This window comes from Cottoperca gobio, chromosome 1 (genome assembly GCF_900634415.1).
Source record: "Cottoperca gobio chromosome 1, fCotGob3.1, whole genome shotgun sequence".
Classification (NCBI taxonomy): Eukaryota; Metazoa; Chordata; class Actinopteri; order Perciformes; family Bovichtidae; genus Cottoperca; species Cottoperca gobio.
In genome coordinates, this window is record NC_041355.1 from 837,727 (window position 1) to 909,815 (window position 72,089).

Here is a 72,089-nt window from a genome sequence, read left to right on the forward strand (position 1 = left end):
ACTGATGTTTGTTAAGCGTTACCCACAGCTGCTTCACAGAGACCATGTGACATGTAGACACAATGAGATTGGATCAGAACCCATCAGCTGTCTGTTCTCAATGAGATAATTAAAGAAGTTGGTCGGGTTACAAAATCACTAACTGCAGAGGAAGTACAGAAAGTGGTGGTTACAAACCTCAGCTACAGAGTATTTCCTGGGAGGTGTTGAAGATCTGATGGTCTCTAATAGATGAGGAGGATCAGAGGAGGGTTTCTCCTTTAACGTCTGATCTACCTCTTTAATCTGATTCCATGAAAACTGCTGCTCACAGCGTTGCAGATAAACCAGACTCCTCACTTTTACTGCTGCAGCCGACAGCTCCACAGGGCTGCATCCACAGTGTATGTGTGTGTGTGTGTGTGTGTGTGTGGGTGTGTGTGTGTGTGTGTGTGTGTGTTTCTGGGTTTCCTGGAAACATCCTGCTGTGCCCGATCAGGAGCTGTGGGGCAGCCAGGTCAGCAGATTGAGCTGCTCCCTCACAGTGCTCGGTGTTATTCTACACCGACGCTGGCAGAGACCGTCAGCTGCACTGGACCTGAAGCCTCATATCAACTCGCAATATCAACAAGTCTCACTTAAAGTTCCACTGATCAATGTTTTTAAATCAATAACTGATTAAATGTCTGCGTGATGTAAAAAGTCTCACAATTATCTCCAACTCTGCAGCTCTACGGAGCCTTTCCTCCTCTTTCTGTATGTGTGTCTAATACACGGCAGGTTTTATACCATTATAACGTAATTATAAAGGTAATTAAATGACTTTTCCCAGATCTAATAGTTGGTTCTTTAGCAAGTAATTGTCTTTTTTTTTTGGTCTTTTCCACATTTCCGTGCACAGATATGAAAATAACAACGGTCCTAAAAGATGGAAACTTATAACGTTTAGTGAAAAACCTTCAGAAGTATTCTTACGCATATGTACCGAACCGTAGCTTCTGTGTACCGTTACACCCCGACTCCCTTTTCCGGTGCATTTCCTGCCTTCCTAACTTAAAATGATGCCAAAGTCCAGTCTTTAAAACTGGTTAATGGTTAAAGTTAAAACAATGTAAAGGTAGGTAGTGCTATATTAATGGAAGTTAAGATTGGAGTGTCTACACTGGTGTCTGTGCTGAGCTGTGCAGAAACAGATGTGAAGTCATTTATATTAATGAGTCCTCTAGTATGAGTCTGGTGACAGGGGGGGGTTGATGATATGTGACCCCTGTGATTGATGGAAGCACCTCCACACTGTTCCTCCACAGTTAGTGCTCCAGCAAGCGTTCACAGATTTCGGGTCAGCGTGCCGGGCTGTGCCTCCATCATTGATCTCCAGAGATATCAGTGTTTGGTTAGCGACATCTCCAGCTGCCGAAGGCCTCTGATTAACCCCCGAGTCCAAACTTGCTGGCGGTGACGTTCAGGCCGTCGCAACCTCAAAGCCAGAATGCAAGCGTGTAATCTCTTAAATGAGAATTGACTGGCGCTGTCAGAGTTGATGTTATCCCCGAGAGTCTGCGGATGAAGCTGCCATTATTCTAATTAAACCCGGCCGGGGAAGGTGTGAAGACAGCGAGGGGAGGAAGTGACAGAGCATGAAACACGGAGGGAAGGCATCTTTTCTTTTTTTTTTTGAGCAGAAACAAAGAGGATTACTGTTTAAAACCTGAAACCTTTCTGTGATTAAAACCAAATGACAAAGTGATGAGTGAGGCGGGCGGCAGCGAGAGCAGATTATCTCTGGGTTTGGTTGTCAAGAAAGCAATTTTGTTTCTATTTTTGCTGCCGACAGGATGAAGTACGAAAGGAGAAACATCTGAAATTAGAGTGGGGTTTCATTGTTAACTAGTACAGCGACACTGTGGGGATGTCTACTACTGACACACGTTAATGTAGTTATTTATGAACATGGAGGATTAAGGTTGAATTACAGGAATTGAGTTTTTACTATTTCCCGTGAATTCTTGCCAAAATCTGGTCCGACGCTGCAGCCAGCAATAAATCTCTCAATGAATCAATTGATCATTTTGTCTTTACGATATCAGAACATAGTGAGAAATGACTTCCCACAGCTTTCCTGTTTTATTTCAAGATATTCAGTTCACTAAAGATCTACTAATTCATTCATTGACAAATTGTTGTATTATAGAATAAAACAGTGACCACAACAACATCCCGGTCAGACGATCTGCTCGGCACATTCATGTAAACTTACGTTTGTTTTTATATGTTGGCAAAACAATCTTAACCCCAAGGTCCATTTAGTGGCTGTTCTGGATCACGTCAAGGGCGTAAGTCAGGTGACAGGTGTCAGGTAGTGTAAAGAGGACACGGAGGACAGGGTCGGTCAAACAAACAACACGCATTTCACGCAGGAGAAACTTGTGTCCTGAGTGAAACCAAAACGCAAACATTGAGTTATTTACGTAACAAACAGCCGTGCTCCGAGTTGAGGAGCACGGGCCAAACGTTGCGTAATATTAAGTTACGTAACATACTTATTTTAACCCAAACCACACTTTCTCTAAACCTTACCCAAACCAAAGTCAGGTTGTTTCCTGTGAACATGGAAAACACATTTATTTTGAAAAGACAGTGTATGCATGTAGCGAGAGGAAACAGGCGTTAGAGGAGAATGTGGTGCGTCACAGTTTGAAGCTTCAGGCCACTGACAAGCTGCTGTATTTGACAAGTTGGGAGTTAGAACATGGTGTTGGGGGGCAACCAGCTGGTGGAAGCCTGGATACGACCGCACGTTGCTGGGATGCTTTCGGAGGGCGAGTGGAAGAGTGGAGAGTGTGGTGGGTGTTCGCCTCAAAATAGCCATCAGTTCTTAATCAGACCCCCAGCAACAGCCTGGTGTTTACATGCAAACAACTCACACAACGCCTGGTGATGACCTTTACTTTACCTTTACACACACACACACACACACACACACACACACACACACACACACACACACACACACACACACACACACACACACCTGCATTAAAAGCACGATCAAACCTGTCAGCCCACACATGGAAACATAAACACTCCTTCCACACACTTATGTACACAAACACACACACACATACACATTCAGATGAATTCTGCTGGGCTTGAAACATGACCTGGTGACACACACACACACACACACACACACACAGATACATTCAGTGCAATCCTTCGTCTCAACAGCAGAAGTGTGACAATCACCTTGCAGGCGCATTAACAGCTGCCTGAGTGTTGAGCCATAAATATACATGGTGACAAAATTAGTACACACACACACACACACACACACACGCACACGCACACGCACACACACACACACACACACACACACGCACACGCACACGCACACACACACACACACACACACACACACACACACAATCACACATTCAAACGGCAGCCCTGAGGCCTTCTGTGAAGTTTGACATGAAGATCAGGTGAGGTTTCATGTAATAACACTTCATTTCTTTCTGGTTCAGGTAAACTGTGTGATAAGAATAGAGAGAGGAGGTGATAGCACAGCGGTCAGAGGTCAGAGGTCAGAGGTCAGCGTCTCATCCACTTCAGCAGTGAGGAGGGTTTGAAGGTAATGTTAATAACTGAACCAATTAATTCTTCTTCCTCTCTCTATATTATTATGTTTTCTTCCTACTGTTCGTCCAGCAACTTCCACACAAGTTATTGTGATTATATGAATGTAATGTTATGTTGCTGTTAGTTTGCTGCTACTGAAATCTAATTAAAATTGTATTTATCATTTACGGTGATTTTACAACAGTTGCCGTTTTTCGGCACAACACGGAGCGTCACTTTCTGTCCTCCATCCATCCTGTCACTTGTTACTTCCTGTTCTTCCCTCCATTTTGTCCTCTTTCCTCATTCCTTCCTTCCTTCCTTGTTACCTTTTCCCTTCCTTCCTTCCTTCCTTCCTCCCTTCCCTGCATTTGTCTGTCCTCTGGGACATGGCTTGATCTGGCACTCATGTTTTTTATCTCCTCCCTCGATCTCAGACATCCAGCGCTGCCAAATCTCTGTGTTCCTGGTTGGTTAGATAAGAGACACAGTTTGCCAGCAGCCCCGTCTCCCTCTGAACAACACCCTCTTTAATCTCGTCCGCCATCTTCCCTCGTCTTTTCATCCCCCCCCCCCCGCCTCACATCCCTCGGTCCTCGCCACATGCCACTGACAGGCGCTCGCTTTTAAAACTGAGCGGCCCTGCCACATGGAGTTGATGGTTATTGGAGGAGACAGTCGCGGTGTTATCTTTGACGGCAGTGAGGAGCGAGCGTCAAGGTGATGGTATTTGCATGGAAGGATTACTGCACGGGCTTTGCACAGGTGTCCATGTGGTCAGAGGGCCGTGGATACAAAACTAGCACAAAGAGACGCAACACGACAGCAAAGACACGCAACACGACTGCAAAGACACGCAACACGACTGCATAGAGAAGCAGCACGACTATAAAGACACACAACACGACTACATAGAGAAGCAACACGACTATAAAGACACACAACACGACTACATAGAGAAGCAACACGACTACATGGAGAAGCAACATGACGATAAAGAGAAGCAACATGAGGACAAAGACATGCAACACGACTACATAGAGAAGCAACACAACTACATAGAGAAGCAACACGACTATAAAGATATGCAACACAACTACATAGAGAAGCAACACGACTATAAAGACACGCAACACGACTATAAAGACATGCAACACGACTACATAGAGAAGCAACACGACTACATAGAGAAGCAACACGACTATAAACACACGCAACGCGACTACATAGGGAAGCAACAAGACTATGAAGACACGCAACACGACTACATAGAGACGCAAAACGACAACAAAGACTTAAAAATATGAGAGAGGCCCAAAGTTACTACAAAGACACGACTACAAAGAGACGCAACACTACGACAAATACTCAACAATACCAGAGACACAAATATACAACAATGAGACACAATAAAAACACAAAGAGACACGCAACGCAACACGACTACATAGAAATGCAACACGACTACATAGAGATGCAACACGACTATAAAGACATGCAACACGACTACATAGAGAAGCAACACGACAATAAAAACACGCAACGCAACACGACTACATAGAAACGCAACACGACTACATAGAGACGCAACATGGCTATAAAGACACGCAACACGACTACATAGAGACGCAACATGACTACATAGAGAAGCAACACAACTATAAAGACACGCAACACGAATACATAGAAACGCAACACGACTACTTAGAGAAGAAACACGACAATAAAAACACGCAAGGCAACACGACAATAAAGACACGCAACACGACTACATAGAGACGCAACATGACTACATAGAGATGCAACATGATGATAAAGACACGCAACACGACTATAAAGACACGCAACACGACTAAAAAGAGACGCAACATGCCTACATAGAGAAGCAACACGACTATAAAGACACGCAACACGACTACATAGAGAAGCAACACGACTATAAAGACACGCAACGCAACACGACTACATAGACACGCAACACGACTACATAGAGACGCAACATGGCGATAAAGACACGCAACACGACTACATAGAGAAGCAACACGACAACAAAGACTCAACAATACCACAGACACAAATATACAACAACGAGACACAATACAAACACAAAGAGACACACAACCAGCACAAACGTTGCTTCTCAGTCTATTTATATAAAGCGGGGGTTTTACATCCTTGGGTCGTCTCATAATCTGTGGACTTGCTGCGTATTTGAAAAGACGGGATTTGTTGCTGTTCGACAGTAAAGTCGGTTTGGACCCGACGCTTCTCCGATCCGGTGAAGTGTGAAGATGACAGATTCTCTCCTTTGCTTCACCTCATGCAGCGGTGAAATGAAGCGTCAGTTTGTTTGAGTCTCTTCATTTTCTCTCTCTCTCTTTTTCTTCCCTCTCTGTCTCTCGTCCAAACTTTGTGGCCTACTTTTTCGGCACTTTGAAAAATTGTCTTTGGCTAGGGTTGGATGAAAGTTGTCGGGGGGGGCGCTGGGCAGAGGAAGCGAGTGAAGGCTTGCCCCTTTATCTTCCTGCCCAGACCTCCATCATGTCTGACTCTCCCTCCCTGTTTCTATCTTCTCCTCTCCACTTGTATGTTGTGAGATTACTCATCGACTCAAATTCTTGCATCCAGAATGAAAAAAAAACCAAACTCTTTTTTATGTGACAGAAAATCTGAAAATGTGATGAAACACAAACAGTCTCTTTGATGCCGTCACAGATCGTGTGGTGAATTTTCCGACACAAAAAGGAGATTTCAAATAGTAAAGAAGCTATTTAAGAGTGTGTCCTGTTACTAGTGTGTAATGTGAGAACATTCAGCTAACTATGTGTTACTTACGAGGAGTGTTTCATATATAAACAACGTTTTCGGGGGTTAAAAAGCTGCGTTCAGGATCGCACATGAACTGTAGTGTTTGAGTGGAAGCAGGTCATGGATGCTACTATATCAGAATTTAGGCTAACGCTAGGGGCTTGTCCTGCTATTTAATTAATACTGCAGCCAAACTCCTAATGAGAAAGTGTTACATTAGCCAAACTCATTAGTCCTGAAAGCATTTTGTCAAAGGGAAACATAAAATAAAAGCAACAAAGCATAAAATAACCCCCGTGTTGCTTGTCTACATGTTTTTCTTTAATAAGCATCCAAACAGATTTATGTTAAAACTATATAACATTCTGATCGGACGTGTTTCCTTATCATAGCTGCAGTGATGTCTTCTTCGTGGATCATCAGGAGTCCATACGCTTTGTGATACACGTTACTATATTTACACTATTTCTGTTCCACCAGCGTATGATATTAATTCATGAATTGTTAAATTAGAAATCTGCTCTGCATGTGCGCATCTGCTGAAACGCCTCGGACGCCCCTGGTGCGTGCAATGTGCCCTGTGTCCTTTGTCACATGTGCACGCCAACGTACTGTTGTAACTATATCACTCTGTTGGTATTTGTGATGTCAGTCACAGCTAAACATAAAGCTGTTCAAAAACTGGGTGACATTAAAAGTTAAAAGTTAAAAGACAGATGTGTGAGAGATTCAGAAACATGTGTACTTGGCTACTTTTCACTTAAGGAAGCATGAAGCCGTGACCTTTGGTAATTCAAGTGTCGGCCCATTATGGTGCCGGGGAACAGGAAACCTCTTCGACGAGTTCCCACAACAGCTTCCGTCGTTTAAAACAAATACGGAGCAGGGGAACTTCTCCAAGTTCCCATCATGTTGTACACAAAGCTGAAGAACACAGGAGAGACCCTCCATCTTTACTGCGAGCCTCTGTTGGCGTGATCATTGTGATGGAGTCTTTTAATTAGCTAGATAGAGCTGATAACATCTTCTCGTGACAGCTGTCGCTTAAAATCCTGTGAAATCGATGGTCACTGAAATAAGAAGCTGCTTTGGGTCTGAAACTTAACGATATTATAAACTGGGGAACACTTTATAAACTAATATATATAAAATACAGCCTGTGATTTACAATGTTAACTATATATAAATATTATAATATAAATATTGTAACCAACATTCCTGATCATAACTAACAAATAGTCATTTTGGGGATTTTTAACCCTTGTTTACATAATGTCATAATGTTCCTTATGGGCAAAAGAAAACACCATAAAGATCTAATTATTTTCTGAACACTACATGATACGGGGGATGTTTTTGTGTGTGTGCAGGAAACCAGGACAACAGCATGTACAGTATTTGGCCCACAGGGCAAACAGGAGAGAACGGCTCAATCTGGTGTAAATAGTACAAAGCTTTAGATTGAAAGCAGATATAATAGAATATGTGACGCTGTGGGGTTTAATGGGCTTCTAAAGGGACATGTATTGCCCTTAAAGACTTAATAGAAGCTGAGGTTGTGTTGCATTGGTACCATTTTAATGCTTCTCTATCCTATTCTTGTTTTTATTGTTTAATGTCGAGGAGCCAAAACCAGAGAATTTAATAAATATATAATAATAAATAATAATAATATAATAATAAATTCATATAGGGACATTAGACTGTAAATCACATGGTGTTATAAAGAGCTACAATAAAATGCATATGTGCTGAGTGGAAAGCCTTTTCAGTACAGTGGACATGATGTAAATATGTAGTCATTATACATGTGTGTGTGTGTGTGTGTGTGTGTGTCTGTGTGTGTGTGTGTGTGTGTGTGTGTGTGTGTGTGTGTGTGTGTGTGTGTGTGTGTGTGTGTGTGAGAGGTTACAAAGGTCAGTTAGAGCCCATTAGGCTGCCTCAGCAGAGAGGAGGCAGACGTGTAAATCTTTGCCTCATTAGCTTCATGTTGTCAGACTACGAGGAGAGCACGCTCCCGGTTCATGTTTCACAACAACACAGCAGCATCCAAACATGCTGACACGGCCGCACACAATCAATTAATCAATCCATCAATAAGTCACACAGCAAAGCAACGAGCCGTGCAACCTGCCGACGGGAAGTCATCATCGAGTCCACGTCCGAGAGCCCCGACTGTAGATCATTGAGCGGAAATATCTTAGATGAGTAAATGTGTAAAAAAGTGGATTATTGAAGAAAAGTACGTTTCTAAAAAGCGTCACTTGAAACTGACGACCTGACAATCCAAGAGTTGATGCTTTTACTCTGAGAAATTGTAATTTATTAGTAATAATGTTGAGGTTTGGACAAAGCACACACTGTGGGTGATTCATAATGAGCTCCACCTCCAACAGTAACATCCTGCTTTTACATTCATGCACGAGGAATAATAATCTAATGACATAATATATAACATTATAACATACTTTTACAGTATTAGTACTTTACTTCACGTTTTCAACAGAAGCCATGTTGACATGTCACAGTAGGAGCCGCAGCACATGTCACACGGTGTTGTGTTTATCGATGTGCTTCGTCACGCTGCAGCTCGCTCTGCTCTCTCTTCCTGTTTTGGTCGCTGTAACTCGGCTGAGCAGGCGACCGTTTTACTACAGGAAGTGAGACACGAGTTTGTGTCGGTTTCTTTTTTTCTTTCTCAAACCGCAGAGTGACAGAAAGCTGAGTTCACCGCGGCCGAGGAGGAAGCGTCCGTTGGGTTCTTTGTCGGCACCTAAAACCCATATTTTTGGAAGTTGTATTACAGCTTGTGATGCTTCTGTAACTTCCTGTTTACACTGTCTTTACTAACTGTGACTTTTAATAGTTTTAATAGTGCAACCCAAGAGATGGATGCATGAAATACTGGAGCAACACTGCAGCAGTTTTATAAAACTGCATGGTGACACACTTCCAGTTGGTCAAAGGTGCACATTTGGTCAGAGTTCACCAACATTGAACTCATGCACATTTACTTCCTCCACAAACAAATCTTCTAATTGTGGCGATTTGGTTCAAATGAATTGATTTAGTTTCCTCACACGTGTAACAACACACACTAGCGACGCTGCATGTGTGAGAAGTTTTTGTTTTGTTTGTGAATCCTTTGCTGGGTCCAGTCACACGGTCCTGAGGTCTGCGATCTGACAGACGTGCAGCTGCTGCTGGATTATCTTCAACCAGCGTCTTTGCTCAGTGTTGTCCTCATAAACCGGTCAGGATTACCCTGCTGGAGAGGTCGCGGTGAGGTCAGAGTGCAGCCGGAGCAGAACCCTCCGAGCACTAATGGGTGAAGATGTAAATGTAAAACACAAGTTAGAGGGTCACAAAGAGGGTTCGATCTCTGTCTGTCGCTCTCTCTCTGTCTGTCTGTCTCTCTCTGTCTCTCTCTCTGTCTCTCTGTCTGTCTGATCTGTCTCTTCTCTCTCTCTCTGTCTCTCTCTGTCTCTCTCTGTCTCTTCTCTTCTCTCTCTCTCTCTCTCTCTCTCTCTCTCTCTCTTTCCTTTCTCTCCTCTCTCTCCCTCTCTCTCTCTCTTTCTCTCTCTCCTCTCTCTCTTCTCATCTCTCTCTCTCTCTCTCTCTCTTCTCTCTCTCTCTCTCTCTCTCTCTCTCTCTCTCTCTCTCTCTCTCTCTCTCTCTCTCTCGGTGCATGCTGGGAGTTTGGTTGTGTGAGTGAGACGCTGAGCAGGTGCTAATTCGATACTTTCTTTTCTTTCTTTACTTAATAATGGGTTTTGATTTAACTTAGTTCATTGGTGACAGCTTGATTTAGTTTACTTTTTGGTGCGTTTGGGTGGATAGTCGGGGTGCTTTTGGGTGTTTTTCTCCTGCCGGTGTCCTGCCGGCCGGCGTCTGACGTCATGGCAAATGGAGACTACACCAAGCTAACGAGGAAGCACGGGATCAAAATATCAGCCGGCTTCCCGTGTAGCGTTGAGGAGATCGGGTTAGCTGTGGGAGACAAGGTCGGACATGGCAGTGTGAAGTCTCTGGCGCGGATGAACGGGGCTGTTGTCATCTTCCTGGACCAGGTGGAGCAGGGTGCACCGCGTCATCGAGACAGGTATTACGGTGAGCGGAGTGTTTGTGCAGGTGATGCCACTCACTCTGCCCGCAACCAAAGTGGTAATATCAAATGTCCCTCCGTTCATAACCTGATGAGTTTCTCAGCAGAGAACTATCCAGACACGGGAAAGTTGTTTCCCCGGTAAAAAAGATTCTGTCTGGATGTAAATCTCAGTTGCTGAAGCACGTAGTGTCTCACCGAAGACAGCTCTATATGATACTTAATAACCGAGTGTTATTTGCAACTTCATCGGTCATGAAATGTTTTGGTTGCGGGGAGGAGGGACACACCGCGAGAGCCTGTCCGAAGCGCGGGGGTCCAGCTCCGCCGGATCCTGGAGGAGCTGGCTGCCGCTCCCCCGGCGGGGGGCTCTTCGCCGGGAGAAGCCGCGGCTTCGGAGGAGGGCTCTCCGCTGGGGCGGCCGGTGGCCGCTCCACGCACCGCGCCAGGACGCGCAGCTGCTGTGTCCAGCTTTGTACACGGGATAGGTGGTGTTAATTCACTTGGTGTGGTGGAAAAAAATGGGGAAAAAAAACTAAAAAAACAGGGAGAGGAAGTGCAGGGGGTGTCAGGTGGTATGGGAGGAGAAGAGGTAGAGGAGATAGGTGCTGTAGAAGAGATGGGTGGTGGGGAAGAGGTAGGTGGTACAGAGGAGGTTGGTGAGATGAGAGTAGAAGATTTAAAGGCGGTAAGTGATGTAGCAAAAGAGGGGGGGGATGCAGAGGAGGTGAGTGTAGTAGGAGTAGGAGAGGTAAAGGAGGCAAGTGAGGCAGAGGAGGTGAGTGAGGTAAGGACAGAAGAGGAAAAGGAAGCGGGCGATGTAGTTGAGGAAATGGGTGGTGTAGAAGGAGAGAGGACAGGAAAAATACAGGTTCCGTGGAGTGAGCAGGTAGAAGAGGCAGAGATGGAGGAAGAGGTTAAAAAAACAAAACCTGCCACAAAACGGAAAAAGAAAAGTCAGAGTGCATCCAGTGATGCCAAGAATAGTAAAGTCGGGGAGGAAGGACAGACAGGCAGGAAGCAGGGACAGGCAGAAGACAGTGCTAGTGAAGAGGAGTGTGTGTCAGACAGCAGCGACATCCCTGGTTTTACTCTGACCAACAGCCAGAAAACAAAAATGTACTCAGTTGAAATGTTGAAAGTTTTCCTCCAACACACAAAAAACCAACACAGAGTAAAAGTGGAGGATTATTTTCCGGATTTACTCGTTTTTATTAGCTCAAGCAGATTCCATATGAGCCAAAAGAGAGTCTGGCCTCATTGAGCAGGAGGTTTATAGATTAAAAAAACTGGTGCTTAAAGTAAAAAAACAAATAAACAGTGATGATGGGGGTCTTAATTAATTTATTTGTTTTTATTTTTTCTTATTTTAACATGTCAGCCATGGATACTTTTAAAGTGGGTGTTTTAAATGTGAACGGAGCCAGAGTTTTTAAAAAAAGGACACAAATTTATGAAACTGCAAAATTAAAACACATTGATGTCCTTTTTTTACAGGAGACGCACAGCGACGGCTCTAACGAGATAGACTGGAGGAGGGAGTGGGAAGGGGAAGTCATTTTAAGCCACAACACATCTCTTAGTGGAGGAGTGGGCTTCCTCTTCTCCAAATCTTTTACTCCAGTCTCACTGGAGGTCGAGCATTTTATCGAGGGGAGGTTGCTTTTAGTAAAAGCCCGGTTTGACCTTTTTAATGCTGTTTTATAAATATAATGTTTATAAATGTGTATGCCCCAACAATCGGTGCAGAGAGGAAGATGTTTTAAAAATAAGCTGTGCCTCGGAGGATTTTTTATTCTTGGGGGGGGATTTTAACTGTACAGAAAATGCTTTTTTAGATCGGAACCACGCAGAGCCGCATCCAGCGTCCCAGCATGTTCTGAGGCAGCTGGTCCGCTCTCATGGTCTGGTGGATGTATGGAGGAGGATGAACGCAGAGGCTAAACAATACACATGGTCCCACTGCAGAGGGAATAGGATTTCCTCTGCCAGGTTAGTAACATCATTTTAACATTTTTAAAATGTGTAATATTATACCTGTTGGTTTTACCGATCACTCTTTGCTTTTATGTAATGTTTTTATAAGAAATGTGTTGCCAAGAAGCGCATACTGGCACTTTAACTCAGTTTTAACATTTGATAAAAATTTTAGAGAAGCTTTTATTTATTTCTGGAGTGTTTTTAGGCAAAGGAAGAGTGATTTTAACAGTCTTAGGCAGTGGTGGGACCATGGTAAGACTGAAATTAAAATGCTTTGTCAGCAGCACACCCTCAATGTCACACATGACATCACCAGATCTATGAAAGACCTGGAGGGTGATATAGTGGAACTAGAACAAATAAGTGAGTCCACAGGAGATCGAGGATATATTGAAATCCTCAAAGTAAAAAAAATGGCATTAGCCGACCTGCTAGACGTTAAAGTCCAGGGCGCACTGGTCCGGTCCCGGTTCCAAAACGCCACCGAAATGGATGCTCCATCCAGTTTCTTCTTCGGCCTGGAGAAGAAGAACGGACAGAAGAGGGTAATCCACTCACTGCTCTCAGTCACAGGGCAAGAGATAACGGAACCAAGCCAGATCAGAACACGGGCTGTGAGTTTTTATTCCTCCCTATACTCGAGTGAGTACGAGGGGGAGGAAACGTTTTTAGAGGGGTTTTTAGGGGGACTACCTCAGGTAGCAGAGCAAACCAACTCACAGCTGGAGGGGCCGTTGACCACACGGGAGCTACAGGCTGCTCTGCAAAAAATGCAAGGACGGCGGGCTCCCGGCATCGACGGCCTCACTGTTGAGTTTTTTAAAGCATATTGGGACATTTTAGCAACAGATCTTTTAGATGTTTTTAACGAGAGTCTGGCCTCTGGTTCCATGCCGATGTCCTGCCGCAGGGCCGTGATAACGCTCCTGCCCAAGAAAGGAAACCTGCAGGACATCGGAAACTGGCGCCCTGTGTCTTTGCTGTGTGTGGATTACAAGCTTCTGTCCAAAGCTCTGGCCACCAGGCTGGGGGGGGCTATGGAGCAGGTCATCCACCGGGACCAGACCTACTGTGTGCCCGGCAGGTCCATGGTAGACAATGTCTACCTAATTCGAGATGTTTTGGAGGTCTCCAGCTCATTGGGCTTTGATACTGGTCTGATTTCTCTAGACCAGGAAAAGGCTTTTGACCGCGTTGAACACAATTTCCTCTGGAAAGTAATGGAGAAGTTTGGGTTCAGCGCTGGTTTCATAGGCAAGATCAAGGTGTTGTACAGTGAAGTTGAGAGTGTGCTGAAGTTTAATGGTACTCTGTGTGCTCCTTTTAGAGTGTGTAGAGGGGTCCGGCAGGGCTGTGCTCTGTCGGGGATGCTCTATGCGCTCTCCCTGGAACCTCTCCCCTGCAAAATACGCTCCAGCCTACAAGGTCTGGTTTTTACCTGGTTTTAATAGCAGATTTGTTTTATCCGCATACGCAGATGATATTATTGTTTTTATTAAAAGCCAGAGAGATGCGGACATTTTAACAGATATAGTAGATAGTTTTAGTGTAACATCGGCAGCGAAGGTAAATTGGAAGAAAAGTGAGGCCCTCGCTGTCGGGGAGTGGCGTGGCGGTCTCCCAGTTCTTCCCCAGAGCCTCACCTGGAGAACTGATGGCCTGAAATATCTCGGAGTATTTGTAGGAAAATAAATTATTGTCCAGAAGAACTGGGAGAACGTCACAGAAAAGATTCAGGGAAAGCTTTCCAAGTGGAAGTGGCTGCTCCCTCAGATGTCTTTTAAAGGTAGGGTTTTGGTTTTAAACAACCTTGTAGCATCCCAATTGTGGCACCGTCTGACCTGTGTAGACCCTCCCTCTGGCCTTTTAGCAAAACTGCAGAAAGAACTGGTAGATTTTTTTTGGGATGGTCTACACTGGGTGCCACAGGGGGTGCTGTTTTTATCCAGAGAGGAGGGGGGACAGGGCCTTGTCCACCTGGCCAGCCGAACAGCCACTTTTAGACTTCAGTTTTTACAAAAATATCTTACCGGCCCGGCTGATTTGGTGTGGAGAGATGTGACCAGCTGCATTCTCAGACGTGTAAATAACCTGGGGCTGGATGCTGCTCTGTTTTTAACTGATTCTAATTTTTTAAAGTTAAATGGGCTGCCTCCATTTTATCAGGGTGTTTTTTAAGTCTTGGGCCCTTTTTAATCATAAAAGGTGTCCAATGTCGGACTCTCTGCACTGGTTGTTGAAGGAGCCTTTAATTTACAGAGCCAGGCTGGACGTCAGCAGCAGCAGCACACCCAGCCTGATGGTGGCGCTCTGCAGGTCCAGAACCCTGTGCCTGCAGCAACTGGTGGATGCAGTGGGGCCGGCGCTGAGTGATGCCCGAGCCCTGGGCTTGCTGCTGGGTCTGACCTCCGTTCGGGTGGCTGAGAGGATTCTGGAGCTGTGGAGCCAGAGGCTATCGGGGAAGGAGAAGAGAATAATAAAAGACTACAGTGACGGGAAGGCTTCTCCAGACCCAGCAGACCCTTTTCCAGAGATCAACCTGAGCCCAGGGCTGGGAGAACTGACCGGTCCCCTGCTCAAGGTCATTAACCCGGCAGGACTGACGCTGCACAGAGCCGACAAAAAGACTCTATATATGAACTGTGTCAAAAGCATCCACAAGAAAGGCCTGTGCAGCAGACCCTCCACTGTGTGGAGCAACAGACTGGGTTCAGGAAGTGGACCAAGCCCACAGTGGGGGTCTTTTTACAAACCTCCCCTCAAAAAGCGGACAGCCGACCTCCAGTGGAGGATTTTACATGGTGCCGTCGCTTGTAACGCTTTTATCGCCGTTATTAATCCCGCTGTTTTTAACAAATGCCCTTTCTGCAACCTACGTGAGACTGTATTCCATGTTTTTACTGAGTGTAAGAGACTCACAGAGTTCTTCTCTCTTTTAACATTGGTTTTTAGTCTTTTTAACGTAGTTTTTACCGAGAGTGTTTTTATCATGGGAGCTGCCTACAAAAAAGACAACAAAGAAAAGTGGCAGCTCCTAAATTTCCTCTCGGGAGAGGCAAAAATGGCCATATACATTAGCAGGAAAAACAGAGTTGAGAACAGAGAGGGGCAGGAGGCCAAGACAGTGTGGCTGTGCAATATCAGGGCAAGACTCTGGCTCGATTTTAGGTTTCACAAACATACCGGGGATCTCGACACTTTTAAAGAACGTTGGTGTTTTAAAAATATTATCTGCACTGTGAACAATGAATGTTTACACTTTGCACAGGTTTTTATTGGATAATTTTTATATATTTATAGAGTTGTTATTTATAAATGTATATTTTTTGATATGATAATATGATTTTTCGTTACACTTTATGAGTAAACTGTTTGTTTTAAGAATATGTAAATAAAGTGTTTTTGAAAAATCAAAAAAATCTCTCTCTCTCTCTCTCTCTCTCTCTCTCTCTCTCTCTCTCTCTCTCTCTCTCTCTCTCTCTCTCTCTCTCTCTCTCTCTCTCTCTCTGTCTCTCTCTCTCTCTCTCTCTCTCTGGATAAACTTCACACCTTTGTGATGACATGGCCATGAGGGCCTCCAGTCTCTGACTCATCACACAGAGGAAGTGAGAGTCGTAGTAAAGAAGTGAGAGTGTTCCTGAGGTGAGCCAATGACTTCAGTTCAGGTTTGACGGTTGGAGAGATTTTCCCGCCTCTGCGACCGGGCGCTCGGGGTCTGTGTGTGTGTGAGGCATCCGTGTGTTCTGCAGATGACAGTGCGGTTGAGATGTGTTACACACTCTCTGCGTCCTGAACAGTCAAACCACAGAGAACACAGTGGACTTACACAACAACTGCAGCTCAGCGTGCAGCCGCGCAGCTCTAATCTCCTTCGACAACATAAAAGAGGAAGTTTAACATTAATAATAATAAAGAGTCAGCGTGTCGAAGGTTCAGGCTGTTTTCTGGTGACCCCTGGGTTTTTGTTTGTTTTAGAGATTTTTAAAGGACAGCTGCCTTATTCAAATAATTAAAATTTTGAAAACGACCCCAACCAACACTTCCAACCACCCGCTTGTCTTCTTACACGCATTAATGTAATGTTCTGCCACTAGGGGTCTCTCAAACTAAATAGTTTGGTGGCGTCCATTGTTCAGGAGGGTTTTACAAAACAAGACTGTGAGACATGAGCTCTGTGAATGTCACTACTTACATATGTTTATAGTACATTCATCTGTTTATTACACATATTTATATAATATTACGGTCTACACCAGAGGTCTTCAACAGGGGGTCCGCAGAGGTACTGCAGGGGGTCATGAAATTGTTTGTAGATATAGCAAAAATGTTTTTACAAATGTTCCCTCGCACAGGACTCTGACAGCACCCCCCCCCCCCCCCCCCCCCCCTCGTTTGAAGCAGGGGTCCCTGCTCCATGCTACACCAGTAGGGTCTACACTATTTAATTCCACTGTACAGTATTCAACATTCTACATTCTGTTTTATTTGCATATATTTTTCTTATTCCTACATTTTACTTGCAAAAAATAAATATAATAGTGCAAGAGACACGATGTCTGTTTGTGCATAGGACAATAAAGCCTTTGGCTCTTGAATCAAACGGACACTGTAATGTAATCTGGTAAAATACTAAAGTAGTTTCACAATAGAAATCTGTGCAACGCTTCTCTGATAACTTCAGATCCATACGATCCTAAAACGCTTCATCCGCTTCAAGATCTAATAATAAAAATGTGGTTTTTATGATTAAGTCCAAATAAGGCAAATATTGGACATTTTAGAAACTCCTAAAGATACTAAAGTTGGCCCAAAATGTGCCGAGTTGTGACCTGATGGTGGCGCTGCAGGAAAGGTCGGGAGGTCAACTGAAAGATTAGGATGTATCCTCAACTTTCAGGTTTGTTTACTTCCTCTCTGATGTCTGATTTGACCAAACTAAGTATAAAGTTTTCTATATCAGTCTATATCGGATTCTACGTTCCTTGAATTGTTGTATTTACCGTGGGATGAAAACATGTGGAGATAAAGACAGAAAACATTTTCACAGTTCGACATTGTGCAGAACATTTAAACGTTAACGTTCACAGTAATGACATGTCAGATCTGAGTTACTTCACCTCAGTATTTCTCCTCCGTGACCTTCACTGAGATGGTGATGATGATGTCTGTGGTCGGATCGGCTCCAGAGTCGAGAGGAGGAACAACCTGATCTCTCTCCTGCGGCTTTCAGAGCCTCGCTGACGGCCAGCGAGGGGCTGATGTGGAGTGAAGTGTGGGGTTGTGGGTAATCCTATAGCCAAACAATGAGCTCTGGATCACCATCCCGGCATTTCTACTGAATGATGGCGGCTGTTCGGCTCTCTTAAGAGAAGTGCACTATGGGAAGGTGTACAAGTGTTCAGCAGCAGTGGACGGATTATTCATTAAGTAAAGTCTGCATTGAAAACGTTACTTAAGTAAAAGTATGTAAATATTACCAGGAAAATGTACTTAATGTATATGTACTGACTGTTATACTTTTTTATTATATATCATTAGATTATTATTCCTCGTGCATTAATGCAAAAGCAGGATGTTACAAATTACAAATATTAATTAATAATTATTTTCATTATTGATTAATCTGCTGATTGTTTGGTTTGTAGAAATAGTAAAAATAGTGACTCCTTCACAATGTGCGTTTTGTGCAAACCTCAACATTATTACTAAAACATTACAATTATTAAAAGAAAAAGCAGCAAATATTTAAAGCTGTAACCATGAAATAATTTTACATGAAAAATTATTTAAAGCATCAAAATAGTCGCAATAATGTCAATCGACTAATTGATTAATTGATTAATTGACGAATTGTTCCAGCTGCACTTCATATGTTTTGTGTGCAACAATCTTAACGTGTAAAGTTACAGACTGTGTGAAGGATAAAGTCTTCTGTACAACATACATTTGAGTACATTCAGCAGTTTTCCCTCTCAGACAGCTGCTGACGTGTTCTAATGTCTGATCTTTGTTAACATCTGAACCGTCTTAACCTCCGTGCACAGTCACCGTCATCCCAAAACCAAGCCGGAGGCCGCGGCTCTGACTCACTGAATCTGCAATCCCTCCGCCAGAACTTCCCACGTCCTGATGACAGCGGCACTGCGGCGAGCCGTCACCTCAGGCTAATAGCTGCTCCCTGATAACTTCATTTACTCTGCAGATAAAGTCAATTTCCTTCTTCAACCTCACTTATCCCTGTTAGGACATGTCTCTGCTTTCTCGTGAGCCCTGTTCGGACGGGATTAGTGCTACAGCGAGGAGGCGGAGAAGTGTAATCGTCACTGGAGCGTGTCTGTAATTTTGGTTTTGTTTAAATCTGCCATGTTAATAGATTTTACAGACTGCGCTGGCTATAAATCTCCAGCCTGGTTTACCTTCTGGGAAACAAAAAGCTGCAGCTGCAGCGCTTCAGTAAAGTCATTGAGAGCATGCTGATGTTTAGCAGGTATATTAGTTACTATGTTCACCATCTTTGTTTAGCTTGTTAGCATGCTAACGCTTGCTAATTAGCAGTAAACGCAAAGTACAGCTGATCTGACTGGAATGTCATTAGTTCAGCAGGTTTTTAGTCTTAAAGCAAAGTATCGGACACATTTAAATGTTGATGAACATTTAAATTACTCCTGAGGGGAACATGAAATCATCACACTCCATCCAATAGTTTCAATCAAAACTACAAATGTCAACCTCATGGTGGCGCTTTAGCAAAAATCTGGGAAACATGAATATCTGAACAAAACGTTGTCGCAAACTAACGTTAACGAGCTGAAATGACTACGTTAGCTTTTTGCATTCTTGCTCTGTTGTGCTAACGTTAGTACAAGTTATGTGTGTATATGTTCTTATTACTCTTTATATTTCCACTTCTTCTGGAGATGCTGGTTACACCAACATCTCTCCGCACCAACTGGCTTATTTACATGAGATTTACTGCAGATATTAATGCTCTCCAGTGATTTTATTGACCATCAGACTTCAGAGCTAAATTTTGCACACATGATCATAATGTTTTACTGGACCACTTTAGTCTCTTCAAACCACAAGAGCACATTCAATATAATCTAATAACCTTTATGATGTTAAAAATACACACAGTCGCTGTGCTGGCCTTCTTAAAATGATATTTATGTTCTCATAATGTGCCTCCCTGTGAGTGTGAGTGGTTGTTGGTCTGACTCGGAGTTACTTACACGGAGTTACTTAGTGTGTTTTGGATGGATCGGAAATCTACCCGATCTTAAAAAATAAAGGTTAAAATTAGGGCTGTTGCACGATTAAAAAAAAATGAATCTAATTAATTACAAGCTTGGTGATTAATTAATCTAAATTAATTGCATATATCAATATTTACTGTGAGAAGCATTTCAAAATATTCAAATATAGACAAAAGTCTTAAAGGTCAACATGTCTTTTATTTCAATAACTTGTTTGCAACAATTATCTTAGACAACACAGACCAACAGTTTGACATGAAGTGTAATTTAAAATATGGCATAACATCTTTCATTGCACAATAAACAATATGTTTAAAAGTTGTGTCATGTGACGCCATGTGTCAGCCTCCGTTAGCCCCCTTGCAATACATGATAGAGTTATTAATGTGTCTCAGGTAGACCGATGTCAATGTGTCTCAGGTAGACCGATGTCAATGTGTCTCAGGTAGACAGATGTCAACGTGTCTCAGGTAGACCGATGTCAACGTGTCTCAGGTAGACAGATGTCAACGTGTCTCAGGTAGACCGATGTCAACGTGTCTCAGGTAGACCAACGTTAATGTGTCTCAGGAAGACGATGTTAATGTGTCTCAGGTAGACGATGTTAACGTGTCTCAGGTAGACCGATGTTAATGTGTCTCAGGAAGATGATGTTAATGTGTCTCAGGTAGACCGATGTTAATGTGTCTCAGGAAGACGATGTTAACGTGTCTCAGGTAGACCGATGTTAATGTGTCTCAGGTAGACCGTTGTTAACGTGTCTCAGGTAGACCGATGTTAACGTGTCTCAGGTAGACCGATGTTAATGTGTCTCAGGTAGACCGATGTTAATGTGTCTCAGGTAGACCGATGTTAACGTGTCTCAGGAAGACGATGTTAATGTGTCTCAGGTAGACCGATGTTAATGTGTCTCAGGTAGACCGATGTTAATGTGTCTCAGGAAGACGATGTTAATGTGTCTCAGGTAGACCGATGTTAATGTGTCTCAGGAAGACAATGTTAATGTGTCTCAGGTAGACCGATGTTAACGTGTCTCAGGTAGACCGTTGTTAAGGTGTCTCAGGAAGACGATGTTAACGTGTCTCAGGTAGACCGATGTTAACGTGTCTCAGGTAGACCGATGTTAATGTGTCTCAGGAAGACGATGTTAACGTGTCTCAGGTAGACCGATGTTAATGTGTCTCAGGTAGACCGATGTTAATGTGTCTCAGGTAGACGATGTTAATGTGTCTCAGGTAGACCGATGTTAATGTGTCTCAGGTAGACGATGTTAATGTGTCTCAGGTAGACCGATGTTAATGTGTCTCAGGTAGACCGATGTTAATGTGTCTCAGGTAGACCGATGTTAATGTGTCTCAGGTAGACGATGTTAACGTGTCTCAGGTAGACCGATGTTAATGTGTTTCTGGAAGACGATGTTAATGTGTCTCAGGTAGACCGATGTTAATGTGTCTCAGGTAGACCGATGTTAATGTGTCTCAGGTAGACCGATGTTAATGTGTCTCAGGAAGACAATGTTAATGTGTCTCAGGTAGACAGATGTCAACGTGTCTCAGGTAGACAGATGTCAACGTGTCTCAGGTAGACCGATGTTAATGTGTCTCAGGTAGACCGATGTTAATGTGTCTCAGGTAGACCGATGTTAACGTGTCTCAGGTAGACCGATGTTAATGTGTCTCAGGTAGACCGATGTTAACGTGTCTCAGGTAGACCGATGTTAATGTGTTTCAGGAAGACGATGTTAATGTGTCTCAGGTAGACCGATGTTAATGTGTCTCAGATAGACCGATGTTAATGTGTCTCAGGTAGACCAATGTTAATGTGTCTCAGGTAGACCGATGTTAATGTGTCTCAGGTAGACCGATGTTAATGTGTCTCAGGTAGACCGATGTTAACGTGTCTCAGGTAGACCGTTGTTAACGTGTCTCAGGTAGACCGATGTTAACGTGTCTCAGGTAGACCGATGTTAATGTGTCTCAGGTAGACCGTTGTTAACGTGTCTCAGGTAGACCGATGTTAAAGTGTCTCAGGTAGACCGATGTTAATGTGTCTCAGGTAGACGATGTTAACGTGTCTCAGGTAGACCGATGTTAATGTGTCTCAGGTAGACCGATGTTAATGTGTCTCAGGTAGACGATGTTAACGTGTCTCAGGTAGACCGATGTTAATGTGTCTCAGGTAGACCGATGTTAATGTGTCTCAGGTAGACCGATGTTAATGTGTCTCAGGTAGACGATGTTAACGTGTCTCAGGTAGACCGATGTTAATGTGTCTCAGGTAGACCGATGTTAATGTGTCTCAGGTAGACCTGACTCATTCTGCGTCTGAATGCCTGATCGAGAGATGACGAGACGGGTCGCTCACATTAGCTTCAGCGGCGGTGCTAGCTAGCTCCGAGCTGCTACGTGCTTTGCGTTGAGGTGATATTTCAGCTTGAAGTTCTCCGATGGTTTGAACATTCTTTGCTGCAGGAATCTCACAGAACTGGAGCATCAACAGTTACATCCGGGACTTTATTAATTCATTTATCATTTATTTATTTATTTATGTATTTATTTATTCACTGGACCAAGTAACGTTTTCTCATTCGCCTCATCACGTCGACGAGGCTGCTGTGGCCGCGCCACATAAAGGGTCAAGGGGCATCTAAGAGCGCGATTAATCTGCGTTAATTCTTTTGTGGTTTCATCTAAATTAACTCGCTAATTTGACAGTCCAAATTAAAATGCATCCAATAAGCATTTAAGATCAATTGAAATTATTCCTCAAAACACCTCTACAGATTGTATTCAGTTTAAATCCCATTTATCTTTCAATTCTTCACTTTCTTACTTTTGTTCAGCTTTAAAATGATTAATGAAGTTCTGTTATTTATACAATTTGTCCTGACAGAAATATCACAGCTTTAATGAAATAACCATTTGGTTTATTTAAATAACAAAATTCAATTAATATACTTTTCAGTATTCATATATACAGTCAGTTTTCCAGTGTGTGTGTGTGTGTGTGTGTGTGTGTGTGTGTGTGACACTCAGTACAGAGATTACATCACCGCTCTGGGTTAATAAAGCTGAGCTCATAACGTGAGTTGATGGATTTCAGTGCTCAGACGCTCTCACCTTAAATAAATCAGCTGCACTCAACTTCCTGTTTGGATTTGAGGGTGAAAATGAACTCGCAGACGGACACTGAGCGATGACGTCCAGCGTGTGAACATCTGGGAGCAAACTACTTCACCTCCACCGAGGAGGTTTCGTTTTTTTGTATTTTAAAATATCGCAAAAGTACTTTTTACATTTGAGTGAAATTCAGTGGAAAGGTTGAAAATAGACCCAAAAAAAGAAGTGCTTTGTTTTTAGTGTGTACGGTGGCCCTGAGAGCTCAACACTCTGAGAACGTCATCAATTATCAACACATCGCTGCAAATAGAGAAAACACAACATTCGAACAGTAACTTGAGAAGAGAGCTGATTGGTCCTCGCAGCATGTGATCACGACTTCGCCCTGAGGGCACGGTGCTGTCGGCTTTCACAGGTTTCAGTCTGTGTCTATATTTTTTCTTCCGATTGAGGAGTGAATTGGAAACACCTGATGAAACTCTGATGCAAATGTTCTGCTCGCTGCTGCTAGCGGCTCTTCTGGCAGCACTACAGAGGCCTCCATGTCTCATCTGACATGTTTCACCAAAATAAAACCCCGTTTGATGCCGACATGCTTCACAGGACAAATCCAGTGTGACTCGGGTGTTTTCACATTTGATATATTTCCCACTCCTTTAATGTTTGTTTTGACTAAAGATCATTTTAATCAGTTTAGTCAAACCTCTCAGGCTCGTTCACTGCAAGTCAGCTCACAAAAAAACTGGAGACTAATTCAGTCTGGAGTCCATCTATGGCTGAAAAAGTGAATCCACTCTGCAGGACACTTTTCTACAAATCTGGATTTCATCTGATGGCTTTGAAGAAAAGCATCTTGTCCATCAAACTGTGCACACGTGGGTCAAGTGCAGGTCAACTTGTCACCGTTTTTGCTATGATGCACCCAACGTGGATAATTGCGATGCACCACAAAGTCACAAGCTAGCAGACACAGGTAGAGCCTCAGGAGGTGGAGAACAAAAACAGAGAGAATAGTGGAGCGTAGCGTGAGCTGCATGTCAGCAGAGCAGCAGAAGCTCCAGTCCTGTGTTTACACAGGATATGTTCAGGTACAGTATTGATTGTAGGTCAATCCACAATCCCTGTAGTCACATGCGCAAAACGGAAGATAATACACACACTTCGAGACACATTTAAATAGGTATATTGTGAGTAAAACGCAAGCTTGTACACGGTCTGTGTAGACAGCTGCAGGGATTCAAATAGAAACGTCAACGACAGGTGAACGTAGAGACGCTTCCTGCGAAGACACAACCATATAAGGAGTCAATAACTTGCCAATTCCCTGCATTGAATGCATTGTAAATGAGAACGTTACATGAAAAGAGTGAAAAACACACAAAACAAAACACAAAGCAGGTGTGTGTGTGTGTGTGTGTGTGTGTGTGTGTGTGTGTGTGTGTGTGTGTGTGTGTGTGTGTGTGACAAAGGAGTGAACTCATCTGATACAGGTTCACAGCTGCTTCACTGCAGGAATACGCTTCGGAGACTTTTTGTCCCTGTAAGAGTCCTTCACAGGAAGACGTGACCGTCCTCTACACTTCTCTCATTTGCTTTTTCCTCCAGCGAAGCAACAAGACATTTACTCCCCCTGCAACAGACTAGACTGCGGGGGAGACACACCCTCACCTCTCATCTGTTACAGCTGCAGTTTGAATCAGTTCAGTTTATTACTTTCCTCCCTCCCTCTCTTCCTTCCTCTCTTTATCCTTCCTTTCCTCATCTTCATTCTGTCTGTTCTCCACCCGAATCACCTTCATGCATCTTTGTCTTAATCCCGTGAACCTCATTTGCATTCTCTCTTTCTTCCCTTCTTTTGTCCTCCGCTTCTTCCAGCTTCCCTGCTTCCTTGTCTTCATCCCCGCTTCATCCTGTCCTTCGGCCATCTTTTTATTCCTTCTTCCCTCTAGTTTCCCTTTGTTCTGCGTTCCTTTCATACCGCCCCCCGTCCTCCCTACCTATTCATGTTTGGAAAGTGAGTACACTTTGGCCAGTACTTCTTCAAAGGGCTGTGTGTGTGTGTGTGTGTGAGAGTGTGTGTGTGTGTGTGTGTGTGCGTGTATGTGTGTGTGTGTGTGTGTGTGTGTGTGTGTGTGTGTGTGTGCATGAGTGTGCGTGTTGCGTGTGTGTGTGTGTGTGTGTGTGTAATGGAGCAGTGTGTTTGTTCAGATGCAGGGTGACAGCGGACATGAAAGGCTGGCTGGACGCCTCAATGAACCCGCTAAACCGACCAGCGAGCATCACCTTCTGACACCCAGCAGTGTGTGCGTGTGTGTGTGTGTGTGTGTGTGTGTGTGTGTGTGTGTGTGTTTGTGTGTCTGTGTGTGTGTCTGTGTGTGTGCGAACAGCAGGTGATATGTGGGTCACATTCCCAACGAAAAAAACGTCTCCATTCACATTTTCGTGTGAAGTTGGTGGTTTGTGTTTTTTGAAAACCTGACGTGGTGCGTTCAGGGTCACGCTGCAGGACGCATCAGTCTGGGATCAAACCTGAGAGTTGGAAAGATAGGAGGTGTCTGATAACTGTCTGCACAGGTGTGTGTTTGATTTAAATGATATAGATAATAAAAATAAAATATACATATAAGCATGTTGCTGTAACTGTGTTTCAAAGGTAACGTTGAGTTTTGAAAGACAGACTGTAATCATGAAGTCATTATTGTTATCGTTGATGCTGTGGGGCAGTAAACATGAAAGATACTGCACACAGAGGACGATAGAACAGCAGGTCAGTGCAGGTTGTTAATGAACGAGCGGTCAGTGAAGGTGAACAGCTGCAGAATTGTTTTGAAAGTCGTTTAAAGCAAAATCTTATACAAAACATCGATTTCACATATTATTGTATATATTTCATAAAGAGACAAATCATAACTCTTTACAGGTTGCGATGTGTAGTCCCTCCTGGTATGGGTCAAGCTCCAAAGCTCCTGCACTTCCCATGATGCAACTTGATTGCATGATTAGAGCCTTCATGTGTGAAACAGCCACATCTGAGTGTAAACACGTCGTCTATAAAATGTAAATGTCTTATTTTATATGCGACCACAAAGTAAAAGTTTTTTGACGATTTGAAACAACAAAAAGCTGCAAACACTGAAGAAGCGTTCAAACCTCAACTCTGGAAACACTGTTGATTCATTTGGTTTAATTTTGCATAACTAACATTTATTTAGTTTAATTTCTTTTTAGTGTTCAAGTGTTTGGTTTTGGTTTTCTCTTTAGTGTCACTGAAGTCACAAAGTACGGCTCCGTCGGCTTTAAAGCAGAAGCAGAAGTTAAACTGTTGAAGTCTATAAACAGAACTTTATTGGACGTCGTGTTCTGGCTCTTAAATGATGGTAAACGGTTTGGAAAACGCGGTCGTAGTGTTCAGTCATTAAGGCTGAAAGCTGATCTTTGTCTGGTGGAGCAGAGCGGGGCGGCGGGTGGAGGTGGGGAGGGAGGGCTTTGTGGCGTCCTCTGGCCGTCCTGCTGTTCATCAAAATGAAACGAGCTCATAAATCTGAACGACACGCCGCCGCTGCAGGAAGTGGCTCCACGGTGTTCGGGGCCCAAACAACTCCAGTTTAAATGGCGGAGGATTTAAGTGAGGAGCGTGATCGGTGGGCGCTGTGGGAGCGTTTCGGCGGCTGGCAGGTTTATGACCCCCGCCTGCTGCAGCCTTCTGTTGGAGGTCTGGACCGGCTGAGAGGGGGCCGATCGTCAGCGTGATTGATGCTTCAGGAGTGGAAACTGGCGGAGCTGCAGTTCACCTTCAGGAGCGTTTCAAAGAGACCCGCACACGGAGGCGGAGTGTCACTTCCTGTGTCGCTCTGAGGTCAGAGGAACATGTCTGGACACGTGTCGTCAGATGGTGTGTTTCAAAAGCCATTTAACATTCGCTCGCTCACTTCCTCTCCCCGTTGGCGGTTTCTCATCTTGCCGTTCACCTGATTTCTGGGATTGTGTGCATTTGGTTTATGGATCATCTGCGTTAGAGCAGCATGGAGGGCTTGTTTTCACGTCGCTTCGTTTCTTTGTTTGTCGGAAAAACTGCCGGCCCGATATTCATGAAACGTGGTGGAAGGGTGAAGCATGTAAATGTTAATTATTGTTGTTGTAATTTAAAGGTTTTTGATCCTATTAATGTTCTTACACACATTTGTGTGCATGAGCGTGCTGCAACACCAAACACACTCGTGCTGTCGCCGCTCGTAGAAACAACAATGAAGCAGGAAAGACGGGCAAGAAGGAAAACATGGATGTGAACAAAGCAGGTTTTGAAATATCTTTTAAAAAGATATTTTACATTTTGCGAGGAAGGAAATGCATTCAGCACGTTCCTCTGTTTCAGCACTCTGAGAACAGCAAAGGCTCATGGGAGATCATCCGCCAAACCGAGCCAAGTAAACGTTTGGACGTGATCCACGCTGCTCGCTGGGGGTGGGTTTAGAAACACAACACAGCTGCCATGTTGTTTGTGTTTTGTAGAGAAAGTGAAGAGCGTCCAGCCTACAGGCCGGGTCAGAGGTCAGCGGTCAAGATAACAGCGCTTTCCTTTCTCTTTCACAAACACGAGACAGATGGAGATTAATTTTTCATCTTCTCAGGAGCCGGGATATTTTCCAACTGCGCTCCATCGGCGTGACTGCAAATATAGCTGTTATTGCAGTTATTATTCTGTTATTACTGGACGCTCTGCGCGCAGAGAAAAATGTTCTTCTTTTATCCTGCAGGACTGTAAATCATTTCTCAGCAGAGCTAACGAGAGAGCGCTGGGAACTGAAGTCACAGCAGCAAACAGCACACGCGGATATTAGAAGAATCCATCACAGGCTGTGAGTCATGTGTCCACCACGCGGCGATTGTTCTTCGCCACTTTAACGTCTCTAATCTGCAAGAAAAACAGAAAGATGGAAACCTGATTGATGTTTCACATTTTGCAACTAATCATTCTCAGGTACCAACGTTCACAGGAAGTTCTGTCAGAATCCTTAGAAGGAAAAACAACGTAGCAAAACAAAAGGAGCCCGCGGAGAGAGGAGGAGACCGAATGTTTATCTGACATCTGGCCCGAAGACTTTATAAGGAGTCAGTTAGGAAAAACTTTTCAATTATTTTCCAAGAGGAGGAGAGAGAGAGAGAGAGGATACGAGCAGGACGACGGGGAGGTCACGCAGAGTTCTTTGCTCGCATAATTGCAACGGGATACAAAGTAACACAAACACAAACCTTGTTTCACACTTTGAGGCTCTGTGCTGCAGGGAAGCCCCCACAGAGGTAGAGAAATGCTGATTCAACTTATCATTTGGTAGTTTGTGTTGAACAGAGAGCTGTTTGTGTTGTTCAGTCTAACCTCATTCATATAAAAGTTTTTATTTAACCTCGGAACATTTTGAGTTGTGTTGACGTTAACGACGGCTCTGTTCAGACGCTGAGACACTCGAACACTGAAGCAGCTAAAAGGTTTTATTTCTTCACGCCTGTGACATGTCAAGTTGTCTGCAGGGAAAGAGACGCAGACCAGCTGGTTTAAATATAGCTCAGCGATGACGATGGTTCCCAACCGGTGTGTAATCATTGAGATGACATTATCTTTGTTTGACAGGAAGTCCCCCAAATAAATCCCCATAAAGTCTCTGGATAATAACTAAGTCACTGAGTCAACGAATAAGAATACTGCAAAACAAATGTCTTTTCATTCCCCGGCTTTTATGCTTATTTTCAATTTGTGCATAAAGTGGAAACAGCAGAAATGGGGGGGTCTCTTGTCTGAGGTGTTAGGTGATAGAAACAGATGAATGAATGATACACAATCTATCCAATGCTTCTCTGATAACATCGAGACGTCCGATGACAAAAGTCCTTCATCCTGTTCAAATATAGAGTTAGAACACTCGACGACACCCGTTTAACAGCAGCGTTGTCATGGGGACGACATTGATCGGACGCTCCTTCATTTGACAAGATGCTCGTTTGTTCAGCGGCTGGAACACGAAGCAGACGTCGATACTGATTTTCTGTTTAGAGCCTCGACACTTCCAGCTGATCGCACTGAAGATGTTTGAGTCACATCATGTTGTAGAATATTATTATTATATTATGTTGTGTCTACTTAACTCACTTTAAGTTGGACATCTGGAATATATAACAACAGTGTTTGACAGCAAACTAATCTGTAACTAATATTTAGATGTTCCTCCGTATTGTCTCATCAGAATTCATCTCAGATATTTCAGTCTGGACCAAAGCGGCGGACCAACACACCAACACCGTCCATAGAGCCACAAACAGAACTGATGTGAACAAACCTTAAATTAAAGAATGAATAACTTCATGTCGGCCTGGAGCAACCACAGTTACACCTGGACGACAGGTAGACAACGAGAGCTCGTCGCGTTTGGATGAATCACTCGGACTAAAACCTGCTGCGGGCTGGTAAAGGTCAAAGGTCAGCGTGTCAGCAGGCGGTGTCCGTCTCGTCTCCTGACCGCCGAACGACCCCCATCGACTGCAGAGAGACACCGACTGAGACGCCGCTGATTCGTCCTTGTTACTGCCCCGAGCCTCTCAGACAGCGTCTCCTTCTTCGTCGCCGCATCCGTCTCTGGGTGTGATCCCTGGCTGGTAACCATGGAGACAGTTGCCGGGGCCAGCCAGCAGCAGCGGCAGAGGAACTCAAACGTGAGGACTGTTGAAGGACAGCGGCTGCACAGAGGAGGGTGTGATGCATTGAGCGGGGGGGGGGGGGGTAATAATAAGTGTGTGGGTGGTGGAAGGAGGATGAGAGGGTGAGGATGAGGGGGGGGGGGTTCAGTAGGTGAAGACAGCCAGCTGTGTCCTCGGAGGCCAAAGGTGTGTGTGAAGTAAATGAGATAATCCACAGGGAGGTGTCACAGCGCTGCTGCTGAGCCTCTTTGTCTCTTTGTCTCTTTGTCTCTTTGTCTACAAACAAATGTCAAGTTTACATCATATGAGAAGATTCTTGAAGTGCAGCGTGAGAACAAACATTTGGCGAAGCTGCTTTTCAGCCTTTACGCTCCGAGCTGCAGGAATAACCTTCCAGAGAACATGAAGCTGAAGATATGGATTTATGTTTTGTTCTCAAATCCTTTTATTGATTTCACAGAAGTATAAACATTAAACAGTTCCATATACAAACAAGGCACAACATAAATACCAAGAACACAAAACATTATTGTTCAATAATTATGTATATATTTTGTTTTTTATCTATTTAGTTTGCTAGTTTTATTATTTGTACTTCTATTATTCTATTATCTTTATTATTATCTTTACTCTATTCTGTTGTATCATAATTGTAATACTTTTAACATCCTAAGTTTTGTCGATTGTTTGTAAAGCACTTTGAAGTTCATTTGATTTGTTCGAAAGTTTATAAATAAAGTTTTTATTTATTGATTGATAGATGATCAATAATTACAGTTGAGCGGCTTCAGGGTCGCTCCAACGATGCTACTACAATATAAAAACATTTTTAAAGTGTAATCTAACACATACAACATAAAATAGAGCAGAAGTTAAATATAGGAATAAAATATAATATAATGTAAAACATAATATTATGTAAAATATTATATTTTTTTTTACTGTGGTGGACTGGTAAAATTAATTAACAGTGATATAGAACTCCACTATAACTATAAAATCCCATGAATACACACACACACACACACACACACACACACACACACACACACGCACACACACACACACACACACACACACACACACACACACACACACACACACACACACACACGCACACACACACACACACACACACACACACACACACACACACACACACACACTTAAATTCATGTGAATGTACCAACATTCAGTTGATTTTTATTTGATCATTTTTAGAATTTGTTTCTCAGAAATGCCATCAGTTGTTTTCAGGGTACTACACGTGTCCTGGGACAGCTTTGATAAATATGTATGTATATAAAAAGGCTTAAAAGACAGATTTTGAAATGTCCCCTTGTCAGTGTCAGCGTCAGTATGTCACCACAGATGCAGTGACGAGCAGGAAGAGTCCACTAAGATAAATGTCTCTCTGACTCTGTAAGCAGCCGACGTAGAAGCGAGGTCTTAACATGATAAAGAATCTGTCTCTACGCTGATAGATGGCGGCGTCCTGAACGCTGGTGGAAGCTCGGGTTCAATGATGATCCGCTGTGTTTGAAGTCCTCAGGGAGCAGTGGCATGCTAATTTCTCTTCACTCTGCTCCAACAGCTCCAGTTCGACGCTCCGTGACGTTATCAGCGCAGACATCATCTGTCAATGTCAAAACTCTCAGTCATCTGTCCTGCATCCCAAAACTCACAGCCTTGACGGCATCCTGGTGGGCTCATGTTTAAGATGCGTGTTGTCTGCCTTTTGTCGGCTGCTCCTTCCAGACTTTCTCCACTTTCTTCTGTCGCCGTCTACATTTAGAGACAATAAGAGATGGAGAATGTTTTAATGACCAATGTGGCCCAAAGCTTTCAATCAGGGATGGAAGATGTTTGTGCTGCTCTGATGTCAGTGCCGTGGGTCTGTAGGGGCTTAGCTTGGAAATCCCCAAAGTCCCCAAACGCACCAAAGTACGGAGTGTGGACTGGTGCCAGTTCGCACTACAGGGGTGCCCTTGAGGCCCCAACACTGTATAGAAGTGTCTCACTGCATGAAACTAAGAAGGCTGAAATGCACTTTGTGTGCTGTGCATGTGTGTACACGGTGACAATACGTTGATTCAATTCAAATAAAAAAAACAACACACACTGTAGCGGCAAAACAAATGCGTTACAAAAGATACATAATATAAATACATACTAATATTAATTAATTGTAAATATACACATGTTGGTACACAGGTAGATGTTAAACACAGGAGAAGAGGAGGACGTTTTTCTTTTTATCTTCAGCCCACATGACGTTATGTTTACACCAAACCTAAATAGATTAAATAAAACGAGCTACAGTCATAAAACAAGTTATTTAAACATAAACCTCCTGTTGGCTGGTGTCGGGAGCAGCTCTGGGATCAGTTCTGAGCTGCAGCATGTGAGGAGCTTTTTTATTTCCTCAGTGACTGAATTTCTCGTCTGTGGGTTTTTGTTTTGTTTATCAGCACACACACACACACACACACACACACACACACACACACACACACACACACACACACACACACACACAGACACACACACACACACACACACACACACACACACACTCCTACATGTACTATTCAAACTGAACACTGCGTTCCCAATGCGACTGTAAGCTCCATGTGCTTGTGTGGGAGTCCATTTGTAAACGTCTATAAATAGACACGCGGTGGTTTCTGCTCCATTTCCAGTTTGGTGTTTTGCATAAAACCAGAACATTTATAGATATTTAATTATAAACAGTCATCTGACTTCATTCAGAGTCACAGCTACTGACACTCCAAAGCTTGTCTGGCATGTTCAGTTAGCAATAACTTACAATGTACATTTATTATAATACTTTTATGGTAATATAAAATGATGTGCATGACTTTTCGTGTAAACCGAAAAGCCTAAAACTCTTTATTGAAGTCAGTCACCGCTGAAAACTATGCTATGTGCTATAACAAAGCAACTTAACATGCTAATGTTAGCGTATTTAATGTCACACTGCACAGACAATGTTAATAAACAGAACAGTTTCCAACCAGAACTCAAAACATTCACATATATATTCATATATTTAAGATAAAGACATTTCCTGGCATATTTTAAGAATGAGTTATTAAGTGCTGCAGATGGTCTTTGCATGTCAAATAAAGTCTTATTGTTATTTTGCATTTGTATAATTTTCAGGATGTGTTTGAGATCCCAACATGGCCTCTCCCTGCAGCCATGCTCCAGACAACTTTCTCTTTATTAATAAACACGAGAGCGTCATGGTGGCTGTACACTTATATAATAATAACATATACGTCCTGTGGTAACTGTTCATTAATCTTTTGTACCTAAATGATGGAACTGGACGTTAGCTCAGACGTGTTCGCCAGCGTTTTATCCCGCAGAGATCTGCCAAATTACACATTATGATTTTAAGTAAGAGTTGGTTGTTTGCATCACATCACAGATTAAACATTCACAGTGGAAAACAGAGACAGCTCAGCTCCTGACTTATTAATGCAACATCTCTGTCTGCAGCAGACTGTTGTGTCAGAGGAGACGCTGAGGGGTTGAAGCAGCAGGGGCTGAGGTGTGACTCGTCACGGCTAAAGACACCTCAGGGATCAGGTGACCTACAGTGTTCGCTTCCTCTCCTGTCTCATCTCTCCCGGGTGGATTACAGTGTGTTACGGAGTGTATGAAAAAGGGGGCGTGGCTACCGAAGGGCGTGGCACACATGTGTTGTGACCTATAGTGTCATGTACACAAGGAGTTCCTCTGGACAGAAACCCCTCAAGGATGACGAGTAAACAATGTGATCCGATCTGATCCCGATAGGCGTTAGCATGTATTACTATACAGGTATTGTCTTGGAGGCCCCACCAGTTTAAAGAAAGAGACACCTTCCACAGTTAATTTAAGCTTCCCAAAGCTATCGGCTTTCCATGTTAAAGACAGCAACACTCCGAACTCAAGAGACGGAGATCCAAAAGTTACTTCCAGTGGTGGAAGAAGTACTCAGATCCTTTACTGAAGTACAAGTTAAATTAACTCAACTACAAGTAAAAGTCCTGCATTCAAAACATTACTAAAATAAAAATATGTAATAAGAATAACCAGCTGCATGTAGTTAAAGTACGTGCAGTGAGATGTTCCCTGTGAGGTTCAGTACATGTGATGCTTCTGGATTAATATTCCTGCTGCATTAATGTGTGTGTTGTGTGTTACTGCTGTACATGTTTAAGGTTGTTCTAATGTTCCCTCCTTTACATCCTGTTGGTAGTGTAATCTCCATCAATGCATCATATTCTATAAGATCATCATATGTTTGTAGCGTCTCTGTCCTGTGAGAACCACGTGTCTCTAAAAAGTCTACTTTTCATGAGCTCCTCACAAAAACAGCCTGTTTTCAGCTTTGTGACGATGCATTTTACAGCTGATCCAAGAGGCTTTTTAAACACTTTATTTATCTGGAGGAGGAGGAGAATCTTCTCAACACATAAAGGAACACTTCATCACACAGTGTATCACAAACACTCCACACATCTGGAGATACAGGCTTCACACTGGACAGGGAGGGGAACTGTGAAAAGTAACTAAAGCTGTCTAATGTAGTAAGACAAGTGGAATACATAGTAAAATATGTATCATTGAGATGTAGTGGAGTCAAAGTACAAAGTTGCATATAATGGAAATACTCAAGTAAAGTACAAGCACCTCTATTCTTTAGTAAAAGTCCTTCGTTCCATCATCGGGTATTTCCAGCTGCTGCAGGCAGGCACATGATTTTGTCGGGGAAGTCAAGGACAAACGTCTCTTTCATCGCAACTTAACTCAACTTAAAACTCATCTGAAAATGTCAAGATGAATCTATGTTTCCACGCCTGATGTGTTGCGACAGACAGGGGGGAGAAAAAAAGATGAAAGAGAGTTAAAAGCTCTTTAGTTCTGTAAATGAATCTTCCCATGAAGTAAAGAGAAGAACAGACAGCCAAAGAGACGCAGCTGGAGCAGCTTTCATATACTCGCATTCTTCTTCTTCATGGAAATCAGTGTAAAAAAAAAGCTGTTCTGTCCTGCTGAGTACTAAACTGATAATAATAAGATTCTCAGTTAGAGGCTTCAGTGCTTTCCTTTGTTGGGTATTTCTGCTGCTTGGGTAGTAAAATTATTCCTTTCTGACCTTTTGGATTGATCCACTACATTAATCTCTATGTATGATATTTGTCTTGAACATCACTTCGCCATAAACCAGTGTTCTTAAATGTTTGAGCCCGTTTACTATAACTATCTTGAGACTACGTAACTCTGAGCCATTGTAGTAGGCGTGGCCCACTGTTTTCAGGCATTAAATGTCAGTTTCCATTAATTTTAGGAGGCAAGTTTCACCATCTTTCTCTGACCTCTGACGCGTCCGGCTTGTGGCCTTCATCAGGGTCATCTTACAATAAAGTTGTTTTATATTAAGTATTGCTGGATTCTTTTTGACATTGTTTTGACATGCACCTTGGAATCGGGGGAAGTTGTGCTCGAATTCCCCGCTCTGCTCTTAACCTACAACAAGAATAAAGGGCCAGTCCACCAAATGACACACCAACTTATATCTGCAAACAGCATTGAGAAACAACATACTTTGTTCATTTAATTTGGAGGATTTGTGTGTGATGGTGACGTCGTCAGTCACTCCAGAATCTGAACAATTATCTCATAGATTCTCATAAAATGTGTCCAGACATTCATGGGGCCCGCAGGAGGAATCTTAGTGATCCTGAACAATCTGTTTACATGGTATCAGACATTAGATTTGATCGGCTGTAGCACGTGATTGTTTTTTCTCACCTTTATCGTGGATTACCTAATCATAACAACATGTGTGACGAGTGTGTGGCCTATACTGCGTCTTACTGTTTGCTGATCTTGAAGAAGGCCTGAGGGCTGAAACTTTTATAAACTTTTATAAATTATTCTCTACAATAAATTGGACTGGAATTATTGGTTTGGCTTATTTGTAGCTAATAGTTAAATGTGTATTCTATTGCTTCTGTATGTTGCACTTTTGTTTGGCTTATTTGAAGCTGTTCTGCACTTTAATGATTTCAGCTATTTGAAGCTCATGTACTTGTTAGATTCTTGCTGTTCAGAATTGTATCCTCATGATTGTTTGCACTTATTGTGTCGCTTTGGACAAAAGCGTCAGCTAAATGTGATGTAATGTACAGACTTCAGTATCTGTAGATTATTATGAATAACATATAAACATATAAATGAAACGCTGCTGTCGAGGTTTATCCGTATCATTTTAGAATACTTTGTGCATCTCATATAACTCAATGGGGTGACAGATGTGTAAGAGCATCAGCAATAATATACAAGCTATCCACATGGCTGGAAACAACTGAGACAAAGTGTGGAAATACAGAATGTTACTTTTATGTTTTGGGTGAAATGAACCAAATAATGAAGCTTAAAGTTGAGAAAACGTAGAAATCCCCAGATGGTAAAAAAAAAACCAAAGAAGCCACAAAGCGTTCGTTCTTCATGTTTCGTGACACGCAGACTGGCGACATCTGGGATCGTTTGTTCGCACTCATGTTTGTTTACAGTGGGTGAAAAATGGCTGTTGGTCTTTGATGCCTCGCCGCAGTGTGTTGATCAGTAGCGTACACACACATTAGCTTTGAATTATTTGATTATAGCAGCATTTATAAATCACAGCACCTCCCATGTTTAATGCACATTTGAACTACAGCGATGACTGATTCATTGCATGCATATGTTCATAAGCTGTGTAAACATCGAGCATACATCCGTATTTTGTCAGAGAAATATGACTTCAATGGAATTATTCTCATATCAACTTAAAAGAAATATCATTTTGTATCATATTTCGTTTCATAATCAAGTCTCTGTGCTGCCATATTGCATTTAGAGTTGTTTTATTACTTCATCCATATAAACCACAGCGATCTGTGTATTCTTCCTGCTTTGAAACACAACTTTTACCTGCATGGGGGAAATACAATCTAAAGCAATCAGCTCTGTTCTAATATGTTGTCCAACACTTCAGTCTCCAGAAGCTGCTGCTGTGGTTTCAAGTGCTGTTCAGTACTCATCAATAAATCATCTGCACTTTGATTGGCTGTATGATAGTAGACAAAGTTTCCTCCGTGTGTCTGTCTCATGACTTTGCGGTCGCTCAGGGTCACCGTCTCCCCTCCGCTGTCGGCTGCGTGCGGGTTATTCGATCTTGAGGTGTGACTTGCAGACGGAGGACGACTCGCCGCTGATTCATGAACACAAACAGTTTGGCTTCTCAGTATTTGTCTGCAGGACGTATTGGCTCACTGGTACGAACATTGTTCTCTCATATACTCAAATATAGTAGACAATAGTTATACACTTTTATTTAATGTCACTACCTGGCTACATGTCTTTACTACATCACTGCACAGCCTGTCACAGTGTATTCATGCACACACACCAGTCTACCAAAGAACTATTTTATCTTTTATTTTATAATGTATGATATTTTATAGATAATATATTGTATTCCTATGTTTTAACTTCTTTCACGCTTGTGTCTTACATCCTCATTTTTTACTTGTGTGGTTTTCTTTTTACGCCTGACAGCCGAGTCCGAGGGCACAATGTTTCCCAGGTTGTATGTCCGAATGTCCTTTTAGAGAACTGTATCTCAGAAACGCTTGGAATTCTTCTTCTTCAAATTTGGCACAAACATCCAGTTGGATTCGAGGATGAACTGATGAGAATGTGGTGGACAAAGCTCAAGGTTATTTTGTCCTCACGAGACGTTTTCTGATCATAATTCAAGAATTGATTTGCTCATTTTGACAATTTCGCACAAATGTCTAATAGGATAAAATTATGAGGTGATAACGTTTTGGAAAGACATGGATGTAAACTGCAACGTGAGTGGTTGGCGGAGGTATACAACTGCCAGGAGGTCAAGCTAGTTATATATTTTGTAGTAGCGTTGTTGGAGGAAGCCTGAAAACACAGACTTTCATTACCAACGACTGCTTCACTGTCATTATTGTACATATAACAAATAAAGAACTTTAATCTACTTCTGAAGTCTGAAAAAATATGTTTTTGGTATTAAAAAAAGACTTAACTTATTGTTCCATTAGCTAACTAGCTTGCTAACAGACAGCTAGCTTGGAGAGCTAACTTATTAGCTGCTCTTCTGCGAGAAAGACGGTTAAAATAATTAACTGTTGCGTCAAATAATTACAAATGATGGCGAGTGACGTTAAGGAACAGTTAAGAGGAGAAAATGCCTTAAATAATAGTGGAAAATACTCATTTGAGTGGAAGAGATAAACTATTTTAATATAACGGTAGCTCTATAAGGTCGTGATCGATACACTCATGTCCTGCAGAGAAGACACAATGCTTCAGTGTGAACAGTCTGCTGGTAATGACGTACTTAATCATTACTTCAGTACGCAGTACGTATGATATGAAGTATGCACTACGTTAGTTTGCTATTTCAAACACAGCTCGCGTCACCAGTTTGCTGTAACACTTTCAGGTGAGACCGCAGCTGTGACACCACTTCATGAATGTAGAGACAAGAAAGAGACAAGAGAAAGAACTGGTGATTAAACATGTCTACCTTTGATATCCTTTATGTGTCCTTCTTCTGTGGCTTCCCTTCATGTCCAGCTCTGTTCCATCATTACTGTACAGGAAAGACAACAACATAAGAACTAAGAGATGTTCCTGCTTGTGTTTGTTGTGGAATCCGACGTTCTGTGGGAGCTGCAGTCCAGTAAGTGTGGTGACTGTGAGTGTGTTGTATGTGCGAGCTTTGGTTGTGTGTTTATGTGTGTTTAGCAGGGGAATAACATTCCTCAGTATTATCCACAATGATGATAAGTGAAGTTCAGACAGTACACATGACCTCCAGCGAGCCGCCTGCCAGCGGTCGGTAATGAGCAGGGCGGAGGCTGCGAATGTTTCTGTCCTTTCAGGATAACAACAACAGAGGAGGAGGAGGAGGAGGAGGAGGAGGAGGAGGAGGAGGAGGAGGAGGAGGAGGAAGCGCGCGGGGACATCTCGGGCCAACATTTAATGGTATTCATCCAAAGAAGAATTGATTGTTCACTACAATCCTCCACGTTTGTCCACATGCTGAAGGAATACACATGGAGCCCTCACACGATACAGCCGTTTTAAATATTATTAAAGTATTTTTTTATGATCATCACAATTAAAGGAATACTTCACCCGCAGGATGAGCATTTATATATCTATGACTCACCCCGTAATCTTGAATTCTTGAAGAAACATAAACTATATGAAAACATCTGTTTATAAACTCACACAACTCGTGCAGATTATTATTATTATCCAGTCGTGTGCTCTCTACTTCCAAACATGTGCATCTTCTCTAGAAGCTGCCCAAGTGTTTTTAATAATTAATCTATATTTAGTTTTACTTTTATTAAACGCAGCCCTTATTTACTTCAACGCTTTTCTTCATGTGACATCTGTTGAGTATTTGATATATATAAATGGTCATTTTGTTTGTGAAGTATTCCTTTAACTGTTGCATTTCTGGCATTGTGTATATTTAGTTTTACTGATAATCTTTATTGTTTACATTTAGTTTTATCTGCACTCTTTCCCTCGGCGTTAATAAAATGTATCTTATCATCAGCACATGTCACCTGTTGCCAGAAAGTAACATAAGAAACCAAATCATACCACCAGGTGGTTTCAGACTGTAAAGTGTTGATTATATTTGATATTTTATTATATGTTTATTACATATACTTCCATTACTTTTTTTTCTAACACCATTTAATTTAAATGAGTGACATCAGCTATTTGTTTGTGTCAACAGCAGTGTTGTTAGTGCTGCACAAAGTAAACACACACACACTTTCCTGTTTATCTGCCCACTTGGGGTGTGTCGTCAGAATGATTCTCTGATTGGCTCAAACCTCGAGCGGCTGTGACCTCAGCAGGTTGCCGTGCAACAGCAGCAGTGACGAGCCAATAAAAACCCCGACTGTTAGGAGCTACATCTCAAAGCATCTGTAACTCCAACTGTGAGGTGAGAGGAGTTCACCAGAACACCACATGCTCTGTACCACCATCACCAACAAACCCCCCGCAGCCAATAGTTAGTTATTAATCACTAATGCAGCACGGACATGTTTATGTAAACAACAGTCGGCCATTGAATTATGTCTCTCATGTGCTGTTTGTCTCTGACAGAGTCAACATCGGCTCAACAGTCAGACTCAGTGTTACTGGAGGTGGAGGGTGTGTGGGGGTTCAGGGTGTGTGAGAGTACAATAAGAGCTTGTTGTCAGGATGTTGATGTTGCATAATAACTACTAGATCTCTCACTCGCTACTGAGCAGCTAAATGCTTTTTCATTTGCATGACTTCGCATTAGGATCTATGCAGACGTGACAAACTGCATTCCTTATATCATTCCTAGTTAATCATTACCACAACTTTAAAAGACTCACCAGGAGCCCTGCACCGCAGCGATACCAAGTTTGGATGCTACAGTGTCACGTTTTTTATTTTATTTTTTTCAATGGCTGAAGGTTTAGGTGTCAAACATGCGGCCCGGGGACCAAAACCGACCCGCCAGAGGGTCCAATCTGGCCCGCGGGATGACTTTGCAAAGTGTAAAGTATTTGTTTTGATCATAAAGTAAAATACTGTTCCAGATACCTGTGACAACATTTGTTTGTGCCTTTGTAGACACACTGTGATCTGTAAGTTGTAACACACATGTGTAAATGATAAACTGAAGCATAACATTGTTGAAATTGCAACTTTTATTCTTTCAGGTTGTTAAAAGATAGTTCATTACATTTGAACATTTTCAGAATGTTGTTGTTATTTACAGGTTATTATGCTGTGATGTTACTGGTCCGGCCCACTTGAGATCAAATTGTGCTGCATGTGGCCCCTGAACTAACTGTAGCATTGATGGGCTACTTTAGCTAGGTGTTCATACTCAATCAGTATGTACTTTAGGTCTTTATGCAACCACAACAGCAAAAACAAAAGTTCCTGCAGAAAGGCCAGCTCAGCCAAAGAGGTCAAAGGTCGCCGAGACTCGTGCACGGAAACAACATACAAAGTGCTCAACAGGTACGTCTGTTAAGCAGCAGGTAAACAAGCTGTAAACACAGTTCATGTTTTCCGACATCACGATGTGTCCTCGTCCTCGTCCCAGCAGGCAGCAGCTCCGCGGTGATTTCTGTGTCTGGTGGCAGCAGGTGAGGAGATTCTGCTCGGTAACCCGTCGTCATGGAAAAGACACCTGCGCTGCGATTGGTGGAGAGCTGCAGCCGGAGGTGTGTGTGGTATGTATCAGACTGATAAAACCACAGCGAGGCGGTAAACTGTGTTATGTAACAGCTCCGTGTGTTCGGGCTCATTGAGAAGCTGCTTCAGTAGTGTGTTGGACGGAACAATTAACAACAGTTCAGCCGACACAGCTGAACGTCTTCAGCTCAATGTGTTGCTGTTGTTTTGAGTGTATAGTATTTATATCTACTCTATTGTTAGTGTGTCTTCGGCCTCTGAACGTGATTTTACATTTTTCTGATGGAACAAGTTTTGTTTGTCGAAAACGTTAACGATAACAATGCTACTTTCTGTATTTTTTTGATGCGACCACTAAAGGGCACCAAATGTGGACATTTTATAATAATTACATATCATATCATACATATCAGGAGTCTCTCGGTCAGCTCTGCGTCTTTGTCCTGCTGATTTTAATCGACGAGATTCAATACGTGATCCGGAGGAAATGATTGTGATTTTGGCAGCCATTTTGTTTTGTACGTCTTTTTTCTTTCTTTTCTTTCTCTTCCCTATCTTTTTAAGGGGGCAGTATATTCTTGTCTGAACCTCGTCCCCCGACACCTTACCGATATTGGATTTCTTCTTCTTCATTTTTCGTGATTATTTCTGTTACTTTTCTTGTCGCCTTTAACGAGTGCAATAATATGACTGTCATGACAATATCACGTCCCCTCCACTTCCCACATGGTTGGACATGTTGTACGAACCACTTCTTTCCAAGTATAACTCAGGTATTTTTATTTTCTCCTTGCTCCTGTTGATACCCCTCACTTACTTCCACCTCCTCTCCTTTCTCTTCCTCCTCCTCCTCCTCCTCCTCCTCCTCTCTGCAGTGTCCTCCAGCGCTGACCAGGGGAACCTTTTATACAATTACTGCCAGTGGAGAGCCATCATTTCATTCTCTCTCCCTCTGTTTGTGGGTAGATGAGAATAAAAGGGGGTGCTGCACCTGGAGAATACATAATGGATCAGAGAGCGGAGGATAAAAATAGCCGAGGACAATGACGGAGGGAGACACATGACTCTGTCCTCCTCCAGCAGAGAGGCCTGTGGTTTACATTTGAACCTCATGTTTCTGAGGAGCGGATGGCGGTGGTGTTTTTTTCCCTCCCTTTGGAAGACATGACTTTGAACCCAGTGCTGGCTTCTTCGATAAGACGCCACGGCGCGCCAGATTAAAGTCAGATGTGCGGCGCAGTTGGCAGCTCTTCCTCTGTTTTTCAATTCAACCCCGATGAATAAGAGGTTTCAGTGTTTTATAACGAGCAGAGGATGTGGACTGAAGCGTTCTTCGAAAGCTGAGATCCTAACACACACACACACACACACACACACACACACACACACACACACACACACACACACACACACACACACACACACACACACACACACACACATAACTGCACACGTTCTCAAAGTATAACCGCTGATTCACGTTTGAAACTGAACAGTGGTGGAATGTAACTACGTATATTTACTATAGTACTGAACTTAAGTACAAATTCGAGCTACTTGTACTTTACTTGAGTATTTCCATTGTATGCTACTATAAACTTCTACTTCTCTACAATTAAGAGACACATATTATACATTTTACTCCACTTAACCCTAACCCTAACTTATGTTACTTTTCTGGTCACAGTTCCCCTCCCTGTCCAGTGTGAAGCCTGTACCTCCAGATGTGTCGAGTGTTTGTGATACACTGTGTGATGAAGTGTTCCTTTATGTGTTGAGAAGATTCTCCTCCTCCTCCAGATAAATAAAGTGTTTAAAAAGCCTCTTGGATCAGCTGTAAAATGCATCGTCACAAAGCTGAAAACAGGCTGTTTTTGTGAGGAGCTCATGAAAAGTAGACTTTTTAGAGACACGTGGTTCTCACAGGACAGAGACGCTACAAACATATGATGATCTTATAGAATATGATGCATTGATGGAGATTACACTACCAACAGGATGTAAAGGAGGGAACATTAGAACAACCTTAAACATGTACAGCAGTAACACACAACACACACATTAATGCAGCAGGAATATTAATCCAGAAGCATCACATGTACTGAACCTCACAGGGAACATCTCACTGCACGTACTTTAACTACATGCAGCTGATGGCTGTTGCAGATATACAGTACATGAACGTGGTTTATAGCATATTTCACAAACTATTCCTCTAATAGAAAATGTATGAAATGTGTAATATGCATATAACAGGAGTAAATCTGTCTGTAATAATTCTTAGACAAACAGACAATACAAAAGTACATAATCAATTATTTCTGACAAGTGTCTGAATTTGTTTTTTCAGTAGGATTTACAGCTAAACCTGATGATGAGGCTGGAAACAATGTTTTTAAAGATTATTCTTCGGGCTTTTCGCCTTTATTGATGGTACAGGGAAGAGAGAGGGCATGACATTCAAACCCGGGCCGCTGTGTTAAGAACTCTTCCAGTTAAGCTACTTGGGCGCCCCAGAACATTTTAACACATCGTCCAACCCTAATGCTTTGGCTTGATTTTGCCTCAACCCCTGGAACCAAGTTCCAACATTGGCTCTCATTTCTTTCTTTGTTTTACTATGCATTGTGCCTGCATCATTGAAATGAGCTGTCATCCAAGCTGTGTGGGTGATCTAGATTTAGCATTGGAAAGACACTATTGCTTAATATGGACTGGAGTCGAACTCGACTGGACCGGGTCTTGGACGTGACTTGGACTCGATTAAGTTGGTCTTGACTTCAGCCAACTCCTGTGAAACATATCTCTTTTCAGTGGGAGTCGTATTATATTTGACTAAACATTTATATATTCACAACAGCGTTACACAGAGTGCCTGTTACATTAAGAGAGTGTCGCGTTGTGTGTTCGGCTAATGAGTTTCTTTATGTTTATTTAAAGTGAGTCTGTTATAATTCATTAGCCTTTAATACGTTTTTAGGAGGCCCAATTTAAGGAGTTTCTGATGGCTCGAGTAACATGTTTCACTGCCAAAGAGGAAATAAATCACTGAGTGAAAATGATTCCAAAGCGTCTCCTCAGGAGTTGAGCAGCCAAGACCAGCCGAAGAATATCAGAATGAACTCAGAAAGATCAAAGTGAGTCTAAAAGCTAACGGCTAAAGCTCCTTTACAGATCTCACATGTGCCGGATTTATGCTTTAAAGGGCGTGTTCCATGTTTTACTCGGATGTATGAGGACTGTTTTCTATTTGGACTAAATCCAATTTATGCTTAATGAGCTGGACGACGGCTGTGGATACAGCGTAGGTTTTGATTTACATTACAGTCGGGCCAACGCATCTTTAGACGAAGGTATCGTATGGGATAAAGCCAGATTGCGCTTGTATTGTATTCCCCACGCTACACTTTGTTAACATTCTTAACTTGCGATGTTGTGTAGGACAAGACAGACTGACCATAATCACTGCAGCTGCAGCCGTGACGTGTACTGTAGTATCATTTTTAAAGAAGTGAATGTAGCCTGCGGTGAAGCTTTGGCAGTTTATTGCGTAACCTCTTAACACACTTTCTCCAATCTGTGTCCAGAGTTGGACACGTGCACAACTTCCTTATATTTCGTCTAAGACATCTAATAATGTGAACCGTCTCACCACAGCTCATAATCACCTTCTTTCAGACCGTCCCCCGTCACAGCTGGATATTGTTCTGTCTGACATCTCATTGTACTACCTGTAGGAACGTCTCTCTTTTGACTGATGTTTCATTTCACACCTGCATGATTTAAAAAGAAAGAAGCGAAACTGAAGACTGCCGTCCTGACTAACCTGCAGTCTCGCAGCTCTGATGTGTTGTCCTCATTAGCCTGCCCTGGGATTAGCACACATTCATCGCCAAAGGACTGGAGACTGAAGAGCGTCCCAGCGATGAAGGAAAAGAATCTCACGTTCTGCCTGCCAGCAACCAGAACTATCAGTCGCTGCACAAATCAGATTTTTCCTTTTTCCCTTTTTTCTTTAATAAATCTCTGCAGACCAAACAAAGTCCAAGAATTACACTTGGCACATCCAAGATGGGCTGGAAAGGCTTCAGCCGTAAACCGTAAGCTTTCAGTCAATGTGACAGACCTCCCAACTCATCCAAGTCTCAGTGCCTCCCTCCCCCTGCTTCTCCCCACTCTTAAGGAACGGTTAACTCCTGGGTTTTGAGTTTTTGTGTGTGTTAGAGCTCAAAGCATTCATCTCTCTGGCACGAAACAAAAACAGGACTGAGCTGTGTAACCGGAGAAAAGAGAGTCGCGGTCATTGAAGCTTCTCCGCGAGGCCAAAATGAGAAACAAATGCCTTTCTGTTAGCCGTCGCTGCTGGCTCGCCTCCCGGACTCCTGATCCTCTGGAGGCTGGCGTCTGTTCACTTCGACAACAAAAATAAACCTGCATCAGCATAAAGAAAAGACGAATACTCTTCCGTTCACAAGGTATCACATTACGCGTTAACTCTGCCTTATCAGGTGGGACCCATCTCATCGCCTTCAGGTGCTGCCAAGACGAAGTAGGGAACAGTTTTAAAATAGAAAGCAGGACGCCTCGCTGTCTGTCGATGACCTTTGGTAAAGCAAAAGTAAACGACAACTATGACAGCATGTGTTACAGTTTTAACCACCAAATAAGAACTGAAGAATAATGTGTTTAATACATTTTAATTAACAACCTGCATGCATCTGCAGAACCCCAGTGTAACCTCCTGATTACACCAGTAAGCCCCAAAAATGCGCTTTCCCTGTTTGCACCAATAAGCAGCATTCTGCATTCAATTATGTCGTCTCTGCCAATAATGTGAGCTAGCGTAACTGGTGTTGGACCCGAGATTAATTTCCGAGGAGTTATTATAATTCATCCTGAGGGGACCATTAATGTCTAAACCAAATTTCCTGGCGACCAATCAAGTAGTTGTTGAGGTATTTGAGCAAAGAATGTCAACCTCATGGTGGCACCAGAGGAAAAGTCAGGCGATCAGCAAATTCAGAAGAATTCCTGCTGTGGGGAACATAAACGTATGACCCAAATGTTATGGCAGTGCACACAAAATACAATGTTGAGACTGGTGATGGACCGGCAGACCAACTGACCACCAGCCCTGGAGCCATTTTAAACAAGACTAAAACTTTGCATCTGTAACCGGATGAATAAGAACATTTGACCGCGGCCAAAGTACACACTGGTTTTATATTTACGAGGCCAGGCTGCTATCGGCGGTGGAGTCTCGGCCCTCACTGACATAAGAGCTAATCAGGGCTGACAATCAGAGGGCTTATTACGATGTTGGCAGAATGAGGAGTAAAGCTGATTTGAGAGGCTACAGGTACCGTCTGCTGGATCTCAAAGGGTCAGAGGTCACCGTGTAATGCTGCCATGAGAGGCGTGTGACTGATTACAACATGCACATGAGGATTTGAAGAATGCTCTAACCTTTCCCTTCGTCAGCCCGATGAAATAAACAAGAAATCTTTATTGCCGACGTGTTGAAGGGATGTGTGGGACAGGAAATCCAAACAATAAACCTTTGAAGGAAAAGGAAGTGTGCTCAGAGTCATGAGGAGACGACAGTTCGTGCAACTCTTTCTGCTTTCAGTTTTTCCTGGCTTCGTTTTATCCCTGGGCGACTGAATGATAGATAAGAGACTTTAGTGAGCCATGTGGGTGTGTTCTTTTCATGCCTGGCGTGCCTCTCTGGCAGCAACATCACAGCTCAATGTTCTCATTTCATTGGAAACCAGCAGAGGGGAGGAGTCGAGGGGTGGTGTGCCTCAGCCGGGGCCATCAGGGTTTATCAATCAGGCTGTTTCCATCACCTGAGATTACCTGACCTACTTCAGCTGTGTGTTTTAAGACGACAGTTGGATCAGCGAACACGGAGCCTCTGTACTCTTGCTAAGAGCCTTCTCTTGCTGTGAACTTTGACCTTTAAAGACAGGAATCCCTCGACAGCAGGCTGGTAAACAAACATGTGAAGGTGCTTACGCTCCTCTTGGTTTTATTCATAGATCTAACATTCATGCAGTCACTGAGCTAACAACCACAATGCAGTGCAGTTCAGTCCAGTTGATCCAGAACAAGGAAAGAATGGCCCATTGTCATCCATACTGACAGGCAACTGACTCATCGTTTGATGTCACCCTACATTATCAGAAACCCATGTGGAGAAATCAACCCTATTGAGCCTTATGTGTTCATTCATGTTCTCTGTTGTCACACAGTTATCTTGCACCGCAGCTGGATTCTCGCAATATCACAAGATCACGTGAAAATCCATCTTGTCAGGCTCCAAGTGAAGCATTTGTGTGAAGCTAGCTACGGCCACGGTTCAGGTGTGTGTGAGACGACACTGCGGATCCTATAAAAGTTTGCGTAAAATCTGGATAAAAAGGGTCAAGAGTAAACCGTCCTCTGAGCCAACATGCAAGACACGACCTGAAAGTGGGAAAAGTATCAACATCTACAGCTTCTTCGACAACTACTCGTGAAAAACATGCAAAATGGTCAAAAGCTCATAAACAAGCGAGTGTGTCCTTGAGTGGAGATTGTTTTGTCAACTATTTCACAGAATTCTTTGCTAAACTTTCACATCCACTCCCACAGAGTCCTGCAGTTTTACGATTTCACAACACAAACAGCAGAGTTTGATTAGAAGCGGCCAAACAAGAAACCGGGCCAGTTTTAGTGATGGAGGCGTAATGAATGAAATGTTAGTTGTGATTAAAAGCAGCCTGCATCAAAACTTTGGTTGATGAAAAAAAACACACTGATAAAATCAATCTGACCGCTCGTGTTTCTTACTCTGTTAGAATTGTATTATTATTGGTTGGCTCCAAAATGGTGGAACGACCCATTGATGTCAAGTCAGCAGAAAGTCTTCACACCTCAACAGAAACTCACCTGTCTCGACTGCACCTCGGCCACTGAGAAAAAATAAACAAATAAATGTTGTTCTTTGTACGCAGCACTTTCTTGTTTGGCTTATTTGAAGCTATTGTTCTGCACTTTAATGATTTCACCTATTTGAAGCTAATGTACCTGCAAGATTCTTGCTGTTCGGAGTTGGATCCTCATGATTGCACTTATTGTCGCTTTAGACAAAAGCGTCAGTTAAATGAACTGTAATGTAATATTGATAAACCAAAGGATAGTCAAAACTATCAAAACTACAACGGCACTTGGACCGCCCAGTCCTCCGCCAAGGCCTTTTTCGACAAGTGAAAATGAATCCATATATCTGTGCTGTGATTGGGATCCGCTCCCACATTCAACAGGTTCCTCTTTGGCCCATGTCACAGCCTTCCACTAAGTTTCATGAAACTTGGGCGAGTAGTTTTTAATCCTGCGGAAAAAACAGACCAAACCAAAAACACAACCATCTTGGCGGAGGGGATAAAACCCAGGACAGAATTTCCCCTCCTAAGGCAACAACACTACAGTTGTCTTCATGCGTTTAACTTTAACTGAAGAACACTTCACTGTGTTGTGCAATCTGTCTTTTAGTATCTGCCAAAATCCAGACATCCAAACTTCACACGTGCAACAATCTTTTTTACTTCCTGTACTAGTGAAACCTTAGAACGTGTCCAACCTCCAGAGGAAGATGATGATGATGATGAAGACTCTGGGGGTTCACAGAGCTGTGGTGTTTGGCCAACAGCCTGCTGGGAAACATTGCATGCAGGAGGAAGATTAACGTTGTGGGTCCGCTGCTGACCGTGACCCTGTGAAGCAATCAGCTCAGACTCCTTGATAATCAGAGGAAGCAAAGACTTACAATGTCAAAGCTTTCTCCTGGTCAACCTTTCTGTGGTTTAGTGCTTTGTTTGTGTGCTGTGAACAGTTTCACTTCTTTTCACTTTTAGTAGAAAATGTGTTCAATTAGAAACTGTTGCCCAAGAGTCACTGTACATCGCAAACAACAACAACAACAACACTTACTGGTTGTACTGGGCCGCTGCCAGCTGAATGTGTGCAACCGTCTTTCCTAGGGGAAAAAAGCCTTGATGCTTCCTGCCTCGGAAATAATTATAAAGTTAAAAAAAGACAAAAAACATTTAGAAAAATAGCTTTAAATCAAAGGTTTTACTACCAGGTCAGAGCAGACGTCTTACCCATCACCACACATCCCAGTTCAGAGCAGCTTTACATGTCACATGTCTCTGTACACAACAGCTGCAACGATTAATCAACAGTTTAGTCTATAAAATGGAGTAGTGAAATCATAATTTCCCTGAAGCCCCAGGGGATGGTTTTAAATGTCTCGACTTAACTTCAGTTCACTGAAAACTGAAAAAAAGAAACAAATTTCCTAATTTGAGAAACAAAATAGTGTAAAAAGTGGGATTTCTGGATCTATTCAGATTCCGGTAAAGGTGTGTGTGTGTGTGTGTGTGTGTGTGTGTGTGTGCGTGTGCGTGTGCGTGTGCGTGTGCGTGTGCGTGTGCGTGTGTGTGTTTCTGCACTGTACACACATTCCAGTGTTGTTCATTCATGCTGCTGTACAAGCTGCTGACTGTCTGTTTAAATCCTAAACCATCAGGTGTGTGCGTGTGTGTGTGTGTGTGTGTGTGTGTGTGTGTGTGTGTGTGTGTGTGTGTTTGTGTGTGTGTGTTACACAGGGGTTAGTGGGGTAAGAATACTTCGTAGTGTAAATCCAAAACAATCCCATGTAATCTTTGTAATCTTATTCAGCCTTGATCTAAAGGGCACTTTACTCAAACACTATGTGTGTGTGTGTGTGTGCGTGTGTTTGTGTGTGTGTGTGTGTGTGTGTGTGTGTGTGCGTGTGTGTGTATGTGTGTGCGACAGAAGCCCCAGTAGCGTCTTCGAGTGTATTAGCTGTATTAGTGTAGTATTCACTGCGACTGACCAATCAGAGGCCAAGCAGTGTGTTTGTAAACACACTGTGACTCATAATGTTCTCATTCATAGAGAAGCAAAGCCCGACTTCCTGTTCGTTCCTGTGAGCCTCAGCTTCCTGTTGTCAGCGTATCATCTGTACACGTTCTGAGATAAAGGAGTTTTAAAAATAAAGGCAAAGAATGTGTAGAAGTTTCAGAGTGAAGGAACTCATCCCATAAACACTGCGGCTGATACCTTTCCTTTGAGTTCAACCTTTGTCATTATTATAGTGTTTATATTGTTAATAATGTTGTTTTAATATATAGGTGTGTGTTGTGTGTGTGTGTGTATTATTATAAATCCCACTGCGTTTCTTGGTAAAACCCTCTCTGCCCACAATATTACATTTCAGTAGTTTGTAAATGACGGTTGTGTCGTGATTCTTTTTTACTATATTTGGTTTCTGTCATTTTTAGAAAAAACAAACAAAGACAAAAAAAGATGAACTTTGTTCTCATGCAACGACATCATCCACTGACCTAAACTCCTTCAAGAGAAAAACAAACACAGATCCAGACCCTGGAGTCGTTGCAGGAAGCCTGAGAGCCGCTCTGCATGTCTGATTAGACGATTGCGTCTGTTTTGCATTATTAACATGAAACCCTCAGAGGAGAGAATCATCTCGTGTTGCGTGATTTGGCAGCTGAATCATTTCGCTCCTTCAGGCGGTGACACGATCTGAGCGTGGGCGCAGCATGTGTGTATCTGCACACACATTATACAGCCCACATCTTGCATCACATCATCATGTGAAGGCGTTGGAGGCTTCATTTATTGTGATTCTTTTTTCAGGTTTGATGAGGAATTACTGTGTTCCTGTTCATGTTTCTCCCGCTGATGAAACGCTCTGAAGCTGTGATGTTCGATGCTCAACTGTACGGGGGTGCTGGTGGGCGGTTTGTCATGCCAGAGGTAAGTCTAAATCACAGGGATTTATGGTATGGTGGACATTTCAGGATATCTCAGACTGTAAATGGTAAACGGATGCTTTTATATAGAGCTTCTCCAATCTTTACAATCACTCAAAGCGCTTTACAACTCATGTTATTCACCCATTCACCCACATTCATACAGAGTCAGGGGCTACCATACAAGGTGCACATCGGCTCGTCAGTAGTGATAACCATTCACACACACACTCACACCAACCGTTGAGCAATTTGGGGTTCAGTATCTTGCCCAAGGACACATCGACATGCTGACTGCAGGACTGGGGATCGACCCCCGACCTTCCGACCGGTGGACGAGCACTTCTACCTCCTGAGCCTCAATTTTAAACAGTCTAAACATGTTTAGACACTCGCAGTCCTCCAGCATTTATCCGATGTAAGCAGTGTAGTACAAGCGCAGACAGAGTATTAGGGAATCATTCGGGGATCAATTTAAAGAATAAGAAGAACGCCCTGTTAAAAATAATCCAGGTCCAGTGCATGACAGGGTAAAGGCAAACCTTAAGAACATGGTGTCTCTGTTACAAACATGCTAACTAACATGTTAAAACAATAACCATTTGAGGTAAAAAGATATAACTGTTAGCATGTTGAAATGCTAATGCTAAGTATCAGACGAAAGACTGTTAACATGCAGAAAGTAATTAGTTTTAAAAGTGTCAGACAAGTGGAAACGTTTAACTATATTAAAAAGCACTTTAAAAAGTTAGGATTCATCCTGGAAATCAGTCAAATTGTTGTTGTTTTCAACCAACAGACGAACATTTCCACCCTGAGAGCCTCGTCACATGGTTTAAAAGTGTGCTTAGCAGTCAAACATATTGAGAAATACTCTTATTCTCTGTCTTCAGATGAACTTTGGAGTTGTTGGAAGGTTTCACTTTCACATTTTCACTTTTGATTAAAAAAAGGCTGATGAGTTTAGGGTATAAAATGTCTTCCTGTGTTGCTTTTTAAGTAAACCGCCTCCTCGCTCAGCGGCATCAGGAGCCAAATTCCGGTCATTCGATCACACCAAGTCAACGGAAATTGGAGAATTGATGATACAGGAGGGAAGACTATGGGTTTTATCAGATAGAACAAAGCATCAACTTCCCTCCCGACTCTGTTTCTCCCTGTAATCACTGCCATGTGCAGCACAGAGGTCAGAGGTCACAGAGATGTTAGCACGCTACGCTTGCAGGTTCTCATTAGCCAGAAAGGTCAGCTCAGCCGTGTGGGAGAGAAATGTCTGTTTCATCCCAGAGGATTGTGGGTAAGAAGGAGAAACCAGAGGCAGACAGTGACGGTGTGAGAACTGGACAGAATTTACCTTTTTTTTTTAAGTTGCTTGCAAAAGGTCAAAGGTCAACCAGGGTAAGTATCCGGTCATACAACACTTCAGCGTCCATCATTGTGTTTCCCCTGGAGTGTTTCACACACACACACACACACACACACACGCACACACACACACACACACACACACACACACACACACACTCAAAGCCCTTTCTCGAGGTAAATCTGGGTTGGAGGTTACAAAGTCAAACTCTGCATTCCTCAGCAGCAGTGTGTGGACACACACACGCACACACACACACACACACACACACTCACACACACACACACACACACACACGCACACACACGCACACACTGTGGCCTGGCAGGAATCATTTACCGTCACATCTCAGAGTCGCTGATGTGGATGAAGGATGAACTCCATCATTATAAACATGAACTCACTAAAAATAGATCAGAGACTCTCTGGCTGTTTGAAGTGATTCATAATAGGGTTTTTTTTCGTACCATTTCATGAAGTGATAGATGTATGAAAAATTAAATTGAAGTTTGTATTTTCCTATAAAGTATTTATGCAGGTTTTTTATTATTATGAATGAGTGTTTTTCTGCTTTATTACCTGCTGCGACAGCATGTGGCTGGTATCGTTTTCATCTTGTGAGTGTGTCATCATCCAAGTTTAATTTTTTTCCATATTATATTTTGTTGACTGTTTTTACTGAATCATTTCTTTATTATTGTTTTTGTCAGTTCTGTACACATTCACGAGCTAACATGATAATATAATATCAATACATTTAAATTCACACAGAGAATATTCATCCTGGGACAACAAAGACAATTATCCACCGTTGCAATGTTGTTGTTTCTTTATTGCTTTTTTTTATTTTTATCTTTGTTTTCATCGCTCTCCGAGAAACAATAAAAACACCTACGCACAGGGTAGAGACAATGCTTTATGCTATGTGTGTTGAACAGATCAGAGCAAGGCTGCAACTACAACAATTATGAACCCCCAGCCTCAAATAAAGAAAGAAAGAAACGTGCAGGAACAGAAAACACTTTGTTTATTAGACACATTTTCAGAAATTGTTATGCGTGAATAAACATGCATGTTGACAAATGTTTGACTATTAACCTATTGTTTATTTCAGGAACCTAAATATAAGGGGAAATATAATTTCATACAGACTATTAAGATATTTTAGAGCTCCTACATTTCTCCAATGAGGCTTTCTGAGAGCCGAGCTCCAAGAAGATCCCGTGTTTAGAAGTGACGGTGTCCGACTTTAACACCAGCAGTCGCTCTTCACACCTCACACCAACTGTCAATGTTGGTTTTTTGACTAATCAAGTAGTTAAAGTGCCCGGAGCTCATCCAGCACAACGCTTGTGTAGAAGTGGATGTAGAGAAGTTTACATACTTGGCCAATAAAGCTGATTCATATATTTGGAAGACACTTTTTAAATTACTACTACTACTACTACTACTACTACTACTACTGTGTAAAGTGTCTGAGATATAAATACAAATAGAGAACAAGAACACTGGAAGTCTAAACAAACACGTGCGACAGAGATGTTAACTGAAAGCATAACAAGCAGTTTTATTAAATATACACTACATGCATCCATTGCATTTAAACATATTTCATTGATACTGTATATTGTACCGTTTAAAAGGTGTAAAGAGTGTGTGACTGAACATGCATGTCATGATGTCACGATTTCCTTCAGGTCATCTCTGAGTCAAATGAAGAAAAAGTCTTCATCTGGTTTTTAACCTGAACAGAAGAACATTAAGATAACGTGTTCAGCCCTGCAGCTCCACATGGTTCTGTTTACACACACACACACACACACACACACACACACACACACACACACACACACACACACACACACACAGGTCTGGATATCCAAACAACATCTTGTTTGGAGGAGCTCCATCACTTCCTGACAACAACAAGCCTTGTCTTTTAAAGCCCCCTCAGACCCCCTGCTCCTTTTCTGCTTCTCCACCGCAGACTGCCTGAGACCCCTCTCTCCTGGAAACTAAAGCCGAAGAAAATATGTTTGTGTGTGTGTGTGTGTGTGTGTGTGTGTGTGTGTGTGTGTGTGTGTGTGTGTGTGTGTGTGTGTGTGTGTGTGTGTGTGTGTGTGTGTGTGTATGGGGGGAAACTCCACAGAAGCTCAGCCAACTCCTTACTAATCCCCCAGAGTCTCCCACAGCTCTTCTGTGTGTGTGTGTGTGTGTGTGTGTGTGTGTGCGTGCGTGTGAAGCAAGGGTCCCACACTCTGCAGTCAGCCCACCCATATTTCATGTTTTCCTGTTCTGCTCGGCTGCTCTTTCGCCCCTCAGGAAGGAAATTCCACCTCTCGCTCAGCCAGGCATCATCATCCTCCTCCTGACAGACCGGTCACATGACTTGTTTTGGGAGGAGCTTCAGTTTCCAACAATGCAAAGGGGACTTTTCAGATTTGTTTTTGTCTTGTGTGGTGCTAACATAGAAGTCATCTTTGTGTCCCTGCCACTTGTGTCTTTTTATACATTCTGTAGTAGCAAGAATAAGAATTTAAAGTGTTGTGTGACAAATAAAGACTTGAGACTGCTTCAAACAATGTGCTTGTGAGATCATGAAGCACTCAGTGTCGAGAACAGATATAAACACTTTTGCATTCAGACGTGGTTTGCGAGACACAACTTTCAAACTGGTTTGTTTCCAGCACGCCTTGGCCTCGAGGCGGCTGTCCACCGCAACCTCAGCACTGTGTCAGGAAACAAAGTCTGCTCGTTCATGTCAGTCGGGACGCAGCAGGTGTGTCAACGCTGAGGGCTGCAGCAGAAACATTATAATAACAAGGTTGTTCAGGGACAAACTTTTCCTGCAATGCAATAGAAAGCATGAACAGCGTTGAGGGAAACGCAGTGACTTGCACATCTCCATAAATGAATTAGAGTAACGGCTTTAAATTGTGGATTATTATAATTGTTGACCTTTTTCTGTTTAAATAAATATAAATGACATTTCTAATGAACGTAAATGAAACATTCGAGTGTAGAAAGAAAGCAGCTGCGTGTGTGGACACCATGTGTACGTGTTAGCAAGTCAGCGAACATTACCTAACATTAGCCAGAAACAAAACCTGATGTATTTCACAGGTGTTGTGGTGGGGGCCGGTTGTTCATGAGCAATGGTCTGTAGTATTACAGATGTATGCCACGTCACGAGCGCCAGCAGCAGGATGCTAACTGCAGTTCCCTTAACGGCCACCGGTGTCACTAATAACAAGGCTTTCCTGGAAGTTACATATCGAACCTTTAAAAATATGAGACCTGTTTATTTTTTCAAAAGATGCATTGCGATGTGTGATTGAAAAGATGTCTCTCCGTGTCTTGTCAATGTTCATTCATGAATGAATATCCAGTAAAACACTTTACAAACAGGCACGAGAGCAAACGTGAATTAAAGTTCCCGCTTAACGTCCTGTCGCACAATATTTGTGTCGGATATTCTAAAACCTGCAGCAGAATTCTCTCTCTAATAACGTTAAGCGATAAAACGGAAGACGTTTCAGTGGATTAAGTGTAAGAGGTGGCTGCGAGCGTCCCTCGTGCTCACGACGGTCATTAATTCAGCCTTCAACAGCAAAATAAGTTTTACAATCCATCAGAGAGAAAACACTCTTCTCACTCGTTATCTTCAACGTTTTAACCCACTGCTGCGAGTCTGGAACGGCTGAAAATCTGCAGACAGACGCAATAAATGAGCAGAAGAGCACATAATCACAACCACTCTGAAGGTTCACACTCCAGTGTGTGAGAGTCTGCAGACCTGAGGAAAGACTCACAGCTTTATGGAGTTAAGTCCTGGTGTTGCTAGTATTAGTAAAGTATCCGTGTTAGTATCAGTATCATACAGCTCTGGTGCTCTTTGTCTCTGCAGCTTCGGCCGTGCTAACAGTCCTCAGTGGAGGTTTCACACTGTGAGCTGCCATCTGCGGAGAGCAGGACGCTGCCAAAGCAAACACACACACACACACACACACACACACACACACACACCAGTACAGGCTGAAAGAATACCTTTAACAAACATTGCCAAAAATGTTTGTATTGGCTGAAAATATGCAGTTGCAAAACAAGAAATATACATTTATTTATATCCCAAATCACTGCGATTTGGAAAAAGATGTTCATTGATCAGATTGTCTTATTGTGTTTCAAATGAAAACTGCAGGCGACCAAGATTAAAGGCCTTAGTATGCTTCAGATGAAGTGCTTTGTTGGACCATTCCCTCCCTGATTCCACCATATAAAGGATGGACATCAAATAACGTTTGTAACTTTATTAATTAATCATATGCATTGAGATCGGTCAGGTGTGTGCAGGTGTGAAAGTAGACCGGGCTTCTACTCTGCAGCTTTAACCATTTTGCTGGACAACCCTGTGGTTTTTTGTGGACCTATGAACTGTCGTTCAAACACGTCTGAAGTCGGGGTGCAATCAAACGGCAACCTCCAGGACTGCAGGGCTGCAGTTCCTCAAATGGCCACTTGAGGCCAGATCCAAAAAGGGAGCAACTTCCACAGACCCAGATGTTAAAATGTCCAAATTTACAGCAGTTTACAGCCTGGTACGAAAAACAGGTTTGGTCTCTAAAGCTAATTTGCTTTCATGACAACTGAATTTGAACCCGTTTTTACTATATTAAGTTACGCATTATTAGGGTCGTGGTCGCTTTGAGTGACAGGTGGGTGATGTTTCAGGTCGTTAGCCGCATGATGTCTTGTCTGCTGTGCTCAGACGGTGGCGTCACTGCCAAGATGGCGAAGGCCTCTCACTTGAGTGACGTCAAAGGAGACTACGTCCATATTTTATACAGTCTATGGTTCCAACATTTGAAAGGTGTGAAGATTTCAGATGCTCTTTAACATCCAACACGCACTTCATTTGAAACACACCTCAAAACACAAAATATATAAATCTCCAACATATTACAAAAGTGTTAAAGACAGCAACATCATTTTGAGATAAACAGATAAGGTCAAGTACAAATTAGGCAATCCTGTCGTTCCTAAAAGTAACCTGTGTTCCTGCTTCCTCAGTGAAGTGGAGTCTCAGTGGTGTTGAAGCTGATCCTGAACAGGTAACCTGGTCGACCTGAGCTACTTTAGATACTTTAGATTAAAGCATCCAGGCGTGTGTGTGTGTGTGTGTGTGTGTGCGTGTGTGTGTGTGTGTGTGTGTGTGTGTTTCTGCGCTGCTGCACGTACAGTACACACATTCTAGTGTTATTCATTCATGCTGCCATACGAGCTGCTGACTGTCTGTTTAAATTCTAAACCATCAGGCCTCCAAATATCAAGATATCACAGTCTGACAGGATGCAGACTCTGCACACACACACACACACACACACACACACACACACACACACACCCCTGGGCTGTGTGCGTGTGTGTGTGCGTGTGTGTGTGCGTGTGTGTGTGTGTGTGTGTGTGCGTGTTGGACTGTGACAGACTGAGTGTATTCTCAGGGTGTGTGTGTGTGTGTGTGTGTGTGTGTGTGTGTGTGTGTGTGTGTGTGTGTGTGTGTGTGTGTGTGTTTTATGGAGGCTGCGGTGGACCAACAGCTACCCCTGCAGACAGACGAGAATCACTGCTGGAGTGTTCAGCCTGCTGTACCCACAATGCCACAGGGCATGATGCTTGTTTCAGTCTGTTTGTGTCCGTGTGAGTCAGCGTCAGTAAGACAGGAACGTATTTTACACTTTGACTTGTATCCGTGGTGATCTCTGAGAGGACACAACAGCTGCTGCAGCAAAGACCTGGACACCAACACATTTAAATTGAATTGACAAAAAGTATAAGATGCTTGAATTAAAGATCTATTTTATGAATTCATCTCCTTTTAAAAGGGCCAGTTCACCCAAATTATAAACAAACGTGTCCTCACTTAATTAGAGTTTTGCTGAGATGATGAACTCACACTGAATTAAAATAAGGCAGCGTTTAATAAAAGTCATGTGAAATATGTGGGGAAAGTGTGTTGACGCTCCCCCCTCCCTTTCCACTGTCAGAGATCCTAAAGAGGCATTCAGGTAACGTGAAAATGCAAAAGACCCTCTCTAGATCCAGTGTTTGGTTTGTCCGCTCTGGGCTACCGTAGCACATGGCGGTGCAACTCCGTGGAAGAGGTTCCGCTCCCTATGTAGACATGAAGAGTTCATACTAAGCTGATGAAAACAAAACGATTCTTGATTTCAGGTGATTACACACAAATGAAAACTAAATAATGTAAATTACATTTCTGCCAATAGATCCCGATAAGTTCTACACACCGGTCACTGTAGTGCAGGACTTTCACATGTAATGCAGTATTTGTTCAGTGTTTGGTGCTTTTACTTAAGTAAATCATATGAATACTTCTTTCAGCTCAACATCTGAAACACGCCACTAAAACCACTCAAATCTCTGTCCCGAATGATAATGATATTATACTTTAGTGATTCAAATGCATGAACAAGCAAACATGCATATTGAAATTAGGAAATCAATTATGCATATATAATTATGAATGAATCAAGTTCCTTATATCTACTATCCACACACACACACACACACACACACACACACACACACACACACACACACACACACACACACACACACACACACACACACACACACACTTAATTGGACAGCCCTTATTTGGAGTGCTGCTGCCCTCAAGTGGCTGAAATTCATCATGCACTGAAAAAGTAAGTTTACTGACAGCAACACATACAAAAGAATAAAAAAGATTGTAAAAACATATATACAACAATTATAATATGATCAACAGCGAAAGGGTGTTTTTTTCAGCATTTGACATACAAATAACTTTTTCTAAATGGATCTTCAGTAACAGGTGTTCACCGATTTCAGAGATTACTTTATAAATTAAGATTTCTGCACATAAAACATATGAAAAGTTGATCAGATAGGATGTTCTGTTAAATATCAAACTACCAAACAGTATATACAAGTGAAGTAAACGTAAACACATACACTTATGTATATATAATTTAGCAACAATAAGATGTATGATATGTGCTTTTTCCATAAATGATCCATCATAGGTAAATAATCCGAATATAACATGTTTATAAAATAATGCAAAGTCTTTGTACAAGATCTAAATAATAGATTTCAGAAACAATTTACTGTCAATGCAGAAGAAGAGGGGAAGTCAGGCCACGGTTACAGATTACACTGTGCAAAAATGAGTTAACATGTATATCATCTTAAAATGTCTTGAGAAATGTTTTGCACGGGTGAAACTTCTTTAAAACCTTCTTTAACTGTGAAAATATTTGTATTCTTCACATTTCCAGTACAGGCGTTCCCCGGACAGCTACAAGCTGTCAAACGGCGGGGTCCTTCCGGGTCCTTCCTGCCCTGAGCCGCTCCGCCAGTCTCCTGACGTAAACCGACCACCGGAGAAAAAACGGTAAATTAACCCGAAATCCTGCTCGAACCGACCCGGTCCTGGGAGTTATGATGGGCAGTAAAACCAGTGCGCTAGCCGCCGGAGTGTGCGGCGCTCTGCTCGTCGGTTACTGCATTTATTTCGACAAGAAAAGACGGAGTGACCCCAACTTCAAGAACAGGCTGCGAGAACGTGAGTGTTGACCTCTTCTTCCTCCTCTTCATCACCTTCATCGGGCCTAGGAGCTCGAATCCGGTTCGGTGTGTTTCGATTCGGTTCGGGTCGGTTTAGCCTGCCGGTTAAGGTTGTGACAGCATTGAGTGTCAAAGGCTCTGAGGGCCAGGTGTAACCAGTTTTAGGCTGTTTGATGAAGCTCTCAAACCGAACTCCGTTCAGTTATTTGACATCTCGACGCCCTCTCATTAACTAAGCTATTTACATAGTTTGCAGTGAACCGTTCACAAGTCCACAAGGTTTTAGGGTTAATTCGGCTTAATTCGGTTTATAGTCGACCTACAAAGCAACCCCGGTTTAAGAAGAATGACACATCCTTTAGGATATCTCCCGTGCTCCGGTAGCGTTAAGATCAGTTTGTTCCTGTCTTTATTAGATGTGAATGTGTGGTGAGACCTGGGTGTAAAATCTGGCTCATAAACGGTGAATGAGTACGTGTTGCTTTGTTGACCTGCAAAGTGTTAGTGTCAGTTCTTGAGCTCAAATTGTTGGTGTGTTCTTGAAAATAGCCCTAAAATGCAAATGTACTTTGTGTACTTTTTCTATATGTTGTGGCTTCACTTGCATCATGTTGCTCCCAGTCTTTTAATAGAGTAGATATTACCAAGGTCAAGTTAAACTGACAAATCAATGGAGATTGTGACTTTAATTTGTATGTGTTGATTATAAAACCACTGCTTTAACAATATCCTAGATGAGTGGATGAGTTTTCATTAAGGGACCCCTTTTCTATCATTGAGTAAACTGACGACCCCTGACTAAGTGACATATTTTTATTGATATTTCATATTAAATTCAATGCAATAACTGCAGGAAGTTTGTTTAAAACAGGTGATTTGGATTAACTTAATATTTGAGCATATTATTTCCTGTGAATATTGCACCAGAGATGAGTTCTCTCTTTATTTTTAGGAACTTTTCATTTTAACAATCATACATATAGGCTTCTTTTTTAAATTAGAATTCAGTGTTTTCTTCTCCCTGATTCTTGGTCATTGTTCTAACAGCTCTTTGGTTGTTTTCACTGCGAAGGAGCTGTGAACATAATTTGTGTTCATGTCTTCAGCATGCCTTTATCCTGAGAAATTAAATACATAGACCTTTGTCCAACAGTAATGAGTCTGACTGTTGCTGGAAGATGTGTGTGTATATATATATATATATATATATATATATATATATATATATATATATATATACACATATACATATACATACACACACACACACACATCCACATCCACTCATCTAGCTATTGCCTTCACACAGACGAGAGATTAATAGGTGCAGCCTGTAATCCAGTCTAATTCTATATCACAACTGCTCACTCTTTTAAAGCTGTACTGTATTCATTCACTGCAAGTGGAAACAAACATTTCCTCCTGCCACTGCTTCACAATAAAATCATGTAACTAGTAAAACACAGAGGGGCTTTTATTTTGAAGAAGCCACAGGAAACACAAGAAATACAACTCATATCTGTGTTTGGTGCTCAAGTCACTGTTTACTCGGGCCTTGTGACTAACAACTGGTATACATTTTACAGTCACATACAGATTTCTTTGACTCACAAGCCATTTTACCAATATTCACATACAAATCAAAAATGGCCAAATTGACCAGTAATTAACTAAAACACTTTTCAGACTAAATAGAAAATACCATTAGCATCTATTCTATTAATACACTTTGTCCATTGACTTGTTATGTCCGATATACCAATAACACTTACTGTATTCTGTACACAAATGCTTTATGACACAATGAAATATTAAGCAATATGTTTTCTTTGGCTAAACATTTAATATAATTTTTTTTAAAGTCTAAATATTTTTGCACCTTTTTTTATTTTTACATTTAATTCAAGTTCAGCAGGGTGATTTCAGATGGACGTGAAAATAAATGTCTGTGAGTTTAACAGAAGGTTAAACAGATATTCTTCACATATAGGGTCATGATGCAATGTTGAAGAGATGAATGCATCAAAAACAATGTCTTGCCTATATAATGGGATACATATAATAAAAATAAAATCCAAATAATAAGTGTAAATCAATTACCACAGTTAACAGATTCTGGAGAAAATAAGATATAAACTACACAATATTCAAACTAATTATTTACACTTGAATAAAAATAAAACAATACATGAAATAAGATAAGTCAGGGGTCTTCAATGTCTTTCAGGCCAAGGACCCCCAAACTGATGGAGAGATGGAGCAGGGACCCCCTACTATATATAACTGGACCTAGTGCCATGTATACACATAGCTATCCTGTTATTGTGCATTCTATACTAAGCTATTCAATTAATACTGAATGTGTGCATTGCACACCCCCCCCCCCAGAAGACCTCTGAGATAAGTGATTACTTGACTCTGACATGAGAGATGATTAAAGGTGCAGAGTTTTTACCACCCCAAACACCAGGACTGAAGTACGGGAAGAGACTCTCAGTGAAGGAGCAGCCAGTAAAGGAGTAGATGAGAGCTGCAGCATCTACGTCATAAAAGGAGACCAGACCCTCCTGATAATCCACAAACACCCCCACCTTCTGAGGCTGAGACTTCAGAGAGAGAAGGACTGAAGGGTCATCAAGAGCTTCGTAGACATTTCCATTTCTCAACCATATAGTCCAGTTACCATACTGAGGGCTCAGTGGGACTTGTCCCTTCCTGTTGATCGACTCTCTGGTCACTCCTAAATCCCATCCAGTCTTTCCTTTAACTTGAACCTCATAATAAAATTTTCCTGATGAGAAACTCTGATTTGCTAAAACACAAACGCAAACAGAAAATCTCTCTGGATTATCTTGTTTGAGATAATTCTTAGCCTTAACAGGATGTACTTCTTTTCTATCACAAGACAGGAAGAGGTCAAGATGTGCTGTATCAGCATCAAGAGTCACATCCACTGCATACTTCTGGACCCTCTTCAGCTCAGCTTCAAGCAGCTTCTTCATCTCTTTACTGAGTGTCTCCTCCAGCTGAGCCACAGCTCTCACCACAGTCCCCTCATATGATGGACAGACTCTGACCTTTGTCCAGTCCTTGGTGGGTGGTGGGTGTTTGATGTTTAAGGACTGGACACTCTGGAGAAGATGTAGGTGGTCAACTGTGTGTGAGAAATGCTCCACCTCAGCACTTCTCTTCATCAGCCCAGAGATTTCCTGTTCCAGCTTTTTGATGTAAGCTTTTGCCTTTTTTTCTGTTGTTTTCTGCTTGTCTTTGATCGTCTTGATGAGCTCGTCCAGTCTTCTCTCAACAGACTCTATCAGAGCATTGAAGACCTGAACACCTTCTGCCACCTCTCTGTCTGCATTTCTCTTGTTAAAGCTGACTGACTGTTTGAGCTCCTGAATCTTCAGTCGTCTCTTCTGGATCATCTGCTGAATGTCAGCCTCTGTCTTCCCCAGCTCGGCCTTCTTTCCTTCATATTCCTCTTTCATAGGAACAACATCATGCATCTTGTGGTCTAAAGCAGAGCAGAGCATGCAGACACATGTCTGGTCGGTCTTACAGAACAGCTCCAGAGGTTTATCGTGCTTCGTACACATGCGGCCTTCCAGATTCCCCACAGGGTCGATCAGCTGATGTCTTTTCAGGCTTGACGCTGTGAGATGAGGCTCCAGGTGAGTCTCACAGTAGGAGGTCAGACACACCAGACAGGACTTCAGAGCCTTCAGTTTGGTTCCAGTGCAGACGTCACAGGGAAAATCTCCTGGTTTGGCAACTTGTTGCTGTGAGCTGCTGCTGCTGCTGGTTTTCTGTTGCTCTGACTCTCTGAACTGAGCAACCATCTCACAGAGCAAAGTGTTGACTCTCAAATCAGGTCTTGTGGTAAAAGTCTCTTTACACATGGGACACAGGTACTTGTCACTAAAATTCCAGTGTGCATTGATGCAGTCTTTGCAGAAGTTGTGTCCACAGGGTGTACTGACTGGATGAGTGAACACATCCAGACAGATGGAGCACAGGAACTGGCTCTTCAAACAGCAGACAGCTAGCCATATCTAAACATTGAGAACAAAAGTAAATGCATGGACCAAAATGTTTTAATTGCAGATGTCTTTATACTTTAATGCACATGCAGGAATTGGTGAAGCATCAGTGGTAGTGTTATGTTTGATTATTTTACCACTGTAAATGAATGGAGCAGATCAGAAAACTATATTCAATGTGGATCAGCCTGATACCTGAACTGCTAATAAGGTCCGTATTGGAGCCAATGGATCGGATCAGGGCATTCCCAAACTGGGGGTTGACTTTTTTGTGTCCGACTGAAACAGTTTGGAGTGCTGTGGTTACCAGGACCAGAGGATTCTTTTAAAGAATGACGGCAAAATCTGAAGACCGGATTAGAACACTGACTGAGGGCGATCTATCGTAACTTTAAGTAATGTACAGCGGCTCTCCTCCTCTCTGTGGAGCAGCGGCACTGCTTGAAAGTGGTATGCCACTGTCACACAAGTAACGTCCCCTGATATGTATTTGCCATGAATGTATATTTGTTGTTTTATTGCATGGCGCGGATTCTATTTAGTTCCCTCTCCTTTCCTCCGCTATGACTGTAGGTGTGTGCACACGTGTGTGTGTGTGTGTATCAGGTGCGAAGCCCCGCCCTTCGCAAAACAGAGTGAAGGAGAGAATATGAATGCGCAAAGTAGACGGTAAACACTGAAACATAAATTAGATCAATAACATAAGCGTTTAGTTTATTTAATAAAAGAGCACCTGTTGAATGTGAAAAGTGAGTTGTGAAATATAAAAAATATATTTAAAAGAATTTAAAAAACACCTTGATTTCCAGAAACAACTGTAGGGGAAACACTGGTCTAAAGCAACCACTGTGCAGGACTACATGTTGCTTTAAGTTTTAATAGTCTGGTCAGTTGCAACCGCCACAACTGGACCCATTAAAGACTGACAGCTAACACAGGTGCTGAAATAACGTGAATGAAATGTAATGCTAGTGGGAGTCGGTGCTTACTTTAGCAAGCTATGCCAACTTGCCAAGTTTAGAAAATGATTGTGTTCCTAAGTGTCGAATGTTGTAAAGGGACAAAATCTGAAATCTCCAATAATACATTACCAACGCTAAAGACAAAAACATGTTGCGTCAATGTTCATAGGCTAAACGAAAAGGCCCCACCCAGAGGCCTGAAGCTAATAGTCTAATAATGAGTCTAATATGTCCAATATATCCCAAAACTGTTGTATCTTTTTAAAGTTTTCGTCTTTGGATAAACTTAAAAATAGTTATATAGGTATAGGGTATAATAGGTGTAGCAACATTAGTCCTTACACAAAATGTTTACAATTTTAGTTAGATTTTTAACAGTATATATTATCAGCTGTACTCACCAGTGTTGCAGAGACTCTGATGTGTTGTTGACAAAGACCTGATGAGTTTAATGTTTCTTTAGAGATAAAACGGATAATAAGTTGAGACCAGCTGAGTTTAGAATACAAACTTTAAGCATAATTGTTCCTCCTAAATGTTGAATGTTGTGAATGGACACATGCCTGAAATGATTATTGATACATAACCAACACTGTGTGTGCTCGTTGAAAGAAGGACAAAGACATGTTTGTAGTGTATACAGGCCTAAAACTGTCTCTGTCATGCATCTCCAAACAAACCAGTTTTTATATGTCAGTCAACTGCTGCCAAAGAAAGGCCCCACCCAGAGGCCTAAAGCTTAGTTTGCACAATGGAAAATATGTCTAACATGTCCAATGTTTAAAATATGGCACAATAGCTGCTGCAACATTTATAGTTTACGGGATATTCTTCACACAAAAGAGAGGAGAATTCAAAAGTGTTTGAAGGCTCTGCTGATGAACTCAGTTTTAGCTTTCTTTAGAGAGAAACTGATTTGTCTCAACTCTACTGCAACACAAACTTTGAGTTTAATTTAAGGAGTGTGACGTAGAAATGTCGTCTTTCCAGTGTTGCGCCGCCTCTTATTGATCGTGTGCATGTAACGTCACGCTTATTTCCCAACCCGGAAGTCAGCCATGTTGGATGATATACACGACCAAGACTGCGCCCGTTCATGTGTGAGTTGCTGCAACGCTTCGTAATTTTCTTTGTATTTAAACGTCTAAGATTGAAAGAAAATGCCAACCTTGTGCGCAGTGTATAATTGTGGTCATAACGCTACTCGTGACCCAGAGAAACGCTTCTTTAGATTTCCTACAATCATCAAAAACAACGATCCACAAAAGAGGGATGAACTGCTGTCTACTGAACGCCGTAGTGGTTTAGCAACATAACTCGTGAGGATTTAACAGAAGAAGAAGCACAATTCACCCGTGTGTGTGGCGTCCACTTTATATCTGGTAAGAGCTCATGCTAAAGCTATGTTTACGTTAACAAGGATAACATCGCCGCTCTTCTCACTCACAAACCACGGCTTGAGCGGTGCATCTCGAGCTCTTTGAGAGTGATTCACACGGGCATGGACGAGCACCCTGTCATCTTTCAGTGGTTTGGTAAGAAGACTACCAACCCAGCCAGAAACAAAGACATTATAAGCATCTAAGCTCTTGTATGCCTTCATTTGTGCGTTGGTTGCCCACGACGTTTGTAGCACAAGGTAGTTCACAATATCCGGATATTCAATCGGCGGTAATGAATCTAAATCCTCAATATAATCCGACGGCGTTAGCGTGTTCGGGTCAAGGCCGCAAATCTGGACTTTTTCTCTGAATCCTGCCTTTGCAGAGGACTCCAGAGAGTCACAATACTTTGAAGAAGTTGGAGTTGTATAGGTAGTGTGCAAACACGTGACAAAACTGTGTGACGTATGCGTGCAACGCCATGTTGGTTGGAAACAAATCAACAATGGCGTCTAAAGCGAACAACAACTCCGACTTCTTCAAACAGTCCGACAACTCCGACAGTCTCTTCACATATATGCATATTTATTATGATTATTATTATTAATGATAATATTATCATTAAAGGTGAACCGTGCAACTATGTTATTCAGGAGGTTTCTATCAAACAAGTAGCCTTTCGTATTATTCAGCACCCTTAAAGTAGCTCTCAGTATCAAAAAGGTTGGTGACCCCTGTTTTAGAGACATACAAGAGTTTTCCTGACTTAATGTGAGGTGAAGGTGGTTCTGTACAGGACTGAGCTGCTACTGCTGCTACTGCTGCTGCTGCTGCTGCTGCTACTACTATTACAACTACTGCTGCTACTGCTACTGCTACTACTGCTACTACTACTACTACTGCTACTACTGCTGCTACTACTACTGCTGCTGCTGCTGCTGCTGCTGCTACTACTATTACAACTACTGCTGCTACTACTGCTACTACTGCTACTACTGCTACTACTGCTACTACTACTGCTACTACTAATAGCTGCCCAAATCAACTTACTGGACAATTAAACATTGAAGGATGCCTGAACACATTTTAGGATTGTTACAAAGATATAAACTGTTGTTATATATCAAGCAAAAACATCTGCTTCCTTTTTACCTGCAATTTTTGACATTTCTTGCCATATTTATCCAAGAAATATATATGTAGTAAAGTCATTGTTGGACTAGTTAATGGACCAACATTTACAAACACAGTTATCCTTTGTCAACATGAGAAGTGATCCTGAACCTGTGTCACAAACTGTGTCAGTGCAGTGACTCAATGCTTGTGGTTCCTTTGTCTTGTGCTCCATCCAGTGGTCGCTCTGCGCCATGACACCAGGAAGTGTTGTACATGGAAGCTTGTCGCTGTTGTTACTGTAGTGCAGGGGTGGCCAAACTTAACTTTAACTTGCACCACGCCGAGCTGTGAGAAACCGCGAGCATTTAACTCGTGCTACCTTAACTTAACATCCTGTTGTGTAAACCAATTGTTATTAGAGAATATCACTGCTAACAAAGCTCTGCTTACTTGATGATGATAATGTTTCTTTAGCTGCTTCATCTTAAAAGCCTCCGGCTGGTTCTCTTATGGAAAGCTTTTAATGTGAAACAGCTACAGGAAACAGGAAGCAGTATGTAGGAAGTGATCAGTGTCAGTAAGAATGTCAGGAAAGCAGAAGTAACTCTAACAATTTACTAAAGTCCTGAGAAGTGACAGAGAGATTGTTTAAAGCTATTAAAGTGGGATACTGTATCGTGGCTCTCTGGACAAACATTAGTTGTATAATTATATAACTTCCCGAGTTTAAAGTGAAAGAGTAGAGCTGAAGTTGTGAATCCTGCTTGTTGAAAGTGTAAATATGATCAGCTGTACTCACCAGTGTTTGGCAGAGACTCTGCTGTGTTGTTGACAAAGATCTGATGAATTCAGTTTGTTTTAGAGAGAAACTGAGACTTGTCTCGACTGCAGCGTGGCTCCACTCTGACAAACTTTACTTTCACTTCTGCAGTGTGAGTGAAGCTCTCCTTCCTCCTGTGTTGCTCCTCCTCCTGCAGCTGTTTGTCAGGTGTTGTTTCCTCATGTTTAGACATGACTTTAGTGACGTTACAAGAATGTGTCTGGTTGAACGTGAGGTGTCGGTGGTTCTTTCCCAAACTTATTGTTGAGTAAATTGTTGAGGGGTAGAACTGAGCTGTGTGGGAACTCTGTGAGAAGTGGAAGAGTAAGAATACTCTGTAATATTAGCAGCCCTAACAATGTACTGGATTATTGTAAAAAGGCACATAGATGGAATCAGGGATGTCATGAGAACCGAGACTTCGGAACCAAGTCGATGCCACAATTCTGAAAACGCGACGGTGCTAGTTTTTCTGAACTGCAAGTACCGGGGCAGGACTCGAGGTTAACAACATCCTGAGTTTGATAGAAAATGTGTTGGTGTCGAACAGAGATCTTCTCCGTTACGTCTTCGAGATGAAAGGTATTTTTTAAAATGCTTGTATGTTTAACTGTCGTTTAGCAGGTGACAAACTGAACCGAGTGCTAACGCGTTAAAATCCAGAAGTAGTGAAACGCAGTAAACTCACTATCACCCTGTTTCCCTGATAATGTTTCAATGTAAACAACAAATCAGTGTTGAAATCTATGGTTGGAATCTGCTGGAGGAAAACTAGTGTTGGCTGTTAGCAGCCGGTGGGCTACAAATACGGAGCTAACGGAGAATGAGTTACATTATGATACGTTTAAGTTCTATTCATTAAGAATTAGTAATGGCCGAAGCTAAAATCTATTATGACGTGTTCAAATGTAATCTTGTAAGTGAGAAACTTAAATAAATACAGAGATGTTGTTCTTTCTAATACAAACTAAGTGTTTATTGTTTTTTCAACGTTGTATCGAGAATCGTGGACTTTCACCAGTATTGGTATCAACTCCAAATGTCTGGTATTGTGACATCTCCAGATAAAAGGAAATCCAAAAACTGCATTTTTAAAATTAATATTACAAAATATGAACGGTTATTATATCAGCCAAAAGATCAGCTCAGGTTTTTACCTGTAACAGAAACATTTTAACATATTTATCCGTTTTTCTTCAGGACAAGTTCAAGACATAAAGTCTGGTCATTGTTGGACTATTTAATGGCCCAACATTTAGAAACACAGCGACCTCTTCACACTCTGTTGATAATGTTAGTTCATTATTGTTTTTAAGTTTAAATACTTGCATATCTTCCTTTGAACTTTTAAAGGAATAGTTAAATGCACGACTAACAAACATCTTGTTTTGCAGGGAGTTGTTGTTGTTGTATTTCTGAATCAGCTGTGGTTTTTAATTTCATAAAATGCTGATAACTTGGTATTTCTTTGTGTTTCTGTCGCAGGGAGAAGAAAGCAGAAGGTAGCCAAAGATAGGGCGGGCATGGCAAAGGTGAGCACAAACACTTCCTGATATCACCCGTCAATCATTTCAGAACCAATCAGTGTGCGTTATGGTAGGGGGGGGGGGGGGGGTGATTAAATAAATGATTTCCTAGTGAGTAAAAAAATCTACATTTACAACATTTTACTTGATGAAATAACAATCACTATACAAACATCTGCATGTTATTTACAATAGTGTTGTATCAGGGGTGATTTAAACTGCGTATACTAGATAACGAATAATAATAATAATAATAATCATTCCAGTAGAAGCAGTAAGCACTGCCTTTAGGCTTTTATTTTAAACGCCGAGCCTCTTTACTTCCTGTAGTTCAATGGCAATATAAAATGTAGCATGTGAAGTCACAAATATATGTGATGATATACATAGTTGAAGCATTCAGCCACTATATGTGTTAACATATATAGAGGACTTCAGTGAGCAGCTGGCTGCTTCTATCTGCCTCCTTATTGGATAATGCTGTTTGATGGAGGTTTGCTCTCAGCATGCAGATGAAGTTCAGATCAGAGCTCATCACTGCTCATGGGAGGATGACTTCCTGTGAGCTCGGACCACAGAGACTCTAGAAGTTTTACTTCCTGTGACTGACTGTGGTTTGTCCTGCAGCTTCCAGACCTGAAGGACGCTGAGGCGGTGCAGAAGTTCTTCCTGGAGGAGATCCAGCTGGGGGAGGAGCTGCTGGCTCAGGGTAACACCTCCACACACCTTCAGTTTGGAAGTCATCCCTCTGGTGTGTGTGTGTGTGTGTGTGTGTAAGTGAGTGTTCATGTATTGTGTTTGTGCTTCGCTTCACAGGAGACTATGAGAAAGGTGTGGACCACCTGACCAACGCCATCGCAGTGTGTGGTCAGCCTCAGCAGCTGCTGCAGGTGCTGCAGCAGACTCTGCCTCCGCCCGTCTTCCAGATGCTGCTCACCAAACTGCCCAGCATCAGCCAGGTACGCCCAACACTTCTCTTTATTTATCTGGGATCTCCTTTAGTCTTCCTGTTCTCCACGCAGAAACAACAAACATAAACCCATCCATCCATCCATCCATCGTCTACCTCCTATCCGGGGTCGGGTCGCGGGGGCAGCAGCTCCAGTAAGGAACCCCAATCTTCCCTTCTCCGGGCCACATCCTCCAGCTCCGACTGGGGGATCCTGAGGCGTTCCCAGGCCAATGAGGAGATATAATCTCTCCACCGAGTCCTGGGTCTTCCCCGGGGTCTCCTCCCAGCTGGAAGTGCCTGAAACACCTCCCTAGGGAGGCGCCCAGGTGGCATCCTTACTAGATGAACCACCTCAACTGGCTCCTTTCAACGTAAAGGAGCAGCGGCTCTACTCCGAGTCTCTCACGGCTGGCTGAGCTTCTCACCCTATCTCTAAGGGAGACGCCAGCCACCCGTCTGAGAAAACCCATTTCGGCCGCTTGTACCCGTGATCTCGTTCTTTCTGTCATGACCCAGCCTTCATGACCATAGGTGAGGGTAGGAATAAAGATCGACCGGTAGATTGAGAGCTTTAGCCTTCTGGCTCAGCTCTCTTTTCGTCACAACGGTGCGGTAAAGTGACTGTAATACCGCCCCCGCTGCTCCGATTCTCCGGCCAATCTCTCGCTCCATTGTCCCCTCACTCGCGAACAAGACCCCGAGGTACTTGAACTCCTTCACTTGGGGTAATGGCTCATACCCTACCCGGAATAGGCAATCCACCGGTTTCCTGCTAAGAGCCATGGCCTCAGATTTGGAGGTGCTGATCCTCATCCCAACCGCTGCACACTCGGCTGCGAACCGATCCAGTGACTGTTGAAGGTCCCAGACCGATGATGCCATAAGGACCACATCATCTGCAAAGAGCAGCGATGAGATCCTCAGGCCACCGAACTGCAACCTCTCTCCTCCACGACTACGCCTCGATATCCTATCCATGAAAATCACGAACAGGATTGGTGACAAAGCGCAGCCCTGGCGGAGGACAACATTCACTGGAAACGAGTCCGACTTACTGCCGAGTATCCGGACACAACTCTCGCTTTGGGCGTACAGGGATTGGATGGCCCTCAAAAGTGACCCCCTCACCCCATACTCCCGCAGCACCTCCCACAGTATCACCCGGGGGACCTGGTCATGCGCCTTCTCCAGATCCACAAAACACATGTAGACCGGATGGGCGTACTCCCAGGCCCCCTCCAGGATCCTTGCAAGAGTAAAGAGTTGGTCTGTTGTTCCACGACCAGGACGGAATCCGCATTGTTCCTCTTCAATCAGAGGTTCGACTACCGGCCGAACCCTCCTTTCCAGTACCTTGGAGTAGACCAGGGAGGCTGAGAATTGTGATACCCCTGTAGTTGGCACACACTCTCTGGTCCCCCTTTTTAAATAGGGGAACCACCACCCCGGTCTGCCAACCCCTAGGCACTGTCCCAGACTTCCACGCAATGTTGACGAGGCGTGTCAACCAAGACAGCCCCTCAACACCCAAAGCCTTCAGCATTTCTGGACGGATCTCATCAACCCCTGCGGCTTTGCCACTGTGG

At 42.6% G+C, this 72,089-nt stretch overlaps 2 protein-coding genes and 2 long non-coding RNA genes across 5 annotated transcripts in view; 2 read left to right on the top strand and 2 right to left on the bottom strand.

The window, feature by feature from the left end:
- Nucleotides 1-27,753: 27,753 nt before the first annotated feature.
- LOC115006747 (uncharacterized) lies at nt 27,754-45,349 on the bottom strand. Its single transcript, XR_003832116.1, has 3 exons — nt 44,692-45,349; nt 38,182-38,247; nt 27,754-27,777 (listed from the first exon to the last, which is right to left on the bottom strand). It is a non-coding gene; the product is annotated as an uncharacterized LOC115006747 (long non-coding RNA).
- LOC115006740 (uncharacterized) lies at nt 40,417-42,027 on the top strand. Its single transcript, XR_003832115.1, has 3 exons — nt 40,417-40,688; nt 40,777-40,903; nt 41,741-42,027. It is a non-coding gene; the product is annotated as an uncharacterized LOC115006740 (long non-coding RNA).
- Nucleotides 45,350-59,450: 14,101 nt separating the features above from the next.
- LOC115006642 (mitochondrial import receptor subunit TOM20 homolog) overlaps nt 59,451-72,089 on the top strand; it is a 15,727-nt gene continuing 3,088 nt past the window's right edge. The window contains exons 1-4 of the mRNA XM_029428970.1: nt 59,451-59,703; nt 69,511-69,557; nt 70,179-70,260; nt 70,368-70,510. Of these exons, the coding sequence (XP_029284830.1) occupies nt 59,580-59,703; nt 69,511-69,557; nt 70,179-70,260; nt 70,368-70,510 (396 nt within the window). The 5' untranslated portion in view covers nt 59,451-59,579. The remainder of the gene's footprint in view (nt 59,704-69,510; nt 69,558-70,178; nt 70,261-70,367; nt 70,511-72,089) is intronic.
- Nucleotides 61,159-68,479, bottom strand: LOC115003867 (E3 ubiquitin-protein ligase TRIM39-like). 2 transcript variants are annotated; one of them, XM_029425911.1, is made up of 3 exons: nt 68,005-68,479; nt 65,109-65,146; nt 61,159-63,757 (listed from the first exon to the last, which is right to left on the bottom strand). In XM_029425911.1, the coding sequence occupies exon 3, from the start codon at nt 63,602-63,604 to the stop codon at nt 62,114-62,116; it is 1,491 nt and encodes a 496-aa protein (XP_029281771.1). In that variant the 5' UTR covers nt 63,605-63,757; nt 65,109-65,146; nt 68,005-68,479; the 3' UTR covers nt 61,159-62,113. The 2 variants fall into 2 exon arrangements, with proteins under 2 accessions (XP_029281771.1, XP_029281703.1); XM_029425843.1 differs by lacking the exon at nt 65,109-65,146 and having other exon boundaries at nt 68,005-68,478.

Bases quoted from the DNA above. Each gene is read 5' to 3' on its own strand.
- LOC115003867 (XM_029425911.1), bottom strand. From the start codon at position 63,604: ATGTGTAAAGAGACTTTTACCACAAGACCTGATTTGAGAGTCAACACT.